Source organism: Aegilops tauschii, chromosome 6 (genome assembly GCF_002575655.3).
Source record: "Aegilops tauschii subsp. strangulata cultivar AL8/78 chromosome 6, Aet v6.0, whole genome shotgun sequence".
NCBI classification, from domain to species: Eukaryota; Viridiplantae; Streptophyta; class Magnoliopsida; order Poales; family Poaceae; genus Aegilops; species Aegilops tauschii.
The window spans coordinates 65,462,771-65,534,859 of record NC_053040.3 but is presented as its reverse complement, the minus strand read 5'-3'; positions in this window follow the sequence as shown (position 1 = coordinate 65,534,859).

Genomic DNA, 72,089 nt, shown 5'->3' with positions numbered 1-72,089 from the left:
CCTTGGTTAGCTTATAAATGATCCAGTTCATCCAAGTTAGCTCAAAAATGACCCATTTTACCTAGATTAGCTCCTAAATGATCCATTTTACCTACGTTAGCTTTAAAATGACCCATTTCACCTAAGTTAACTCCAAAATGACCCATCTTACCTAGGTTATCTCATAAACGATCCATTTCAACTAATTTAGCTCATAAACGATCCATTTCACCAAGTTAGCTAAAAAACGATCCATTTCACCTAAATTAGCTCTTAAATGATCCATTTCACCTAAGTTAGCTCAAAAAGATCCATTTCAACTAAATTAGCTCATAAATGATCCATTTCACCTAAGTTAGCTCAAAAACGATCCATTTCAACTAAGTTAGCTCATAAATGATCCATTTCACCTAAGTTAGCTAAAAAACGATCCATTTCACCTTAGTTACCTGAAAAACGATCCATTTCACCTTAGTTAGCTCATAAACGACCCATTTCAACTAAGTTAGCTCATAAATGATCCATTTCACCTTAGCTAGCTCATAAACGACCCATTTCAACTTAGTTAGCTCATATATGATCCATTTCACGTAAGTTAGCTCATAAATGACATACTCTTCTTGTTCTAGTCTTCTTCTTGTTCTACTCTTCTTGTTCTAGTCTTCTTATTCTAGTCACCTATTTCTAACTTTCTTATTTTGCCATTTTGCAGATTTCATTCACTTCATGGAAGCTACTCTTCTTGTTCTAGTCTTCTTGTTTATGTATGGATGGAACTTGTTTATGTATGAATTGATGGATGGAACTTGCTTATGTAATATGTATGGATGGAAGTTGCTTATGTATGAATGGATTGATCTTGCTTATGTATGAATGTATGGAACTTATGTGCTGGATATATGTGATATGAATGCCTGTGAAATATATCTATATATGTCATATATATTTGCTGTGAAAATTGTTGGATTTAATAAAAAATAGAAAAAGAGCCAATATGCAGGCTCTTTGCCGTCTGCCACCGACGGCAACGGGCTCTTTGCCGTCTGCCGCGGACGGCAAAGAAGCCACGTGGCAGCCAACTGTGCTTCCTGGGAGCTGACCCATTTGGTCAGTTTGCCTACAGTGGCAGACGGCAAAGAGTAAAGAATTTTGCCGTCAGCGGTGGACGGCAAAGGCCTTCCATGTAGTGACGTGTAGATGACATCATAAGGCGGACGGCAAAGACACTAGAAAGTTTGCCGTCTGCCGCGGACGGCAAAGGCCTGCCGTTAGCCACTTAACGGACTGGCAGCGCAATTATTGCCGTCCGCTTGTGGGAGACTCCCCCAAGCAATTGGAGAAGCCTCCCCCAAGCTTGTGGGACATTCTCTTCTTCAATTTGCACAAAATTATATATTTCCCTTAAAGCAGCTTGTTTCTTATGAGCAGGGAAATATTTAGCAGAGAAGTAATAAATCATATCCTAGGGACTACGGACACAACCAGGATCAAGAGAATTAAACCATGTTTTAGCATCACCCTTTAGTGAGAACGGAAATAGCTTAAGGATATAGTAGTAACGAATTTTTTCCTCATGAGTGAATGGGGTGGCTATATCATTTAATTTAGTAAGATGTGCCACAACAGTTTCAGATTGATAGCCATAAAAAGGATTAGATTCAACCAAAGTAATTATCTCAGGATCGACAGAGAAATCATAATCCTTATCAGTAATACAAATAGGTGAAGTAGCAAAAGCAGGGTCATATTTCATTCTACCATTCAAAGATTTTTCTTTCAGCTTAGCTAATAATTTCTTAAGATCATATATATCTATCATTGCAAGCAAGAAAATCTCTAGCAGTTTCTTCATCCATAACATAACCCTCAGGCACAACAGACAATTCATATCTAGGGGGAGAATCTTCATCATCACTTTCATCAATATTATCAGTTTCAATAATTTCATTCTCTCTAGCCCTAGCAAGTTGTTCATCAAGAAATTCACGTAGTGGCACAGTATTATCAAGCATAGAAGTAGTTTCATCATAAGTATCATGCATAGCAGAAGTGGCATCATCAATAACATGCAACATATAAGAATGAATAGCAGAAGCAGGTTTAGGTGTCGCAAGTTTACTCAAAACAGAAGGAGAATCAAGTGCAGAGCTAGATGGCAGTTCCTTACCTCCCCTCGTAGTTGAGGGATAAATTTTGGTTTTCTCGTCTTTCATGTTCCTCATAGTGATCAATAGATATAAATCCCAAGTGACTCAAAGAATAGAGCTATGCTCCCCAGCAACGGTGCCGGAAAATAGTCTTGATAAGCAACAAGTATAGGGGATGGCAACAGTTTTTGAGGGTAGAGTATTCAACCCAAATTTATTCGTTCGACACAAGGGGAGCCAAAGAATATTCTCAAGTATTAGAAGTTGAGTTGTCAATTCAACCACACCTGTAAGACTTAATATCTGTAGCAAAGTACTCAGTAGCAAAGTAGTATGGAAGTAACGGTAACAGTGGCAAAGGTAACAGTAGCAGTTTTCTAGTAATTGTAAGAGTGGCAACAGAAAAGTAACTAAGCAAAAATCAATATGTGAAAAGCTCGTAGGGATTGGATCAGTGATGGATAATTATGTCGGATGCGATTCCTCATGCAACAGTTACAACATAGGGTGACACAGAACTAGCTCCAGTTCATCAATGTAATGTAGGCATGTATTCTGAATATAGTCATACGTGCTTATGGAAAAGAACTTGCATGGCATCTTTTGTCCTACCCACCCGTGGCAGCGGGGTCCTATTGGAAACTAAGCGATATTAAGGCCTCCTTTTAGTAGAGTACCGAACCAAAGCATTAACACTTAGTGAATACATGAACTCCTCAAACTACGGTCATCACCGGAAGTGGTCCCTATTATTGTCACTTCGGGGTTACCGGATCATAACACATAATAGGTGACTGTTGACTTGCAAGATAGGATCAAGAACTCACACAGGAATTGCACGAGAGGAGGGGAAGCGACCATCACCGACAGTCGAAATATCGATGAGGGAGTATCCACCATATTATTATCAAAATATCAGAGAGGAAGAATCCCGACTATTGTCGTGGGGTCGCTTCTCCTTCATTCTCTGTATTAGACATTTTTGGTGTAATGCACTCGGGAACGAAGGGAGGAGTGACCCACACCGATGGTCGAATGTTTCAGATAGGTAGTGCCTACCATATACACCACCTGAGATGAGAGTTTTCAAGGAACACTCGACAGACCGAAAGTCAACCCATGCGGAATAGTGATATGTGTGTTGAGTTCCTGAAAATTGTCGTCCGTTTATAATCTTTGAATCATGAACACAGGAAATGTCTGACGATGATAGGATCCTTGAGTGCGATTGCTGCAGCGATGACCGAGGTATGTGCGACCGGCCTCACCTGGAAAATAGTAGGTTCTTCACCATCAAGATGGACGAGACCTTTGATGTTTTTACGGTATGTAACGACGACTAGTATTTTTTCGTAATTAATCATGACTTGTGCTTCTTTTCTTCGACATGTAATTTCCGTTTTTTTTACAATTCGACTTGTGCATCACCTGCCATGCAAGACGGTATGTCTTGGAGAAGCTCGGTTTCCAAGATAGTGAGAATATGAAGACGAGGAAAGCTCACCTTAGGACTCAATATGGTTATGCTTTTCGGGTTAACCTCTACAATACAGTTAATCACTTATATTTTGGTTGCTCAAATTGGAGAGCTTTATGCAAGGCCTATGGATTTCAGGAGGATATGCAAATAACCTTCGATATTCGTCTTGAAGATGATATTGAAGATAATATCGACATTTGGGCGGATGTGGATATGCTTCCAGTTCTACCACTATTTGATTTTGTCAAATAAATTTGTTAAGTAATTTATATTATTTTTTAAAATAGTTCACAACTTATTTTCATTCCTCAAGAAATGTATGGAAGGTAGTAGACAATACCTACTACAGTTATGGCTCTGAACTAACTTGCGAGGAGGAAAATCATCTTGTCTCGTTTATTATTGATGTTGAGACTTTAATTTAGTAATTAACCCAAATTATGCTCAACACGTGCCACTAGTCCACGTATTGAACTACGGTAACATCCATGGAAATAGCATGGTACGATTTTTTTACTACTATGTCACCAGTGCATATTTTGCATACATTCTTCTTAAGCTAAACTACATTGCTAACTATGTTATTATTATGTTCTTGAATAGAAACTCACGAAGGATTGTGTGCCTCATCTGATGTATACGGAAGGTGACATGGATATTATTAGCTTATGGCCAAGTCTGCCTACGTTTCACGTTGTCCATACCTGATTTCTCGAAGAGGTGAAGAGCTCACAATCAAAGGACGGAGAAAAGTTATGAATGATCGCAGGGAACTACTTGGAGGCAACATGGTGAACAGCCCACAAATTGGAGACAGGTTTATCTCTATTTATGCTATTTTACTTTAGAGAGAGAAGTAGATCCCATGTGCTAAGAACTATTAGCTAGTGTTGATTATGACTATGATGATGATGAGGAGGAATTCTTATTATGGTGATGATGATGAGTTATGTGCTAGAATGTGCTAGAACGATGAGTTGTTATATGACTATGATGATGATGAGGAGGACTTGTTATGATGATGATGATGATGATGACTTATTATTATGATGATGATGATGAGTTGTTATTATGATCATGATGAGCCATTATATCATTGAGTGGAAGAAAAACGGGTCATCCTACTAACCCAACTTGGCCTCTTTGGATCCATCCATTTAAATATAATCTGCATTTCTTTCACCTACTTATATAATAAGTCATCATGATCATAATGACACTACTGGAATCAGCTACTTTGCCATCTGCCAGCTCTTTGCCGTCAGCTAGCAGACGGCAAAGAAGCTCTTTGCCATCAGCTACCCAAAAGCTGACGGCAAAGAACTGGCTGATGGCAAAGACTTTCTTTGCCCTCAGCCAGTTCTTTGCCGTCCGCTAGCTAACGGCAAAGATTCTTTGCCGTTGGCTAGCTGACGGCAAAGAGGGAGGGGGGCCCCACCGACGAGCTGCTTAAAAAAAAACTTAACGGCCGCCCTCTTTGCCGTCTGCTAGCAGACGGCAAAGGAGGCGGACGGCAAAGATTTAACATATCTAACGGCCGCGCCCCACCTCCCCTGTTTCTCTTCCTGCACTTCACACGCGCGCTGCCGCCCCCACCACTCGCTGCCGCCCGGTCGCCCCACCACCCCGTCGCCCCACCGGCCCCCCGCCCCGTCGCCCCCGCCGCCCTACCGTCTCGGCGCCGCCGCGCCCCGGCCCCCCCGCGCCCCACCGCCCCGGGCCCGGCGCCGCCGCCCCAGGCCGCCCCGCCCCCCTCCTCCACCGGCCACCTCCTCCACCGGCCCTGCCCCAGGTGAGCTCTACCTCCTCTTTTTTTCCTTTTTTCTATTTTTTTAGTTTTAGGTTTATGTTTAGTTTAGATTTAGTTTTCGTTTTAGTTTTAGGTTTAGTTTTAGGTTTAGTTTAGTTTTAGGTTTAAATTTAGTTTTTTCCTTTTTTCCGTTTTTTTAGTTTTAGGTTTATGTTTAGTTTAGATTTAGTTTTAGAGTTAGTTTTAGGTTTAGGTTTAGTTTTAGGTTTAGTTTAGTTTGAGGAAAGAAGAAGAAGAAGAAAAAAAGAGGAGAGGAGGAGAAGAAGAAGAAGAGGAAAAAAGAAAGGAACAAGAAGAAGAGGAGGAGGGGAAGCAAAAGAAGAAGAGGAAGAAGAAGAAGAAGAAGAAAAAAGAGGAGAGGAGGAGAAGAAGAAGAGGAAAAAGGAAAGGCATTACTTGCTAGTCTTAACATTTGAGTGTCATCATGCTAACAAGACATTGGAAATGATCTTTGGTGCAGCGTAACTCCAGACAAGCATCGCACGATCCTTCTCCAGCTACCGACACGAGCCAGCCCGCTCCTACACCTCCTGGATCATGGTAAGTTTATCTAGTGTTTTGCTTAACACATGCATAAAGACCTAGACTTAGCTTTATTTCCTCCAATGCTTACCATAATGACCTAGACTTAGCTTCTTCTCCTCCAAAATGACGTAATAAGCTTACTGACCTCCAAAACCATCCATTTTACCTAAGTTAGCTCTAAAACGATCTGTACTTAGCTTACTTATGTCAAAAATTGCATAATTAGCTTAGTTAGCTCATAAACGATCCATTTTACCTAAGTTAGCTCTAAAATGACCCATTTTACCTTGGTTAGCTTATAAATGATCCAGTTCATCCAAGTTAGCTCAAAAATGACCCATTTTACCTAGATTAGCTCCTAAATGATCCATTTTACCTACGTTAGCTTTAAAATGACCCATTTCACCTAGGTTAACTCCAAAATGACCCATCTTACCTAGGTTATCTCATAAACGATCCATTTCAACTAATTTAGCTCATAAACGATCCATTTCAGCAAGTTAGCTAAAAAATGATCCATTTCACCTAAATTAGCTCTTAAATGATCCATTTCACCTAAGTTAGCTCAAAAAGATCCATTTCAACTAAATTAGCTCATAAATGATCCATTTCACCTAAGTTAGCTCAAAAACGATCCATTTCAACTAAGTTAGCTCATAAATGATCCATTTCACCTAAGTTAGCTAAAAAACGATCCATTTCAACTTAGTTACCTGAAAAATGATCCATTTGACCTTAGTTAGCTCATAAACGACCCATTTCAACTAAGTTAGCTCATAAATGATCCATTTCACCTTAGCTAGCTCATAAACGACCCATTTCAACTTAGTTAGCTCATATATGATCCATTTCACGTAAGTTAGCTCATAAATGACATACTCTTCTTGTTCTAGTCTTCTTCTTGTTCTAGTCTTCTTGTTCTAGTCTTCTTCTTGTTCTACTCTTCTTGTTCTAGTCTTCTTATTCTAGTCACCTATTTCTAACTTTCTTATTTTGCCATTTTGCAGATTTCATTCACTTCATGGAAGCTACTCTTCTTGTTCTAGTCTTCTTGTTTATGTATGGATGGAACTTGTTTATGTATGAATTGATGGATGGAACTTGCTTATGTAATATGTATGGATGGAAGTTGCTTATGTATGAATGGATTGATCTTGCTTATGTATGAATGTATGGAACTTATGTGCTGGATATATGTGATATGAATGCCTGTGAAATATATCTATATATGTCATATATATTTGCTGTGAAAATTGTTGGATTTAATAAAAAACGGAAAAAGAGCCAATATGCAGGCTCTTTGCCGTCTGCCACCGACGGCAACGGGCTCTTTGCCGTCTGCCGCGGACGGCAAAGAAGCCACGTGGCAGCCAACTGTGCTTCCTGGGAGCTGACCCATTTGGTCAGTTTGCCTACAGTCGCAGACGGCAAAGAGTAAACAATTTTGCCGTCAGCGGCGGACGGCAAAGGCCTTCCATGTAGTGACGTGTAGATGACATCATAAGGCAGACGACAAAGACACTAGAAAGTTTGCCGTCTGCCGCGGACGGCAAAGGCCTGCCGTTAGCCACTTAACGGACTGGCAGCGCAATTATTGCCGTCCGCTTGTGGGAGACTCCCCCAAGCAATTGGAGAAGCCTCCCCCAAGCTTGTGGGACACTCTCTTCTTCAATTTGCACAAAATTATATATTTCCCTTAAAGCAGCTTGTTTCTTATGAGCAGGGAAATATTTAGCAGAGAAGTAATAAATCATATCCTAGGGACTACGCACACAACCAGGATCAAGAGAATTAAACCATGTTTTAGCATCACCCTTTAGTGAGAATGGAAATAGCTTAAGGATATAGTAGTAACGAATTTTTTCCTCATGAGTGAATGGGGTGGCTATATCATTTAATTTAGTAAGATGTGCCACAACAGTTTCAGATTGATAGCCATAAAAAAGGATTAGATTCAACCAAAGTAATTATCTCAGGATCGACAGAGAAATCATAATCCTTATCAGTAATACAAATAGGTGAAGTAGCAAAAGCAGGGTCATATTTCATTCTACCATTCAAAATTTTTTCTTTCAGCTTAGCTAATAATTTCTTAAGATCATATATATCATTGCAAGCAAGAAAATCTCTAACAGTTTCTTCATCCATAACATAACCCTCACGCACAACAGACAATTCATATCTAGGGGGAGAATCTTCATCATCACTTTCATCAATATTATCAGTTTCAATAATTTCATTCTCTCTAGCCCTAGCAAGTTGTCATCAAGAAATTCACGTAGTGGCACAGTATTATCAAGCATAGAAGTAGTTTCATCATAAGTATCATGCATAGCAGAAGTGGCATCATCAATAACATGCAACATATCAGAATTAATAGCAGAAGTAGGTTTATGTGTCGCAAGTTTACTCAAAACAAAGGGAGAATCAAGTGCAGAGCTAGATGGCAGTTCCTTACCTCCCCTCGTAGTTGAGGGATAAATTTTGGTTTTCTCGTCTTTCATGTTCCTCATAGTGATCAATAGATATAAATCCCATGTGACTCAAAGAATAGAGCTATGCTCCCCAGCAACGGTGCCGGAAAATAGTCTTGATAAGCAACAAGTATAGGGGATGGCAACAGTTTTTGAGGGTAGAGTATTCAACCCAAATTTATTTGTTCGACACAAGGGGAGCCAAAGAATATTCTCAAGTATTAGAAGTTGAGTTGTCAATTCAACCACACCTGTAAGACTTAATATCTGTAGCAAAGTACTCAGTAGCAAAGTAGTATGGAAGTAACGGTAATAGTGGCAAAGGTAACAGTAGCAGTTTTGTACTTATTGTAAGAGTGGCAACAGAAAAGTAACTAAGCAAAAATCAATATGTGAAAAGCTCGTAGGGATTGGATCAGTGATGGATAATTATGTCGGATGCGATTCCTCATGCAACAGTTACAACATAGGGTGACACAGAACTAGCTCCAGTTCATCAATGTAATGTAGGCATGTATTCTGAATATAGTCATACGTGCTTATGGAAAAGAACTTGCATGACATCTTTTGTCCTACCCACCCGTGGCAGCGGGGTCCTATTGGAAACTAAGCGATATTAAGGCCTCCTTTTAGTAGAGTACCGAACCAAAGCATTAACACTTAGTGAATACATGAACTCCTCAAACTACGATCATCACCGGAAGTGGTCCCTATTATTGTCACTTCGGGGTTACCGGATCATAACACATAATAGGTGACTGTTGACTTGCAAGATAGGATCAAGAACTCACACAGGAATTGCACGAGAGGAGGGGAAGCGACCATCATCGACAGTCGAAATATCGATGAGGGAGTATCCACCATATTATTATCAAAATATCAGAGAGGAAGAATCCCGACTGTTGTCGTGGGGTCGCTTCTCCTTCATTCTCTGTATTAGACATTTTTGGTGTAATGCACTCGGGAACGAAGGGAGGAGTGACCCACACCGATGGTCGAATGTTTCAGATAGGTAGTGCCTACCATATACACCACCTGAGATGAGAGTTTTCAAGGAACACTCGACAGACCGAAAGTCAACCCATGCGGAATAGTGATATGTGTGTTGAGTTCCTGAAAATTGTCGTCCGTTTATAATCTTTGAATCATGAACACAGGAAATGTCTGACGATGATAGGATCCTTGAGTGCGATTGCTGCAGCGATGACCGAGGTATGTGCGACCGGCCTCACCCGGAAAATAGTAGGTTCTTCACCATCAAGATGGACGAGACCTTTGATGTTTTTACGGTATGTAACGACGACTAGTATTTTTCGTAATTAATCATGACTTGTGCTTCTTTTCTTCGACATGTAATTTCCATTTTTTTTTACAATTCGACTTGTGCATCACCTGCCATGCAAGACGGTATGTCTTGGAGAAGCTCGGTTTCCAAGATAGTGAGAATATGAAGACGAGGAAAGCTCACCTTAGGACTCAATATTGTTACGCTTTTCGGGTTAACCTCTACAATACAGTTAATCACTTATATTTTGGTTGCTCAAATTGGAGAGCTTTATGCAAGGCCTATGGATTTCATGAGGATATGCAAATAACCTTCGATATTCGTCCTGAAGATGATATTGAAGATAATATCGACATTTGGGCGGATGTGGATATGCTTCTAGTTCTACCACTATTTGATTTTGTCAAATAAATTTGTTAAGTAATTTATATTATTTTTTAAAATAGTTCACAACTTATTTTCATTCCTCAAGAAATGTACGAAAGGTAGTAGACAATACCTACTACAGTTATGGCTCTGAACTAACTTGCGAGGAGGAAAATCATCTTATCTCATTTATTATTGACGTTGAGACTTCAATTTAGTAACTAACCCAAATTATGCTCAACACGTGCCACTAGTCCACGTATTGAACTACGGTAACATCCATGGAAATAGCATGGTAAGATTTTTTTTACTACTATGTCACCAGTGCATATTTTAAATACATTCTTCTTAAGATAAACTACGTTGCTAAGTATGTTATTATTATGTTCTTCAACAGAAACTCACGAAGGATTGTGTGCCTCATCTGATGTATACGGAAGGTGACATGGATATTATTAGCTTATGGCCAAGTCTGCCTACGTTTCACGCTGTCCATACCTGATTTCTCGAAGAGGTGAAGAGCTCACAATCAAAGGACAGAGAAAAGTTATGAATGATCGCAGGGAGCTACTTGGAGGCAACATGGTGAACTACCCACAAATTGGAGACAGGTTTATCTCTATTTTATGCTATTTTACTTTAGAGAGAGAAGTAGATCCTAACTAGTATATGTGCTAAGAACTATTAGCTAGTGTTGATTATGACTATGATGATGATGAGGAGGAGTTCTTATTATGGTGATGATGATGAGTTATGTGCTAGAATGTGCTAGAACGATCAGTTGTTATATGACTATGATGATGATGAGGAGGACTTGTTATGATGATGATGATGATGAGTTATTATTATGATGATGATGAGTTGTTATTATGATCATGATGAGCTATTATATCATTGGGTGGATGAAAAACGGGTCATCCTACTAACCCAACTTGGCCTCTTTGGATCCATCCATTTAAATATAATCTGCATTTCTTTCACCTACTTATATAATAAGTCATCATGATCATAAGATATAACAATTTCTTAATTGCTATTGTATTAAAATTTGTATAACGGTATATAAATACAGTATAAAACAAAAGAAATGAAATGCACACGAATAGTAGTAGCGCTGGGTAACAACACACACTGCAGGTACTTAGCAGTAGCGCCGGTCTAACCCCACGCTACTGATAACTGACTTAGCAGTAGCATGGATTCAGACAGGCGCTACTGCTAAAAGTTAGGTGTAGCGTCCTAGCAGTAGCGCGGGGCCATACCAATTCCCCTCGCTACTACTAGGGTTTTTCCCTAGTGGTGTCCTGGCACGACATGGTTTGCTACGACGACCCAGCGGTGAGGGCAACCACGCTCACCCCGGCGTCGCGTCTCCCGACGTAGTGGGCACCCAAGATGTAGTGGAGGCGATGGCCATCGACTGGCTCATGACACCGCAACCCTTGACCACGGCGAGTATCAGTCTCCAACGGAAAAGATGAATATGCTTGCTTCGACACACATGCATCCCTTTAAGAAATCAATCACGAGAACATCAGCCTGCACTACTGGAATTAGGATCTTTGTCGTCAGCCAGCTCTTTGCCGTCTACTAGCTGACGGCAAAGAAGGTCTTTGCCATCAGCTTACAGAAAACTAACGGAAAAAAACAGGTGACGGCCAAGATCATGTTTACTGTCAGCTAGCTCTTTGTCGTCTGCTAGCGGACGGCATAGAAGCTTTGTCGTCTGCTAGCAGATGGCAAAGAGGGAGGGTGGCCCACTAACGAGAACCACCTAACGTCCACTTTCTTTGCCGTCTGCTAGCAGACGGCAAAGAAAGTGGACAACCTAATGCCCGTTTCCCCCGGCCCCACCCCACAAGCTAGGCTCTTTGACGTCTGCTAGCAGACAATAAAGAGCTTTGACCTAACAAAAAAGGTCAGTGCCCGCACCCCACCCCTGTCTCTCTCCCCTCAGCTCACCCGCGCCGTCCCCGTGCCCACCGCCCCCTCCGTCGACCCCCACCGCCCCCTCCGCCCCCGACCCCCACCGCCCCGACCCCCAAGGCCACCCGCCGCCCCGGCGCCCCGCCACCCCCCGTCGCCCGGCACCTCTCCGTCCAGCCGCCCCCTGGTGAGCTTCTTCCCTTCTTTTTCTTTCTTTTTTTCTTTTTGTTTTTATTTAGGTTAATTAGTTGATTTAGGTTGTATTGTTAGTAATTTAGGTTAGTTACTTTTTTAGGTTAGTAGATTTCTGGTTAGTAGATTGTAGGTTAGTTTTTTATATTTAGTCATATTTTAGATAGGTTAGTAGATTTTAGGTTAGTCATATTTTAGGTTATTAGTACATTTGGTGAGATGAAAAAAAGAAGAAGAAGTAGAAGTGGAGAGGAAATAGGAAAATAAGGAAAATGGAGAAGAAAAAGAAGACAGGAGTAAGAAGGAAAAGAAGGAAGAAGAAGAAAAAGAAGGAGAGGAAAAAGGAAAGTAAAGAAGAAGAAGAAGAAGAAGAAGAAGAAGAAGTGGAGGAGGAGGAGGAGGAGAAGAATAGAAGAAAAAGAAGAAGAAGAAGAAGAAGAAGAAGAAGAAGAAGAAGATGATGATGATGAAGAAGAAGAAGAAGAAGAAAAGATGTAGAAAAACAGGGTCGCCGAGTGGTCGAGGGGTCGAGGATCGAGGGGAAAAGAAGTCGAGGGTCTAGGGGTCGAGGATCGAGGTGTCGAGGGGTTGAGGGTCGAGGATCGAGGATCGAGGGGAAAAGGAGTCAACGATTTAGGTGTCGAGGATCGAGGTGTCGAGGGGTCGAGGGGAAAAGGGGTCGAGGATCGCGGGGAAAAGGAGTCGACGGTCCAGGGGTCGAGGATCGAGGGGTTGAGGATCGAGGGGAAAAGGGGTCGAGGGATCGACGATTTGCCATCCCGACCCCGAAACCCCGACCCCCTGACCCCGACATCCCGACCCCGGCATGACACCCCAGCCCCGCCTTGACACCGTGACTCCGCGACCCCGACACAGCACCCCGACCCCGACAAGACACCGCCGAACCCGACACAGCACCCCGGCACGACACCACCGACACCCCGACCCCCGACACGAGAACCCGAGACCCCGGCACGTCTCCCCCGACCCCGACACAACAACCCAACCCCGACACGACACCCCGACTCTCCGACACGACACCCCGACATGGCACCTCCGACCCCGACATAGCACCCTGACCCCGACATGACACCCCGACCCCCGACACCTCCCGAAAAAGGTGCTCTTCGGCCTTCCAGACGCCGACGGGGTCATATATTTGTGAATTATGAGTTAGGTCAGGTATTCAATTATTATTATGTACATATATATATATATATTATTAATTAGTTCATGTTATTAGGTATTCAATTTCTTATTATGTTCATGATGATGATATACACTTAAATATTTTATTATGTTTATGTTGTACTAATTTCGTTTACTCTTTGTCATTGCAGGTGTTGACATATGGTGGGCGCGGGTCGAGAGCGCTACGAGCCTCCTTCCTCGGCGCATGTTGGGAGGGGTGTTATTATTCCACCGCAGCACCTTCGAAGAGCGCTGGTAGACAGTATGTAGACACCGGCGGGCGCTTCTTCTTCGGCCGGGAGAGGTCGGGGAAGACAAAGAGGGCTGCTAGATGTGGAGGTGGCGGCGGGAGAGGTAGGAAGGCTGTTGCGCCTTCCTCGCCGCCACCCCCAGCTGATTCTCCCGACCACCAGAGTGCTCCGTCTTAGGTGGACCCGTCTGACTTGGACCCGTCTCGGACTTTGGTCCACGAGCATTCGTCCGATGAGACTCGGGTCCCAGAGTCTTTGTCCCAGAAGACTCGGGTCCCAGAGTCTTCATCCCACGTGACTCCGGAGGCTAGTGGCCATGTTGATGGTGGCGAGGACACCTTTTCTGATGATAGCTATAGCGAGGGCAACCTGGTTGAGGGGGGAAAGAAGGTCTACCAGCATGGTGGTACAAATCTCCCGCCCGTGCCGCTGACCCGCGATTAGTGGTTGTTGATTGAGCCTAACGGGGAGAAGTAAGTGCATTTACTATTTTTCAACCTTTTGCCTTCATCTTTCTTCAAATTAATATCTAATGTGTTGACCCTCTCATACTGCAGGGGGTTGGAAACACGCCCCTGGTGTCCGCGGGCCCAACCAGATCCTTTGTGTGCTTTGCCGGCACCACTTCCAGGGGTGGGTCACGTTGCCCGGTGAGGGTGAGGTTCCAAATCTAGCACTGAGGTGGGACTTGTACGTGGCTGCCCTGGCCCCGCCGGAGGAGAGGGTAGATGGTATCTTGTGCGGGACGGTGGCCGACATTGTGATTTAGCGGTTTTGGGTAATTTCTCCTTTACAGAATTAAAAATTAACAGTACCTAGTGATTGTACTAATCAGTGTTGTCTTTCTTGATTGCAGGCCTTCTACAAGTGTCTTGAGTAACACGAGGCATACGCGGCTATGGTTTTCGAAGCCGAGTGCAAGCGCCTACTTCAGAACTTACGGCACGAGGCTGGGGTGCAGGCTGTTCGAGACTACTACGCCTCAACTAACATTAAGAGGGCCAAGAAGAAGTGTCGCGCTAAGTATCTGAGTAAGGAGAAGTACATGAAGGTAGCTACCTATTCTTAAAGGCCTTGTACTTAGTTTCCTTGATTTGATTCGTAGGTGTAGCACTGAAATTTCTCTTTGTCTAACTTAGGTGCCCCCGAGATGGTGTGCGGATAGGATGGACTGTTGGGAGGCGTTGGTGAATGAGTGGTGCACTCCCCAATGGCTAGCCGTCCACAACAAGGCCAAGGATAAGCATGCCCAAATGCAAGTTGTGCCACACCATCGAGGGAGCTCCAACCAGTTTGAGTACGGGGATCACTGGGTATGTGGTTTGCTTCACGATTCATGCAATTTCATTCTTCATGCTAGCTTGAGCCCTTAACTAATATGTTGTTCCTCTCTTTTAGGCGCGACACAACAAGAAGGACGTGCCACCACTGTACGACCTCTATGCCATGGCCCATACTGCCCCGTACAAGAAGTCCAAGGCATTCTCTGAGGATGACCTCGATCATCAAGAGATCTTCACCAACATCTCCTCCCACAACAAGCTCGTGAGGTACAGAGACGTTGGGAAGACAAGGAAAGGGGAGGACTTCAACCCGAGCCAGAGTCCTTTTGATCACGAGATCGTGATGCTATTTGGTGGCGGGAGATACCATGGCTCAGTAGCCATTGGGGATGGACTCATACATTGTCCTAGAACTCTGCTGGAGATCAAGAAGCGTCAGACAAGCTCCAATCCTGAGATAAGGCCTCGTCCACGGCCAAAGGAGCTCGCCATCGAGGCTAGGGCCCAGGAGCTTCTGGCGGAGGCAAACAGGCACGCAGCGCAGAGGGAGAGGGACATGGAGGAGAGGACGGCTAGCACTACAAAAAAAGACACATCCGTGACATTTTGGGCCGACGAAAAAAAATTATGTCATACTTATGACACTTCTATGACGATAATTGTGACAAAACCCGGTATCATCATAGATGTGGTGGGGTCCTACTTCTATGAAAAAAAGCATGACAGAAAATGGGCTTTTCGTCCTGGGCGGGTCGGAGACGCAGCTGTATGACATTCTTTTGGCCGTCCATGATGGAAAAAACTGTGGTAGAAGCGAGGGCGAGGAAAATATCGGGGAGTTCCCGGTTACGGTGGGTGGTCGGGGGCCGAGCGATGCTTGTTTTTCTCGTACGTACCCGCGTGTGTGCGAGGCGTTGGGCTCTAACTGAACCAGAGCGATTGCACTGCAGGCTACGCGTTACTGAACCCGAGCGATCGATCGATCCCTTGCTGTTAACCAAACCCGAATGATTCCTTCGCTACTACTGCTAACTGAAGCCGATGGAACACTGATGCCTCCTTCCCTTGGTGAACAGTGAGCATTGTTGAGGGGGTTTGGTTGAACAGTTTCCGGTGGGGGGTTGGATGAACAGGACCATGTGGTAGTAGAGGCCGTTGCCGCTGGATGAACAGTACCCCCGATCGATCGTGCCGGTGGATGAATAGGACCCCGTGGAGGGCTGGATGAACAGGACCCCGTGGAGGGCTGGTTGAACAGTAGCCGGTGGAGGGCTGGTTGAACAGTAGCCGGTGGAGCGCTGGATGAACAGTAGCCCGTGGACGGGTGGTTGAATAGGTCCCCGTGGAGAGGGCTGGCTGAACAGTTGCCGGTGGAGGAGCGGTGGAGGCTGGATGAACAGGAGGCCATGGATGAATAGTCACAGGTGGAGGCTGGACGAGGTCGACGATGGATGAACAGGAGCCCGTGGAGGCAGTCGACGGTGGATGAACAGTAGCCCGTGGAGGCAGTCGACGGTGGAGATGAACAGTATCCCATGGAGTCCCTTTTGCGGTATGCCACACCCCTCCCGATCAACAGGACCCCCGTTTCGACCGTAGCGCTCCAACACAAGTTTGTTTCCTCCGTTTTGCGGTATGCCACACCCCTCCTGATCAACAGGACCCCGTTTCCACCATAGGAGGTCCGTTTCCTCCGTTTTGCGGTACGCCAGACCCCTCCCGATGAACAGGATCCCGTTTCGACCGTGGCTGATCGAACACAAGGCCGTTTCCTCTGTTTTGCGGTACGCCAGGCCTCGTTTCCATCGGCTGTTCCGTCCAAGCCGGTTGGCTCCCGATGAACAGCACGCGTTCCGTTTCCTCCCGATGAACGCGACGCATTCTATTGCCTCCCCATGAACACGACGACGACGCAGTTTCTCCGTTCTGACCCAGCCATGTACACGAGCCCTGGCCGTACGTATGCGCGAGTAGGCGTTCGAGACCTCGCCCGTATGTACGTACGTGGCCATATTTTCTTTCTTGCACCCTGGCCGTTGTACGTACGTGTACATGCTACGTGCGCGCCTCTACTATGGCATGTGCGCGCCTCTACTACGGCACATGCGCGCCTCTACTATGACACGTGCGCGCCTCTACATCGACCAGTATGTACGTACACGTTCGCGACCAGAATGACAACGCTACGTATGCTTCGACCAGGTGGGTCCCGACTGTCAGGCACTTCCTTCCGTGCGAAGATGTAGCTAGTGGGTCCCAGCAGTCAGGGGGAAACGTTTTATTCATGAAATACGGTGGCCCATCCGGTGGGACCCTGCTGTCAGGTGGAGGAATCATTATTTTCCGCGTAATAAGGAGGCACTTCCTTGCCGCGGCTGTGGACCCAGCTGTCAGCCTCTCCACGTATAGTACTCTTCCGATGGAACTCGTTCCTTGACCACGTTGACCACGCCGCGCCGAGAGCACCAGGGCGGTGGACGACGGAGAGGCCTAGGAAGGGGACGACGCGGAGCTGGGGAAGACGCGGAAGTGGTTGCCCACGTGGAGAGGAGTATGAGGGTTCACTGGTTCGGCTGCGGTGTGAGGCTGCCATCGTCGCAGAATAACAGGGGGTGTGGGTGAGTAGTGGGATGGCCAGGCCAGCGGTGGGAGTAGTAGGGGGCGGTGAGGCCTCCGCGGCATCACAACCGGCCACGGGAGGCAGGAGCACGCGGCACGACCGGCGCTGGTTTGGGCGGCTGGAGTAAGAAGACCAAAGGTTGAACAAGCACTAGGGCCGTTGGATGGACATCGTACGGTCACTAGAGCTAGAATCGTTCATATTGGCTAAGTTGACAAAGCCCTCCGTCCCCGTCAACTTAGTAGACCCACAAGTCAGCCTCCCAGTATGGTGGGTCCCAGCTAGTAGGGGGGTATTCATTTTTTTGGTGCGTAATAAGGAGCACTTCCTTGCGTGCAAAGACATAGCTGGTGGGTCCGACCTGTCAGCGGGGGGGGGGGGGGACGTTTTTTTCGCAAAATACAGAAGCCCTTCCGGTGGGTCCCAGCTGTCAGGTGGAGGAATCATTATTTTGCGTGTAATAAGGAGGCATTTCCTTGCGTGCGGCCATGGACCCAGCTGTCAGCCTCTCCACGCACAGTCTACTTCCAATGGATGTCGTTCGTTGACCACTCTGCGCCGAGCGCATCCAAGGTGGTGAACGACGGTGAGGCCCCAGACAGCAACGAGCCAGAGATGGGAAGACGCGGGAGTAGAGTTGCTGATGGAGAGGTGTACGAGGGTTAACTGGTTCTGGTGCGGTGTGGTTTGGCAGTCGATGGAGAAGAACAGGAGGTGTGGAGGGGTGGAGGGATGGCCTGGCCAACGGTGGGGTAGCGCTTCACAGTGAAGCATGCTAAGCAGAGCTGCTAGCAGCAGGAGGCTGGATCTGGTGGTCCCGGCGGCGCTGGAGGAAGAAGACGAGAGATTGAAGATAGATGCCGGTCGTTGGATGTAAATCCAACGACTAACGATGTCAGAATCATTTGTTGACTAAGTTGACAACGACTTGCGTTGGCTTCGACCTATTGGCCCACATTTCAGCCTGCAAAAATGTGGCACGTATTTAACCCATTTTTCACAATTTACAATCATTTTGATCTTTTTTTTTTAATTACAGTCCATTTGCTGGGCTGGGTGAACAAATAATGTAGCGTCCATGCGGCCCATTTATTTTTTCCTAAAAAATTACATGCCATTTGCACTTTCTCGATATACATGATTTTGTTGGGCTAATTCTAATTATAATGTTGAGTTGGGCGCAGCAATGTTATCAAAAAATAAAGAGGGGCTGAGCATTTTGTTATAAATATATTTAAATAATAAGTGATTTATTATTAAATTGGTCCTTAAATCTTACCAAGCTTTTGTACACAATCACCAGGATTTTCGTTGCCAAAAAATCCAGGATTTTATTGTTAAGAAATTATTTTTATAAGTTAATAAGATGTGGGATATTGTTTTCTTAGATATGTAAGTATCTGTTAAATATATGATGACAATAACAATAATATATAATAACATATAATATAATTTAAATATATATAATACTAGTTGATTGCCCGTGCGTTGCCACGGGACACCATACCCTACCAACAAGATAAACGTTGCTCATCCTTCTCCGCATTGTTTTATCTCAAATCACTCCTTTGCTCTAGCTTTTGTGCCAGTCACTCTACTTCACTCCAGAAAGCTCGAATATGACATGATATGTTAGCGTTTACGATGAATGTATTTGCTTTTTGTATGGATTGGTCACGCTCATGTGTAGGTGTGTTTCTCTAAAAATTCATATTTTTGGATTAACCAGACCATTCAAATGAATGCTTCATTTATTTTCCAAACCTGAATTTATTGTGACAACCCGTCAAAGGGAGTGAAGCAAAAGAATACCGAGTTGGGAACATGAAAACTCAAAGAGGGACATAGTCATTCTACAATCTGATAATGATATATAAGAACTAAACATAATTTGGTCCATCTAAGCTTTCCCACTAAACATAATTTGAACCACAAAGGGACATGTAAAAAAATTAAGTAAGTGCCTATTGATTGCTAGATTATACAACCCACAATGAAGTTTTCTGGCCATGTATTGAGCGCGAAGGTCTTTCCCTTCAGAATTTAAATTTCTGCACAAAGTCCTATGTCTTACTCCCACTCAACTCCCTTCCCAGCAATCACAATATCCATTTCCCCACACCCAAGTAACACTTGAAATACAAGACAAAGTATCATGACGAACTTTCCCATGCTTGGCTACTTCTCTGCCTGGTCCTCATCAGTGCGGTTACAATAGCTTCTTTTTTATTTCTGCATTTATTCCAAGTCCAATGAATAGTTGCCGAGGTCTTGTTGTTTCCTACAAGAAATGTTAACATCTGAAGGGTAGATAATAAATCAAGGAGGACATGTGACAATCCCAACATCACCGCAACTCACACTCATTAGTGTCGACAATTGTGGAATCGAATTTGTTTCAGGCTTCACATCAACCAATGCCTCGGCAGGGGTGAAGGGATAGGGAAAATATAATGTTAACAAAACATAACTCAGGAAGAAAAATCACAATCACCCTATGAATCTGGCTTTGAATTCACCTTATTAGCGCTATCACTTAGTCATTCTTGTTTATGGAGCTCAAAAAATTTTAAGACCAGGGATACTCCGTTCCCTAGGAAGCTTATGAATTCATCATGATGCTATATTATTGTTCCCTAAAAAGAATAAGGAATAGAGTAGTAAAAAATTCTAAGATTAGATTCATAGCTCCACCTTTAGCCAGAAACATCTCAAGTATGTGTAAATACTAAAACTACATGCCATCATATGTGGTACTATACAGAAAATTTAGGTCCTAGTGACCTTCAGTCTCAAGTAGTGTGAGCTAGCAACTCCGTCTTTCCCTCTCTCTAGTTCTAAATATGAACAACAGAGTAACAAAAGGCATGTGATTACTTATTCTCCTCATCTTTACATGGTTCAGAATTTATACAGTTGATGTATTGTTCTCCATTGTGCTAGTTCCCCGGCTAGCTACAGAATGTAGCTTCTCCTCAGCCCCTATTACTCATTTTATTTCTGATGGTAAGTCACATATATAGCCTTGTGGATAGAAACATAGGGACGCCAGCATGCAACATAGCCATTAATTGTTCTAAAAAAATTGTATGCATGCACACAAAGTCTATGCAATAAGAAAAATTGATATTCAGTAGCTGCTTGAGTATGTATATACTTAATCACGTCTATAGATCCGGTCATACTGCAATTCCTATGTTTAGCGCCTCTTGTAGTATAAACCTACTATGTGCAAGCAGGATATGTCGAGCGGAATTCAAATGGATAACACAAAGTTCAGGGAGAGAAATACCTCTCTGTAAAAGCAAACTGAACTAACTGTATATATGCAGTTTTTGCATAACAAAAACTGAATGACACTGAACTCTGACATGCCAACACATTTTGTTTACAAGGACACAACAATGAGATTAGAAATTAGTTAACACCATGCACCTTCCCGTTAATACATAATCCATTCTAAAGCTAGCTGAGCAGAGCAGAACCAATGGATATGTAGTTCTTCCAATTTCTGGCAAATATTTCTAACAAAGATACTTGTCCTTCTCGAAACTTTGCATGCTGAAAAATTCGGACTGCCTTGCCGATAAAGCTTGTGGAGATGTCATGGGAGGCTTACATGTGATTAAACTTGGTGGTGAAAGATTTACATGTTAATTAATCTCATAGCACTGTCATTGCCCCAAATACCTAATATCACATGTAAATCCTCAGCTAATAATTAGCAAAAACAAAACGTACTATAGCAACCCACACGAACCAGAATCTGACCTTTTCAAAACACTATTGGAACCTTCTCCAGAGAAACCCAGGCGATGCTTATAAGTATCAATTGGTCGTTCACTTCAGAAACCATCCACAAGACTCATATGAAAATGGCATGGACTGCAAACACAATAGCAGTATGGAAAATTTTCTGCCTCTACTAGTGTGCACCAAAAGAATCATTATTTTGGCATTATACAAAAATTAAGATTCAAATGGATCATGAAACATAAATAATGTAAACAAATCAGTTACGGTGGTCACTTGTTTTATTCATAAAAAATAAAAACCATCTATTAGGTTAGGGCGACATGTGAACTTAGTCTGAAGCCCACATACAATGATAAGCGACGAACAATCACCAATCTCATTTGCCTGAAATTTTGATTTGACCGCAAACCATTGCATATGACCAAAAAACAGAGAAAAAAGTTAGTAAAACTCATTACGATATGAAGGCATTAAAATTTGAGAAAACAATGTCATACGTTGACATAATGCTCTTCGAATCCTCCATGATGGCTGGGGAAATTTTGCCACCAAGATTGAACCCTCAGAGGTTGCAGTCATTGCACACATGAACACGTGTTAGTAATTGCATACTGCGGGTCTGCAGCCGGCGACAGAACATAAGATTTTGCTAGAGAGAGCTTCTCACAGATGGTGAAGGTGTTGTTGTTTAGAGCACGTCACGCCCGGTGTAGTAGGTCGCGCATGCCCTGTCATCGGGCATGTCATACAACATGTTGCCAACACTGCGGAAGGATTTCATGATCTTTAGTAGTGTCTGCCCTGAAAACATGCAGACTTACAGTTGATTAGTATAATCGGCAGCAACAAAAGAATATGTCACGATGATAAATCGGATTAACCGAGGCACTTCTGTGTTGTTTCAGTGGTCATCTCCTTCACAAACACTTAACACTGGGCAGTGAGTGTCGGAGTAAATGGCCACGGGTAGCCTAACCGGCAACCCCTGGCTCTTAAAAAATTATCAGGCCATTTGACCCTGCAAGCATTCAAAGCTCTGGGCCGCCTTCCCTCGGTCGGCTACCCCAGAAGCAGACTCTCAGAAGGTGACCCAGCCTCGGCCACCTCCCCCAATATAGCTACGAGATGGCCGACTCCCGGAAGCCGGCTGTAGACAGTGCCGACTCCAAGAAGCCGGCCAAGACCGCACCCACCAAAACTACGCCCACATCATGGTGATACGACGGGGTGTGGCCACATTACGGCCCACTATCCCCGAAGCCCGAGGCAGGCATGGCCACAGGACGCCGTACGGGTCAGCCATCTCCCGTCCGGCTCGACACTGTAGCCATGCTGGCCTCAACGTCATCCACGACGGGCGCCAGTACGGCCCACGGGCGGCGGGCCCCTTTAGCCAGAGAGAGGCGCGAAGGCGGCCTGGCCTCCCCCAGCCGGCTAGGGGCGTAGCCGGCCCTCATAAGCCGGCTACCCCTCTCCCTCGAAGCATGTGCCACATTAAGGAGACAAGACGAGGTAAGGCTACAGTGAGAGCCCTCGAGGCGGCACACTGTAGCCACGCTTACCTCGACAAAGCCCTCGTCATCAGGGACGGGGCTACAGTGAGCAGCCGCCGACAAGACCCCTAGGCAGTGGGGCCGGCCTGTCGGCCAAGAGGCCGGCAGCCGGCGGGACCCACTAGTCGGCGGGCCCCAACAGCCGGCGGAGAAGCCGGCGAGCACATACACTGACGACTGGGACCCGCGCCCAGCCGGATTACAATTGTACCCCGGGGGGGTAGGCCTATATAAACCCCCCGGGGCACCCATGAAAAGGGTTGGCTTCTTAGAGTTACACACACCATATAAAGAGGGAAGCGAGAGCTAGCCTTGTTCTTCTTCTCCCTTGAACCCGACAGCTCAAGGAGCATTTGTAGCTACTCGTTCTGATCTAGTGTTCATGCGGAGACCCCGCAGAGCAGGACTAGGGGTGTTATCTCCACGGAGAGCCCCGAACCTGGGTAAGATTCCCCGGCGTGCATGACTTCGCCTCATCCCGTTTCTAGGCACCGGCGACGTCTTACTGGCTCCCAACATGATAAGCCACCCGTTGGCATATGTCGCACCTACCACCCGACATTTGGCGCCCACCGTGGGGCCAGGTGCACCGTCGTCCAGAGACCTGTTCTGGACGGGAACCCTCTTCCTCCCCCGCGAGCGCAGCCAGCCTGCTGCGCGCCGATGGCATTTGCCTCGACGCGCTGCAAGGCGTCGACGACGCCTGCGCGGCGAGCTGCCTCGCCGATCTGCTCGGCGAGACTCGCATCTCTGACGAGCCTGCTTCCGACGCGGGCACGGACTACCCCGAGAGCCGCCTCGTCAGCCTCCTCGACTAGCTTCACGTCTCTAGCGAGCCTGCTGCAGATTTGGAGTCGGTCGGCTCCACCGACCCGATGCTTGTCGACTCCGACACGGCATCGCAAGATACCTACCCCTCCAACATGGTGGTTTTCGACGACCCGCTCCCTCGAGATGACAGCGGCTGCAGCGCTGTCACCGAAGTGATGGTTATCGGCCACGTGGCCGACTCGGGCGAGAACGCCCACGATGACCTGCAGGCGGTGATGCACGACCTATCCGTCCCTATCCCGGCCGACGCCGACGCCGAGACCTTGGAGGCACGCCGCCTCGCCCTCGTTGCGGAAGGCCAAAAGATAGCCTCCATGAGACGCCTCACCGAGGCCCACCAGCGCGAAGTCGACCGCGCCGCCTTCGGTACGCCGCCGCGTAGCGGGCTGAGCCGAGCCGGCTTCGTCCAGAAGCGCGGCGCGGCTATTGCCAGCATGCTGGGGGCAGATCGCCCCGTCTACGCCACCCCGCTCGAGAATCTGCGAGCCGCTCAGGCGGCCGCTGAAGAGCTAAATGGGCTGGGAGCCGACGAGCTCCCCTAGATGACAAGGCGGATCCAGCAGCTGATTGACGCGGCTGCAGAACGGCACGAAGCCGGCGCCCGCGCCGATAGTCATCCCCCGCGCCGGGAGCATGCCGCGACGTCCCGCTCGCCGACTGCGAGCGGCGCCCGCCAGAGGAAAGACAAGGAGCCGGCTGCTAGCCGCAGCCGGACTCGTATCACCATCGAGCGCGACGCGGAAAGCCGCCCTCAAGCGGTGGAGCGCCAGGGAAATCCGCCTCCTCCCCCGCCTCGAGGGGAGAGACGCCCCTCCCCGCCGCCTGTCACGCATCCGACTCTTGGTGGCCGGCTAGGCTGCCGCGAAGGAGTCGGCGAGAACGACGCCCGCCACCGGATCGACCGCCTAGCTTGATCCCTGGCGCTAGAAGAAGAAGACGATGTCGGCCCGCCATGCTTTGGCCCCCGCATCCGCGACGAGCCCTTCCCCAAAGGGTTCTCGCTCCCCAGAGACACGCCCAAGTACAACGGCTTTGTGAAGCCGGATGATTGGCTCATCGACTATTCTACTGCGGTCAGCATAGCCAACGGCAACCGACGCGTAGCCGTGAAATACGCCCCCCTCATGCTGCAAGGCACGGCGCGCACCTGTGTCACGACCGGTTTTCTAATAAAAATATTTATTGAGAAACCGATCCCTTTAATTTACCAGTAGAGAAAAATCTTTCTTACTGGTAGACAATTTCTTGATTACAGAAATATACAGGAGTACTAAATATAATACAAGGTTGAGCGGAGGCTGCTCAACAATTTATTACAAGCACGCCGAAAATATACATAAAGGCGGAAATGACACAAGGGGGTATGTTGGCATAATACTGACTCGTGATAAAAGTGGTGGTGGATATGTCACAGCGAAGTGGGTGACAGGACTCCTAAATCTTACAGCACATCGAGCGTCGGGTGAGGCTCGATTATTATTATAGTGGGTAGCGGAAGCGTATATAAAACAAGTGACCAAATCCAGGATCGCACGGGACTGACTAGGACTCCTCTAGGCGTCGGACTCGCTATCAAACTCATCATCCATGAGATCGCCTTCGTCAACATCTGGCCAAATCAACAGGCCAGGTGAGTACTATGAAAGTACTCGCAAGACAGTTTCGACATCAGATATAACAAATGCAAACATGATGCATATGAACAGATTAATAATGCACACTCAGATAATAAAATAGCTATGCATGGGAAATAAAAAGGAAGTCGGGCGGTAGTCCTCCCGAAATCCCAATGTAATACTGAATGCCAATCAAGTGTCTGAAATGACCCCTCGAAAGGATACAAAAAAAAAATTAACAATGCCGCAGTCGGGCGTCAAGGCGACACCACATAAAGGGCTTATAATGGAATGTAAACGACAGTGCGTGCCACAGTCGGATGTCTGAGCGACATCACGTAAAGGGCTTATATCAAAAGTAAATAACAAGAGTGCCACAGTCGGACGTCTGAGCGACATCACATAAAGGGCTTATATCGAAAGTAAATAACGTGAGTGCCATAGTCAGACGTCTGAGCGACATCACATAAAGGCCTTATATCAAAAGTAAATAACAAGAGTGCCACAGTCGGACGTCTGAGCGACATCACATAAAGGGCTTATATCAAAAGTAAATAGCAAGAGTGCCACAGTCGGACGTCTAAACGACATCACATAAAGGGCTTATACTTTATAACTTGATATTCCAGTAACTCATGAATTTAAATCATCTCAAGCTGTGCCCAGGTATGAAATAATAAACTGGTTAGTCCATCCACAGGAATAACACTCAACCGGGTTTACCACTCAAGCTTGTTCACCGAGATTCCCACGGAAACTGACACGGGGACTGACATGACTATGCATATGTTGGCCACGGTCCTTGACCATGGACGCGATGACTCGGAAGGATTTGACTCTGCAGAGCTTGTACTGTTTAACCACAGCCAACGGATTTCAGTAATCACAAGGGACTAGTTTCGTTTACGGTATTTTAGGAGAAACACATCTAACCAGTACACACCCATTCAACATTCCGTTGCTAGGAATCACCCCAAGCAACGTTCAAGAAAAACCTTGAGACGGGGAGGCTACAACCTCGCGTAGCATGGGATCAAATTTATACCGCGCGCTCTAAGGGGTGCCCCCCTCTCGGTCCCAACCGGAAACACCCATGCCCCCTGACCAGATGACTGGCTTTAATCCAGGGCCATGGAACCCTCATCCCGGCCCCTCTATTTGGTGTGTACCAGGAAAGAGGTTAGCAACTTACTAAACCGTATTCTCTGCAGAAAACATGTAGCAGTATGAAAAGGGGACGAACGGTAACGTGGCTCGGTCCACGTTAACGTCGGAATTTGACGGTTGACATAAGACTGGCATGCTACAACAATACCATCTTACTACCTCTCATGTCACCACATGAACAGGTCATCTCTCAACAAGAGATCACAGTAAACTTCGAAGCACACGGTTAGTTGCCTTGCTTGCAACGAAACACTTACCGATGCCCATATTGCATGGACAAACTAATCAAGCAAACATGCACAACACCCATCATATCAAATGTTCAAACATGCTTGCCTGGTTCGGAGAAGTCGGAGTCTAGCTCGGCGAAGTTCGCGGCTCCGTCACCTCCTCCGGAATCTACGGTATAAAGAAATCGTATACTAACGTGAATACCGTTGCGTGTATAAAAATTGTTCCAATTGTTTCCAAATAAATACTATAAAAAACTAGACAAAAATATAAGACAGGAAAAAAAAGAATCAATCAAAAAGCATCTTCTGTTAAAAAGATATAAGGGTTTTAGTCCAAGGACTAATCTGTGATGAAACAGAAAAGATCCAGGGACTTGTTTGAAAAAATAGAAAACGCTTCGTTAAGAAATACGTTAGCCCAGAGAGAAAACACACTTTGCCCGAAGGCACCTTCAGAAAACGGTTCGAAGGGAAAGGGAAGAGAGGCTGACGGGGGGGGGGGGGGTCCCACCCGTCAGGTTCAAAATCCAACCGAGCTCGCCGGCGCCCGAAATCTGCGGTGGTCGCCGGCATCGATCCACGGTGAGGTAGGGTGATCGGAGGGTACCTATGGGTTTAGGGTGTCCTTCCGCGTCGGGAGGTGGTGGACTTGTCCGTCGGCGAGCACCACGTCGACGGCGACCCTATCTCCGGCGGACGGTGGTTCAGCCGAGGGTGGAGCTCTCCGGTGGGTGCTGCAAACTTCAAATTGGTGTGCTGGTCAGAGATGTGGATGCATTAGGAGACTACTGGCATGAGCTGAGAGGCAGGGGTGCACGCACGGGAGTGAATCGTGCTGGATCCCGAAGCGGGTCGAGGCGGCCGGAGTTGGGGAAGAAGACTCCCTCGGGGTCTGCCCAGTGGCTTGGCGTGGTACTTGTGGTGTGTAGAGATGGTGCGGGTTCGAGTTCGAGCTCGGGGCCTCCTTTTATAGGCGATCCGAGGGGGTGGCCATGAACGGGATAACGCCGGCGAGAATGTACGGCGAGGCAGAGGTTGGGCAGGGGGTTTAGGTGGCTAGGAATCATCGTGGTGGATCATTGGCACCGTTTCTCTGCTCAAACCTCGGTCGGGCATGCGTAATACACTGGCCCTCGACGGAACGGCCGTACGGGCACGACGGCGGCAGGGAGCGCGCTCCGCGCCTCCCAGTTCACGACGACGGCTCTGTGGCGCGCACAGATGAGTGGACGGCCACGCGGTGGCCTCTGGTGGCTTGGGCGGTGCTGGACGGCGCCGTCCAACGCTGCGCCACTTTGGCAGCCGCAAAGGGCGCTGCTGCTGCCACTCACTGGGAGGCGCACCTCTGCCAGCTCGTCGCCGACGCCCGCAAGTGTCCAGGCGATCGTGCGGCGCAGGGATAAGAAGGAAGGAACAGGGAGCAAGGCGCCACCGCGGCTACTGGCGAGATCGAGGTAGGTTTCTGAAGAAAACGACGGCGACACTGAAACTGTATCTCTGAACTTTCTGAACTTCGACAGTAACAGTGCCCTTCAGGTGTTCGACGAAATGATTTGGCATGAGGTAAATTTTTTCTAGAGCCGGGACTTGGTGAGGTGACCTCTCGATGCATCCAGAGGCTGCCTGAATTTTCTCAGATTTTTAGGAAGAGAAAACAAATGAATTTCATCAAATTTGACAAATATGGTCCAAACTTGCAGCAAGCACATTTTGAAATATTTGAACTGGAGACTAGTGGATCTTCATGGATCCTGGTTGAGGGTTCTAAGGACTAGCCAGGGAAATTTGTTTGGAGGCAAAACTCAAAGGAGAAATGGTAGTTCCTTTGTAAATCCCCAAGGGTCAAAATAGAGGACAGAAAAAGTTTTTGATTAGAAATAAATGGAAACAAAATCATGGGGGAGTTTAACTTGCTGGGTTTGAAGTTTATCTTGACACAAAGAGGGGAGATGGCCTTTGGGAGGGGACTTCCACTTAGGTCATGGCAAGAGGAGATTTTGAAAGGGGAAAGGATCACTCCATAAGCCATAGGGCTATTTTAAAAAGAAAAGATTTTTAAAAACTTTTCCAATGAAAAACATTGGTGTTGAGTCAACAGAAGATGAAAAACCTCCAAGACCAAGGATCAAGTCTTGGATGAAACCAAGCAAAATACTTGTCTTAAAAAGAAGGTTTTTGAGAAGGAGGGTCCTTTAGAAGAAAATTTTAAATAACCTCCCTCAAATCAAATAAAAGTTTGATAAAGCCAAATAAATTTTTTTTGGGTGTCACAACACCTACCCCCTTAGGAGAAATCTCGTCCCCGAGATTTCAGCTGATCCTCAAATAGATGTGGGTACTCTGCCTGAAGAAAATCCTCTCTTTCCCATGTTGCTTCATCCTCTGTGTGATTGCTCCACTGAACCTTGAAAAATTTAATCGTTTTCTGACGGGTCCTCCTTTCAGACTCTTCCAATATTTTTACTGGCCGCTCTCTGTAGGTGAGGTCTGGTTGTACATCAATGCTTTCATGAGATACATGCTTTTCCGGGTTGCTCACACACTTCCTCAATTGTGAGACGTGGAATACGTCATGGACGTCTGACAGCTCTTTGGGTAGGTCTAGCTGGTAGGGTCCAATAAATCTCGGGGCTAGCTTCCTTTTAATTTTGAACCGTTGCAGGCCCCTCATAGGAGACACTCGTAGGTATACATATTCACCGGGTTCAAAGCTGACCTCACCATGTTTTCGATCATAATAGCTCTTTTGTCGGCTTTGAGCTGTCCTGAGTCTGTCCCTGATCTGTTTAACTTTCTCCTCGGCTTCCTTGAGCATGTCTGGGCCGAAGATACGACTGTCACCTGTTTCTGACCAATTTAGTGGGGTACGACACCTCCGTCCGTACAATGCTTGAAAAGGTGCCATTTGTAGGCTGGCTTGGTAACTGTTGTTGTATGCGAACTCGGCATACGGCAAGCTTTCTTCCCAACTGGATCCATAGGTGAGAACACAGGCTCTCAGCATGTCTTCTAGGATTTGGTTCACGCGTTCCATTTGTCCATTAGTCTGGGGGTGGTACGCTGTACTAAATGCTAGTTGCGTGCCCAGAGCTTGCTGTAAGTGATCCCAAAATTTAGAGACAAATTGAGTGCCCCGGTCGGATATTATAGTCTTTGGGACTCCATGCAGACAAACTATACGGGAGAGATAAAGCTTAGTAAGCCTTTGAGTGGAGTAGGTCGTCTTCACGGGAAAGAAATGTGCTACCTTGGTTAGCCTATCTGTGATGACCCATATGGCATCATTTCCGCGTTGTGATCGAGGTAGTCCGACGATGAAGTCCATTCCAATTTCATCCCATTTCCACTCAGGTATCCTGTTTGGCTGTAGTAGCCCTGCTGGTTTTTGGTGCTCGGCTTTAATGCGCTGACACGAATCACAGCATGCAATGAAAGTGGCTATATCCCTCTTCATACAGTGCCACCAAAATCTTTCCTGAATGTCTTTGTACATTTTGGTTCCTCCAGGGTGGATTGAATATGGGGCAGTGTGGCTTTCGGTTAGGATTTGCCGTTTAAGGTCCTCAATGTTTGGTACGCAAAGTCTGTCCCCATACCATAATACTCCCTCATTGTCTATGAGGAACTCTGAAGCCTTGCCAAGGCTCATTTTTCTCTTTATACCTTCAATGCTGGGATGTCCATGCTGAGCCTTCGTAATTTGTTCCATTAGGGTGGGATGTATCTCCAGATTTGATACGTTTCCCTCAGAGACTATCACCATGTTGAGTTTAGCGAACTCCTGCTGAAACTCAGGCCTCAAGTTCTGTGGACTGTCGTTGCCCAAGCTGGGGTTCCGACTAAGAGCGTCTGCCACTACATTCGCCTTCCCTGGATGGTAGTGAATGCCGACATCATAGTCTTTGACCAATTCCAACCAGCGTCGTTGTCGCAAGTTGAGTTCTAGTTGTGTGAAAATATATTTAAGGCTTATATGATCCGTATATATCTCACAACGATTTCCCAGCAAAAAGTGCCTCCACTCTTTGAGTGCATGGATGACTGCTGCTAGCTCCAAGTCATGAGTAGGATAATTTTCTTCATGCTTCCGTAGTTGCCTGGAAGCATAAGCGACAACTTTGCCGTCCTGCATCAATACGCATCCGAGGCCCTTCCGGGCTGCGTCACAGTATACTTCAAAACTTGTGTGTATGTCCGGCACTACCAAAACCGGTGCTGTTGTTAACTTCCTTTTGAGCTCTTGGAAACTTTTCTCGCATGCTTCAGTCCATACAAATTTCTTGTCTTTCTTGAGCAACTGTGTCATTGGTTTTGCCACGGTGGAGAATCCCTCAATAAACCTTCGGTAATATCGAGCCATTCCTAGGAAACTCCGTACATCTGTTATGTTGGCTGGTGGTTTCCAGTCAAGTATGGCTTTGACTTTTTTTGGGTGTACGGCCACGCCTTCTTGGGTCAATATATGGCCTAGAAAACCAACTTGCCTTAGCCAAAATTCACATTTGCTAAATTTGGCGTTCAATTGATGTTTCCTTAATTCTCCCAATACAATTCTGAGATGTGCAGCATGTTCTTCTGGTGTCCTTGAGTATACCAGAATATCATCAATGAACACCACAACAAATTTGTCCATAAATTTCATAAACACTTTGTTCATGAGGTGGACGAAATATGCGGGGGCGTTCGTCAGTCCAAATGGCATTACTGTGAACTCATATAATCTGTATCTGGAGGTGAATGCGGTCTTAGGGATATCTTCTGTTCGTACTTTTAATTGGTGATATCCCGATCTTTAAATCAATTTTTGAGAACACCTTGGCTTGTGCGAGCTGGTCAAATAAATCATTTATCCGTGGCATCGGATATTTGTTTTTGATGGTGACCATGTTGAGAGCTCGATAGTCTATACACAATCTCGGTGTCCCATCCTTTTTCTTGGCAAATAATACTGGTGAACCCCAAGGTGAGGGGCTGGCTTGAATAAATCCTTTGTCCAGTAATTCCTTTATTTGCTTCTTTAATTCTACCAACTCGGAGGGTGCCATTCTATAAGGTTTCTTATAAATGGGGGTGGTGCCAGGTGCTAGTTCAATGCTGAACTCTATCTCTCGGTCTGGTGGCATGCCTGGTAGTTCCTCGGGAAATACGTCGGGAAACTCGCACACCACTGGAACTTTTCTCAATTCTGAAATGTCCACACTTTGGTTGCCGTGACCATGGTCTCTCTTAAGCTATAACTTTTATTGTCTTGCCGTGATGGTGAGTGAGGATTACAGTCCGATTGAAACAGTCGATAAATCCCTTGTTGGTGGTTAACCAGTCCATTCCTAGGATAACATCCAGTCCTTTATTCTCCAACACGATGAGATTAGCCTGAAACTTTAGTCCTTCGAACACAATAATCACTCCTTGGCAGTAACTCTGAGTGATCTGCTTATTTCCGGGGGACTTGATGATCATGGATTTTTCCAAAGGAAGTATCGGCAAACCATGTTGCAAAACAAAACTCTTCGAAATGAACGAGTGAGAAGCTCCAGAATCAAACAAAACCATGGCAGGTATTGTGTTGACAGGGAACGTACCGAGTACGGTGTCTGGGGCATTCTGTGCTTCCTCCCTGGTCACATGGTTCAGGTGACCTTTCTTGTGATTGTTGCTGGGGTTGAAATTGTTACGCCTGGGGGCTGGATTATTCCCACCATTGTTCGGCATGGGGGCCGAGTTCCTCGGCTTTGGGAACTTCTTGGCATAGTGACCTTCCTCTCCACAAGCATAGCAAGTGACACATGGGCGGTACGTAAAGTCCTTGTCCCTTGAATGATCCTGTCTGGTTGGCCTTAGAGCAGTAGTCGTGGATTTTCTCGCTTCATTCCTCTGAACATCAGTCTTGCTCTGGTTGTTGCGAGCAAGAGTCGTCTTGTCCCTTTTTCGCTTGCGAATATCCCCCAGACTGCGGCGTTCATTCTCCAACGTAATGGCCTTGTCAACCAGTGTTTTGAAATCTGGGAAAGTGTGAACGACTAGTTTGCATTTTAGTGCTGGCGCCAGGCCGTCCAGAAATTTTTCCATCTTCTTATTCTCAGTCATATGTTCATCGTGGGCATAACGAGATAGTTGAGTAAACTGACTGTTGTATTCAGTCACGGTCATGCCTCTCTGCTTGAGGTCATCAAACTCCCTCTTCTTGATCTTTATAATGCTCCTGGGATGTGCGCCCCACGAAAACCTTCCTTAAACTCTTCCCAGGTGATGTTATGTTCATTGGGGTGCATGTGCAAAAAATTCTCCCACCATGCTGCAGCTGCCCCAGTGAGGTAGTGAGGTGCATAAAGCACCTTCTTACGATCTGAGCATTGTGCGATAATCAACTTCCTTTCGATGTCTCGAAGCCAATCATCGGCCTCAAGCGGCCTATCAGTGTGAGCGAATGTTGGAGGACGTGTCTTCTGTAGTTCAGACAACTTGAAATGCGGTTGGTATGGCTCACGATGACTTCCCATACTGATAACGTGATGCATCATTTCTTGGTGTTGCTGTTGGCTTTGTTCGAAAAGGCGGCATACTTGAGATAAGGCTGCCACGCTATCCTGTTGACTAGACTGCCCCTGTGTGAAGTTGTTGCTTGTCTGGGTTCCATAAACTTCTTCTGGTGGATTTGGCATGGAACTGGTCCAGGGTCGAGACATTTTCCACTCTGGGGTATTATTTTGCAAAACTCATGAGGAGAACTGTGTGGCACAAGGAAAAATTTTGAAAAGGCGAAAATTTAAAAGACCTCAAGATTTTTCAAGAAAAATACTCGATTGCGCAAGGAGAAGGACTGCACACTATATATCTTACACGCGATACGCAAACATACGGTACATCACTCAGGATGTGCGTACACATTCCTGACATGCTATTTAGGCTAGTGCACTCCTCCAGGATCCTACATGATGCGCACACAAACTACTACAAACCTAGGTACATATAGAACATATCATACATGCAGGCACATCGTGTGGCTACTAGGCGCACTCAGTCGGAGATGGTGAAGATGTCCTTCTGCCTGCCGAGGGTAAGACCCAGTGGTGCAGGGGACTCAACCTCCATCTCATCCCTAATAGGCTCCAGGCGCGAAGCACTGTGCTGAGGAGATGGCGCGGGTGCGACAGGCGGTGCAGCTCTGACTGGAGTGGGAGCAATGACCTAGTCGAACTCCTCAGTGGTAGGCAGACGGCGAGCGGTGGCCAAAATGGTAGGTGAATAGGATCCTGAGGACGAGACGAAAGTCAGTGGCGGTGCCATGTGGAGAAGCTCCCTCCTATTGGCGGAACAGCCCTGAACTAAGTCCATACGGGCAGCCACAAGGTCGTCCACGAGGTTGTCGAAAGCTGCCTCCAGAGCTTTGAGATATTCAACAAGCATCTCGATAGCTTCTTCTCTTTCTCCCCTATGGCAGGAGAATGCATAGTGACAAGTATATGGCACATGGCATGGGAGGTAGCGGTAGCGACGAGTCTTCATCGTAGGAAGAACATCCCGAAGACGAGCTATTGCCTCACGGGCGGCCATCTGCATGGCATGCCTCTCCGTAGGCTTGGCCCATCCCACAAAACGGAAGTGGCGAGACGCAGAATGTCCTCCCTTGAATTGCACCACGGCCTGGTGCATAGACACGTCGTCGCTGAGCTTGTGCTGGTAAAGCGTGAACTCCGGACGAGTTGCTGGCCCGATCGTGAGCTTGGTGATGGAGACGAGGAGTTTGACAAACCCCTCGGGCACATTAGTGAACACCTGAGTCTTGCAGTCGCTGCCAGCCATCTACACAAGTAGGAAAAAATTCTGAGTAGTCAAATCATAAATTTATGATGACCAACGGAAAATAGCTACATTTGCAAAATGCTGAAAAAGCACTAAAAACGCTAATAACCGATTAGCGATCGCACCTAGTGGCTTCCTACAGTCAGCCTGGCTCTGATACCAAGCTTGTCACGACCGGTTTTCCAATAAAAATATTTATTGAGAAACCGATCCCTTTAATGGACCAGTAGAGAAAAATCTTTCTTACTGGTAGACAATTTCTTGATTACAGAAATATCCAGGAGTACTAAATATAATACAAGGTTGAGCGGAGGCTGCTCAACAATTTATTACAAGCACGCCGATAATATACATAAAGGCGGAAATGACACAAGGGGGGTATGGTGGCATACTACTGACTCGTGATAAAAGTGGTGGTGGATATGTCACAGCGAAGTGGGTGACAGGACTCCTAAATCTTACAGCACATCGAGCGTCGGGTGAGGCTCGATGATTATTATAGTGGGTAGTGGAAGCGTATATAAAACAAGTGACCAAATCCAGGATCGCACGGGACTGACTGGGACTCCTCTAGGCGTCGGACTCGCTATCAAACTCATCATCCATGAGATTGCCTTCGTCAACTTCTGGCCAAATCAACAAGCCAGGTGAGTACTATGAAAGTACTCGCAAGACAGTTTGGACATAAGATATAACAAATGCAAACATGATGCATATGAACAGATTAATAATGCGCACTCAGATAATAAAATAGCTATGCATGGGAAATAAAAAGGAAGTCGGGCGGTAGTCCTCCCGAAATCCCAATGTAATACTGAATGCCAATCGAGTGTCTGAAATGACCCCTCGAAAGGATACAAAAAAAATTAACAATGCCGCAGTCGGGCGTCAAGGCGACACCACATAAAGGGCTTACAATGGAATGTAAACGACAGTGCGTGCCACAGTCGGATGTCTGAGCGACATCACATAAAGGGCTTATATCAAAAGTAAATAACAAGAGTGCCACAGTCGGACGTCTGAGCGACATCACATAAAGGGCTTATATCGAAAGTAAATAACGAGAGTGCCACAGTCGGACGTCTGAGCGACATCACATAAAGGGCTTATATCAAAAGTAAAGAACAAGAGTGCCACAGTCGGACGTCTGAGCGACATCACATAAAGGGCTTATATCAAAAGTAAATAGCAAGAGTGCCACAGTCGGTCGTCTAAGCGACATCACATAAAGGGCTTATACTTCATAACTTGATATTCCAGTAACTCATGAATTTAAATCATCTCAAGCTGTGCCCAGGTACGAAATAATAAACTGGTTAGTCCATCCACAGGAATAACACTCAACCGGGTTTACCACTCAAGCTTGTTCACCGAGATTCTCACGGAAACTGAAACGGGGACTGACATGAATATGGATATGTTGGCCACGGTCCTTGACCATGGACGCGATGACTCGGAAGGATTTGACTCTGCAGAGCTTGTACTATTTAACCACAACCAACGGATTTCAGTAGTCACAAGGGACTAGTTCCGTTTACGGTATTTTAGGAGAAACACATCTAACCAGTACACACCCATTCAACATTCCATTGCTAGGAATCACCCCAAGCAACGTTCAAGAAAAACCTTGAGACGGGGAGGCTACAACCTCGCGTAGCATGGGATCAAATTTATACCGCGCGCTCTAAGGGGTGCCCCCCTCTCGGTCCCAACCGGAAACACCCATGCCCCCTGACCGGATGACTGGCTTTAATCCAGGGCCATGGAACCCTCATCCCGGCCCCTCTATTTGGTGTGTACAAGGAAAGAGGTTAGCAACTTACTAAACCGTATTCTCTGCAGAAAACATGTGGCAGTACGAAAAGGGGACGAACGGTAACGTGGCTCGGTCCACGTTAACGTCGGAATTTAACGGTTGACATAAGACTGGCATGCTACAACAATACCATCTTACTACCTCTCATGTCACCACATGAACAGGTCATCTCTCAACAAGAGATCACAGTAAACTTCGAACCACACGGTTAGTTGCCTTGCTTGCAACGAAACACTTACCGATGCCCATATTGCATGCACAAACTAATCAAGCAAACATGCACAACACCCATCATATCAAAGGTTCAAACATGTTTGCCTGGTTCAGAGAAGTCGGAGTCTAGCTCGGCGAAGTTCGCGGCTCCGTCACCTCCTCCGGAATCTACGGTATAAAGAAATCGTATACTAACGTGAATACCGTTGCGTGTATAAAATTTTTTAATTTTTTTTCAAAATAAATACTATAAAAAACTAGACAAAAATATAAGACAGACAAAAAAAGAATCAATCAAAAAGCATCTTCTGTTAAAAAGATATAAGGGTTTTAGTCCAAGGACTAATCTGTGATGAAACAGAAAAGATCCAGGGACTTGTTTGAAAAAACAGAAAACGCTTCGGTAAGAAATACGTTAGCCCAGAGAGAAAACACACTTTGCCCGAAGGCGCCTTCAGAAAATGGTTCGAAGGGAAAGGAGAGAGAGGCTGACGGGGGGGGGGGGTCCCACCCGTCAGGTTCAAAATCCAACCGAGCTCGCCGGCGCCCGAAGGCTGCGGTGGTCGCCGGCGTCGATCCACGGTGAGGTAGGGTGATCGGAGGGTACCTACGGGTTCAGGGTGTCCTTCCGCGTCGGTAGGTGGTGGACTTGTCCGTCGGCGAGCACCACGTCGACGGCGACCCTATCTCCGGCGGACGGTGGTTCGGGCGAGGGTGGAGCTCTCCGATGGGTGCTGCAAACTTCAAATTGGTGTGCGGGTCAGAGATGTGGATGCATTAGGAGACTACTGGCATGAGCTGAGAGGTAGGGGTGCATGCACGGGAGTGAATCGTGTTGGATCCCGAAGCGGGTCGAGGCGGCCGGAGTTGGGGAAGAAGACTCCCTCGGGGTCTGCCCAGTGGCTTGGCGTGGTACTTGTGGTGTGTAGAGATGGTGCGGGTTCGAGTTCGAGCTCGGGGCCTCCTTTTATAGGTGATCCGAGGGGGTGGCCGTGAACGGGATAACGCCGGCGAGAAATTACGGCGAGGCAGAGGTTGGGCAGGGGGTTTAGGTGGCTAGGAATCATCGTGGTGGATCACTGGCACCGTTTCTCTACTCAAACCTCGGTCGGGCTTGCGTAATACACTGGCCCTCGACGGAACGGCCGTACGGGCACGACGGCGGCAGGGAGCGCGCTCCGTGCCTCCCAGTTCACGATGACGGCTCTGTGGCGCGCACAGATGAGTGGACGGCCACGGGGTGGCCTCTGGTTGCTTGGGCGGTGCTGGACGGCACCGCCAACGCTGCGCCACTCTGGCAGCCCCAAAGGGCGCTGCTGCTGCCACTCACGGGGAGGCGCACCTCTGCCAGCTCGTCGCCGACGCCCGCAAATGTCCTGGCGATCGTGCGGCGCAGGGATAAGAAGGAAGGAACAGGGAGCAAGGCGCCACCGCGGCTACTGGCGAGATCGAGGTAGGTTTCTGAAGAAAACGACGGCGGCTCTGAAACTGTATCTCTGAACTTTCTGAACTTCGACAGTAACAGTGCCCTTCAGGTGTTCGACGAAATGATTTGGCATGAGGAAAAAAAATTCTGGAGCTGGGACTTGGTGAGGTGACCTCTCGATGCATCCAGAGGCTGCCTGAATTTTCTCAGATTTTTAGGAGGAGAAAACAAATGAATTTCATCAAATTTGAAAAATATGGTCCAAACTTGCAGCAAGCACATTTTGAAATATTTGAACTGGAGACCAGTGGATCTTCATGGATCCTGGTTGAGGGTTCTAAGGACTATCCAGGGAAATTTGTTTGGAGGCAAAACTCAAAGGAGAAATGGTAGTTCCTTTGTAAATCCCCAAGGGTCAAAATAGAGGACAGAAAAAGTTTTTGATAAGAAATAAATGGAAACAAAATCATGAGGGAGTTCAACTTGCTGGGTTTGAAGTTTATCTTGACACAAAGAGGGGAGATGGCCTTTGGGAGGGGATTTCCACTTAGGTCATGGCAAGAGGAGATTTTGAAAGGGGAAAGGATCACTCCATAAGCCATAGGGCTATTTTAAAAAGAACAGATTTTCAGAAACTTTTCCAATGAAAAACATTGGTGTTGAGTCAACACAAGATGAAAAACCTCCAAGACCAAGGATCAAGTCTTGGATGAAACCAAGCAAAATACTTGTCATAAAAAGAAGGTTTTTGAGAAGGAGGGTCCTTTAGAAGAAAAATTTAAATAACGTCCCTCAAATCAAATAAAAGTTTGATAAAGCCAAATAAAAAAAATTTGGGTGTCACAACCTGGCTCAACAGCCTCAAGCCCTACAGCATCAACAGCTGGCTGGACTTCACGGAAGTCTTCGTCCGCAACTTCACCAGGACGTACAAGCGGCCTCCCAAGCCTCGCCAGCTCTCCCTATGCGTCCAAGGGCCCAACGAGTCAACCCGCGACTACCTCACGCGGTTGGCCGAGCTCCGCAACTCCTGCGAGGGGGTACACGAGGTTCAGGCCATCGAGTACTTCACCGCCGGGTGCCGAGAGGGCACCCTCCTCAAGCACCGACTCCTCTGCGACGAGCCAGCTACCCTCGACGAGCTCCTGATCATCGCGGACAAGTACACCACGGCCGACTCCTCGATGAAGACCGAGCTCCAAGTGGACGCTTCTGGGAAGGTGCTCGCTCCGGCTCCCAAGACGCAGGCTGGCGACTCCAATCGGCGCCCCTACCAGAACGATCACAAGCGCAAGGCACCCATGCCCCCTTCCACCAGTCGGCAGGTGGCCACAGTCGAAGATGAGCAGCCCGAAGAGCGGCTCGCTCCCAAGAAGAAGAGTGGCAGGCCGGCTTGGCAGCCGGCTTTCTCTTACGAGCAGACTCTCGACGCCCCCTGCAAGTTCCACAGTGGCGCGAAGCCGTCCAACCACATGACCCGAAAATGCCACTGGCTCACGCGAATCTCCAAGGGCGAAGGGTTGGTGCCGCCTCCGCCTCCCGGCCCGCCGCCTCCAGCCCCCCAGCAGCCGGCGGCTCGGCCGGCAGTCGGAGCCATTCAAGATGAGTTCCCTGAAGAGCACGCCGCCTACGTCGTCTTCACAAGCCAAGCCGAAGACAAGCGTAGTCGGCACCGTCAGCATCAAGAGGTCAACGCGGTCGCCTCTAGCGCTCCCGAGTTCATGCACTGGTCCGAGAAGCCGATCAACTGGAGCCAGGCCGACCACCCAGAGGTGATGCCATCCCCTGGCTCCTATGCACTAGTCTTGGATGTCACCCTCGCGACGGAGAGGCGAGCTGCCCGATTCTCCCGCGTCCTGATAGATGGCGGAATCAGTATCAATATACTCTACCGCGATACCATGGAGAAGCTGAACATCAAGGCAAAGCAGCTTATGCCAAGCTGGACCGTGTTCCATGGCATCGTCCCCGGCTTGTCTTGTTCCCCGATCGGCAAGATCAAGATGGATGTTCTCTTCGGAGACAAGGATCATTTTCGCCGAGAAGCGATCTGGTTTGAGGTAGTGGATCTGGAGAGCCCCTACCATGCTTTGCTTGGCCGACCTGCTCTGGCCAAGTTCATGGCTGTGCCCCACTACGCCTACCTGAAGATGAAGATGCCGAGCTCGAAGGGGATCATCACCGTAGCCGGCGATTACAAGAAGTCCATCGAGTGCGCCATGGCCAGCAGCCGGCTGGCCGAGTCCCTCGTAGTGGCAGAAGAGAAGAAGATGCTGGAGCGGGTTGTGTCCATGGACGGCAAGCAGCCGGCCCTGTCCCCCAATCCCAAATATTGTGATGCACAGGGCTCCTTCCAGCCGGCCAAAGAGACTAAGAAGATACCTCTGGACCCGGAGAATCCGGAAAGGTGTGATGTCATTGGGGCAATCTTGGACAGTAAATAGGAAGGCTAGCTCGTCGACTTCCTCCATGAGAATCGAGACATTTTTGCATGGTCCCCAAAGGACATGCCGGGTGTCCCGAAGGATTTCGCCGAGCACAAACTACACGTCCGAGTCGACGCGAAGCCGGTCAAGCAGCCCCTTCGCCGACTGTCAGAAGAGAAGCGAAGAATCATAGGAGAAGAGATAGCCCGGCTCCTCGCCGCTGGCTTCATTATGGAAGTATTTTTTCCAGAGTGGCTTGCCAACCCAGTCTTGGTATTGAAGAAGAACAACAAATGGTGCATGTGTATAGACTACACCAGCCTCAACAAGGCCTGCCCCAAGGATCCGTTTGCTTTGCCACGGATTGACCAAGTGATAGACTCCACAGCCGGATGCGAGCTGTTGAGTTTTTTGGATGCCTACTCAGGGTACCATCAGATCAAGTTGGACCTAGCAGACCGCCTGAAGACTGCCTTCATCACTCCATTTCGAGCTTTCTGTTACCTGACTATGACATTCGGCTTAAGGAATGCCGGTGCCACTTTTCAGCGTTGCATGCAGAAATGCCTCCTCAAGCAACTCGGCAGAAATGCCCACGTCTACGTAGACGACATTGTGGTGAAGACAGAGAAGCGCGGCACCCTGCTGGAAGACCTCAAAGAAACATTCGCCAACTTGCGCCGATTTCAAATCAAGCTCAACCCCGAGAAGTGCGTGTTCGGAGTATCAGCCGGCAAGCTGCTAGGCTTTCTGGTCTCCGAACGCGGCATCGAGTGCAACCCTGTGAAGATCAAGGCCATCGAGAGGATGGAGATTCCCACCAAATTGCGAGATGTGCAGAAGTTCACTAGGTGCTTGGCTTCCCTAAACCGCTTTATCAGCCGGCTAGGAGAAAAGGCTCTCCCCCTGTACCGACTCATGAAGAAGTCCACTCACTTCGAGTGGAATGACCAAGCCGACCAAGCATTCCATGAGCTGAAGAAGATGCTGACCACCCCACCTGTCCTGGCGGCACCGACTGAGAAGGATCCCATGCTCCTCTACATTGCCGCGACTAGCCGAGTGGTCAGTACAGTTGTCGTGGTCCAGCGCCCGGAAGAAGGCCGTGCACAGCTAGTCTAGAGGCCGGTGTATTATCTAAGCGAAGTACTATCCAGTTCAAAGCAAAACTACCCACACTACCAGAAGATGTGCTATGGGGTGTACTTCGCCGCCAAGAAGCTAAAACCCTACTTCCAAGAGCATCCCATCACGGTCGTGTGCACCGCCCCGCTTGCCGAGATCATAGGCAGCCGGGATGCATCCGGCCGGGTGGCCAAATGGGCCATTTCATTGGCACCATAAACAATCTTCTACCAGCCCCGCACCGCCATCAAGTCCCAAGCATTGGCCGACTTCCTCGTCGACTGGGCCGAGACCCAGTACCTACCGCCGGCTCCGGACTCTACCCATTGGCGGATGCACTTCGACGGGTGCAAGATGCGCACTGGCTTGGGAGCCGGCATCGTCCTCACCTCTCCCAAAGGCGACAAACTCAGATACACGCTGCAAATCCACTTCGCCGCCTCCAACAACGTGGCCGAGTATGAGGCACTCGTACATGGGCTCCGGCTAGCCAAAGAGCTCGGCATACGCCGGATCCTATGTTATGGCGACTCAGACTTGGTGGTCCAGCAGTCGTCTGGCGACTGGGACGCCAAGGACGCAAACATGGCGAGCTATCGATTTCTCGTCCAGCAGATCAGTGGGTACTTCGAAAGGTGCGAGTTCCTTCACGTGCCAAGGGCCGACAACGACCAAGCAGATGCCCTGGCACGGATCGGCTCCACCCAACAGGCTATACCGACCGGCGTCTCCCTCCAGCGCCTCCTCAAGCCGTCCATCAAGCCGTCTCCAGAGTCGGACTCTATCTTCGTACCGCCTATGCCAGATACAGCCGGATCCGACTGGAGGAACCCCGCAGGCGGCACGAGGACTTCGACAACTGGCTCCCCGACTGCCGTAGTCGCACCTGGCCCGGGGACTTCAGAACCTGGCCCGGGGACTGCAGCAGTCGGCCCGGGGACTGCAGCAGTCGGCCCGGGGACTGCAGCAACACAAGAAGCGGTGGCTGAATCCAATTTCACGCCACCCAACCCACCCACCCGAGTCATGGTGGCTGCACTAACAAAAGAAGAAGTCACAGCTCCATCTTGGGCCCAGCCCATCCTCAGATTCCTAGTCAGCAGAGAGCTGCCGGCTCATGAGATCTCAGCAAGACTAGTGCAACGACGAGCCGGAGCATATGCAATAATCAACAGAGAGCTTGTCAAGCGCAGCGTCACTGGAGTCTTCCAGCGCTGTGTCGAGCCAGAAAAAGGAGTGGCAATCCTCAAGGATATCCATCAAGGCGAATGCGGCCACCACGCAGCCTCAAGATCACTCGTGGCCAAAGCTTTCCGCCATGGTTTCTTTTGGCCGACTGCTTTGGAAGATGCCAAAGAGATAGTCAAGAGCTGTAGAGGATGCCAAGTCTTCAGTTCCAAGCAAGAACTGCCGGCTTCTGCACTCAAGACCATTCCCCTCACCTGGCCCTTTGCCATCTGGGGACTGGACATGGTGGGACCTTTCAAGACAGCCTGTGGCGGCTTGACACATCTGCTGGTTGCAGTGGACAAATTCACAAAGTGGATCGAAGCGAAGCCAATCAAGAAGCTGAACGGGCCGACTGCCGTGACATTCATCACCGACATCACTACTCGGTACGGCGTACCGCACGGCATCATCACCGATAACGGCACAAACTTTGCCAAAGGAGCACTGGCACGTTTCTGCGCGACGCCGGGTATCCGACTGGACTTAGCGTCCGTTGCCCACCCGCAGTCGAACGGCCAGGTCGAGCGAGCAAATGGACTCATCCTCTCCGGCATCAAGCCCCGACTGGTTGTATCACTGGAGCGATCGGCCGGCTGCTGGCTCGATGAGCTGCCGGCTGTCCTCTGGAGTCTGCGTACTACCCCCAACAAGTCAACCGGCTTCACTCCGTTCTTCCTTGTATATGGTGCCGAGGCTGTCATCCCAACCGACATCGAGTTCGACTCGCCTCGGGTCACCATGTACACGGAGGCGGAGGCCAAGGAAGCAAGAGAAGACGGCGTCGACCTACTAGAAGAAGGCCGGCTGTTAGCACTCAGCCGGTCCGCCATCTACCAGCAAGGTTTGCGCCGTTACCACAACCGCAAGGTCAAGCCAAGATCCTTCCAAGAGGGCGACCTTGTGCTTCGGCTGATCCAGCGAACAACCGGCCAGGACAAGCTCTCGGCCCCTTGGGAAGGCCCCTTCGTCATCAGCAAGGCACTAGGCAACGACTCCTACTACCTGATCGACGCGCAAAAACCAAGAGCACGCAAGAGGGATGACTCTGGCAAGGAGTCGGAGCAACCATGGAACGCGAACCTCCTGAGAAGATTTTACAGTTGAAAGCAGTATGTATCATGCTACCCTTTTGTATTAAGTATGAAACAACAGGCCTACCTTTATTTACCTATGAGTGACAAATATCCATGAATGTATTATTACATTTGATTTCTTGTCTGGCACCGGGTTCGACTAGTCGGCCCGGGGACTGGCCGCCTTAAGACTATATTGAAAGTTCTACCTGAAGTCAGACAAGTAGTGTGCCGGCTCCTGAGTCCTCTCTTGTTGAAAGTCGCGGCTCGAAGAACTGACCGTCCGACTAGCAAGAGCCAAGGTAGAAAGGATGCCCACATGAAAAACGGCTAAGGAGTAATGAACTTATATAGCGAAAAGATGGCCTCCAACCACGCCTGCCGGCTGTTAGAACAGCCGGCTGGCCGGCTTCCCAAACACTTAGCTATAATCCAACAAAGCTAGAGTACTTGCCCTCCCAATTGGCCAAGCACTTCTCCAGCCACAGATTGCAGAGCAACTGTCTAACTGGGGAGGCGGCAACCAAGGGAGGGCGGCAAAGGAAAGAGCAGAAGGATGAAAAGCAAAGAACGAGGAAAAGCCAAACGCATGCATAGTCATATATACATATAAAGCCCCCAACAGGCCGGCAATCGACATGGTTCGAATACACCCCCAGTGGGTGGAATTGTGTAAATTTAACAAAATATTGTTCCAAAAGTGACAAGACAGGAAAACAAAAGATAGCAGACTAGACTAAAGGCGCGATGTGGGAGCCGGGTTGGTCGGTGGAGACGACGTCGCCGGCTGAAGGAGTGGCCAGCTGGCGGGTCTCAGCTTGATCACCACCGGTGGCAGGCGACGCACCCGCGCGTGACGTGGTGCTGGAGGCACGGTCAGGTTGAGGCTGGCCGGCCGCTCCACCATCCGGCCCGGCGTCTTCACCCTCCTCCTTCTCCTCTTCGCCCTCGTCGATGGACTCAATCTCCTCCGCCGAGTCTTCACCATCTGCCGGGTTCAGCCCGAACCACTCCTCTGGCTGGGCAACAACGTTGTCATCTACCTCAGGGGCGAAGGCGCTGGTGTCGGTGTAGTCGGCGATCGCCGAAGCCCGCCGGATGATAGCTGGTCGCGCTGGCTCCAGCTCCGTGTCGGCCTGCTGCCGCCAGGTAGCTAGCTGATCCAGACTCAGGCCGGGATACCAGGCCTTGACGAACTCCAGCGCCCGCCTGGCACCGGACCGAGCCACCAAAGCCTTCCAGGCTTCAAAGCGGCCGACTGCCACCTCCAACCAGTCGGCAGTCCGACTGGGGGTGCCGGGAACCACTTCGCAGGGCCAGAGGGCGGCCAATACTTCTGCCCCGGCACGTTGAAGCCGGCAGAGCAGTCGGTGAGCCGGCTGGAGACGGGCCTGGATCGCCAAGAGCTGCTCCTCCAGCGAACGGCCAGCGTTTGGTGCAATCTCGGCGCCAGCCTGCCTTCGTGCTTCGCAGCGGGCCTCGATGATCTGGTTGGCGGCGGTAGAGTAGCCAGGGAAGTACTCTGTGCAAGAAAGAAAGAGAAAGAAGAGAAAACACCAAGTCAAAAAACATGCCAACAGCGGTAGGCGGCAAGAAAGGACGAAGAAGCAGGCGCCTTACCGTCAACCAAATCTTCGATCTGGCCATAACCATTGATCAGCGTCTGCTTTGCTTCGGCCCAGCCAACCGCCTCTGTCTCGTACTCGGCCTGGAGGGCGGCTTCGCTGTCCTGCACCGCCTTCAGAGCCGCCTTGTGGCTCTCTTCCTGGTCGGCCAACCTCTTGGCCAGGCGGTCACGTTCCTGCACCAAGGCGGCAAACTCGGCCTCCTTGGCACGAAGGGCAGCCTGAGAACCTCCCAGCTGCGCCCTCAGGCTGGCGTTGGCCGCTGCAAGGACGGCAAAAAAAGAAGAAGCAATAAGAGGAAGTCGTCAAGGAAGATCCGACCCGACTACTCAGCAGTCGGCCCGAATCTCGGGGACTACACCCAGTGGGTGCGCTGACGCGCCCCCACGTGAGATAAAGGACGAAGCACTTACCCCGGCTCTCAGTTAGGTCGGTGGTTTTCTGGGTCAGCTCCTGAGCCTGGGAGTTGAAGGCAGCTGCGCGAAGATTGTGGTAGTCCTGCAAGACAGGTAGAAGAGCGAAGTAAGAGAAAGAATAGCGAAACTAGATCCGCTAAAAACTTCCAAGCCACCTGCTCAGCAGCCGACTCGAAACTCGGGGACTACACCCAGTGGGTGCGCTGACGCGCCCCCACGGAAGAGACCAAGATCAAAAAGAAGCAAGATAAGAAGACTAACCCGGATGGCCGCCCGCGTCACAAGGAACTCGTCGTTGTATCGCCTCAGCGCCGTAGCCTGGGCCTGGAGCCGGGTCCGGACGTCCTGCGCGGCCACGTTCATCACGGCCGTCCCTCCGCCCGGCGTCCACCCCGAGGTGGCGCTGGCCGCCTCCACATCCTGGGCCAACGAGCTGGAGCCCGCGGCCGGCTGCGGCTCCAACGCAGCCTTCTGTGGCTCTGACGCAGCCTTCCCCGCGCACCGGCTCGGCGGCGTCCGGACCGCCAGCTCAGTCCTCGCGGCCGGCTCGCCCCCCGCCGACTGCGCAGGCAGCAGATCAGGCCGGCCGCCTTGAGCCGCCCCAGTCGGCGGGGTCGGTAACGCCGCCCTCTCCAGGATGACGACGTTGTCATCCCTCTCCAGCCCCGGCTGGTCATCGCCGGCTTCTTCTGGCGGGGGCTCCGGGGCCCCAAGTGCCGCGACGTGCAGTGGGGTGACCAACAAGGCCCCCTCCGCCATCGCCGCAGCCGCAGCCTCGGCTTGGGCCTTGGCTGCGGCGTTAGCGCGAGCCTTCGCCGCCTCCTCCTCCTGCGACGCCTTGGCGGTGGCCGCCCTCAACGTCTCCACCTCCCTCGCCTCCCACTCCTCTCGCACCTCCCGCGCGTTCCGCTCCGTCGCCGCCTGAAGATCGGCACGGGGGTCCACGCGGCGAGTAGTGCTCCCGGATCCTCCCGGCGACCCAACGACGGAGGCGGCAGCAGCCCGCTCGAGCGACAATGGAGCTCTGGTTATTTGGAGAAAAAGACAAGGATTCAGGAGCTTCCAGAGAAAAGAAAGGAGAATGCACGAAGGAGAGTATGCTTACGCCGACACCGTCTGCGGCTGCTTCACCGCCTTGCGAAAGAAAACCGCCTTCGCGGCCGCCTCCTCCCGCCTGGTCGCCGCTGCCCCGCCTCTGGGCTTCTTCGGCCGACTGGCGAACAAGCCCGGCGCGGCACGACGCTTTTGCCCGCCACCCCGAGCAGGCGGTGCAGCGGAGGAACCAGCGCCGTGGCCAGACGCCGGCTGACGGCGTGGGACGACTTCAGCCTCGTCGTCGTCCGGCCAGTCGTCGAAGCTAACTCCAAGACCGGAGCCGCCTGCTTCGCCGCCGGCTTGGCCACCGCCCGCCTCGGTGTCGTCGTCCATAGCAGCCGCCTCCAAGTCGGGGTCCTCCAGATCGTGCTCCGTTCGGTCAGGGACGAATCGGCGTTCCGCGTCCGATCCGCCTGCAGGCCGAAGAAGAGGGCTCTGTCGAGACAAGCCGGCTGGTCAGAGTCGGCCAAAAGGAACTCGGCAATAAAACTAAGGAAAAGAGAAAAAGAGAACATACCGTGGGCGGCGGATGAGCTCGGCAATATGGCTCCTTGCCGAACTGCCACTCCGCGGAGAGCTTGCAGTTCGCAAGGTAGTTCACCATATGGGCCACCTCGTCGTGCGGCATGTCTTTGGTGCACATCCGACTCGGATCGAGCTGGCCGCTCATCTGACAGATCAGATGAGGGCGGCTCTGGAGCGGGAGCACCCGGCGCATGACGAAGGCGGCCAGCAGGTCGGGCCCCGACAAACCCTCCGACTGGATCATCACCCGCAGTCGGGCGACAGCTGCGGCTCCAGCCGGCGTCAGCGTCACGGCCCGATAGGACCACTGGGGCCGCCTGCCCGCCGACGGGCCGGCCACGTAAGCCGGCAGATTGACGTAGTCGCCCTGCGGGGCGACGTTCTTCACGTAGAAGTATGAATTTTGCCATAGCTTCACCGACTGGATCAGCATGATGACGGGGAAGGGGTTGTCGGCAGCCACCCTCCACATCGCGATGAAGGCGCCACTCTGAGCCGGCATGCCTTGCATGCGCGTGCCCAGCTTGGACTGCAAGAACTCCCCCCAGAGCTCGAGGGTAGGGAGGACGCCGAGGTAGCCTTCGCACAAGGTGACGAAGGCGGACAGCAGCACCACCGTGTTCGGGGTGAGGTGGTGCGGCTGGAGTTGGTAGAACTCGAGGAAAGAGTGGAAGAAGGCGCTCACGGGCAGGCCGATGCCGCGCAAGAAATGCGAGCGGAAGACTACCCGCTCGCCTTCCTGCGGCTCCGGCGTAATCTCCTTCGTCGGCGCGAGACGGACCTCCACCTTGTCCGTGCCGGGCAACCGCCGCGTCTTGCGGAGGAATTCGACGTGATCCTCATGGATGTTGGAGCCGTCCCAATCCCCGCCATACTGTATCTTGGCATGGCGCTAGCGAGAACGAACGCGGCGGCGGAGGATCGAGTGGTGGAACAGCGCGGCGGCGAGGCGCTGTTGCAAGAAAGGGCAGGAGGAAGAAGATGGTGGAAAGAGGAGGGGCGTGCGAGAGCCTGCCGCTCTCCCCCTCCCCCTACTTATAGCTTCGCACGGTGAAGCTGGGGAGGCGGGGCGTGGGGTGAGACGTGGGATTAACTGCACCCACTGCCCCCACGCCTCGCGATTATTACGCCCGAAAAGCGTGCCGAAACCGCCGCAGGAAGACGTGCGGGCAGATTCGGGCCGCAGAGAATCCACGCCTGGGCCCGGGCGTGGGCGTGGCGGGCCCCCGACCTGTGATGACGTCCCGTCGCACGCGTGGGCTGGCAGGCTTTTTAGCCAGGGGATGCCACGTGGTTCGCAGGCGGCAAGTGGCCGGCCCGCGGCCCGGTGCGCGCGCTGGCCAGTTCCCGCCCTCCGACTCCAAAAAATTTCGCCGAGACGGCGCCCCCAACCAAAGTCGGATCCCAGCTGCCGGCTCGTCAAGATAGGAAGCTGATCGAGCTTCTCGACTCCCACCCAACCTCGAAGCCCCATCAGCTTCGGGGACTACTGTCGGAGTAAATGGCCACGGGTAGCCTAACCGGCAACCCCTGGCTCTTTAAAAATTATCAGGCCATTTGACCCTGCAAGCATTCAATGCTCTGGGCCGCCTTCCCCCGGTCGGCTACCCCAGAAGCCGACTCTCAGAAGGTGACCCAGCCTCGGCCACCTCCCCCAAGATAGCTACGAGATGGCCGACTCCCGGAAGCCGGCTGTAGAGAGTGCCGACTCCAAGAAGCCGGCCAAGACCGCACCCACCAAAACTACGCCCACATAATGGTGATACGACAGGGTGTGGCCACAGTACGGCCCACTATCCCCGAAGCCCGAGGCAGGCATGGCCACAGGACGCCGTACGGGTCAGCCATCTCCCGTCCGGCTCGACACTATAGCCATGCTGGCCTCAACGTCATCCACGATGGGCGCCAGTACGGCCAACGGGCGGTGGGCCCCTTTAGCCAGAGAGAGGCGCGAAGGCCTGGCCTCCCCCAGTCGGCCAGGGGCGTAGCCAGCCCTCAGAAGCCGGCTACCCCTCTCCCTCGAAGCATGTGCCACATTAAGGAGACAAGACGAGGTAAGGATACAGTGAGAGCCCTCGAGGCGGCACACTGTAGCCACGCTTACCTCGACAAAGCCCTCGTCATCAGGGATGGGGCTACAGTGAGCGCCGCCAACAAGACCCCTAGGCATTGGGGCCGGCCTGTCGACCAAGAGGCCGGCAGCCAGCGGGACCCACCAGTCGGCGGGCCCCAACGGCCGGCGGAGAAGCCGGCGAGCACAGACACTGACGACTGGGACCCGCGTCCAGCCGGATTACAATTGTACCCCCGGGGGGTAGGCCTATATAAACCCCCCGGGGCACCCATGCAAAGGGTTGGCTTCTTAGAGTTACACACACCATATAAAGAGGGAAGCGAGAGCTAGCCTTGCTCTTCTTCTCCCTTGAACCCGACAGCTCAAGGAGCATTTGTAGCTACTCGTCATGATCTAGTGATCATGGGGAGACCCCACAGAGCAAGACTAGGGGTGTTATCTCCACGGAGAGCCCCGAACCTGGGTAAGATTCGCCGGCGTGCATGTCTTCGCCTCATCCCGTTTCCAGGCACTGCGACGTCTTACTGTCTCCCACCATGATAAGCCACCCATTGGCATATGTCGCACCTACCACCTGACAGTGAGGCAACTACAGAATCACATGCGCGGAGCATGAACGGAACTACAAGATCACATGCGTCGAGCATGATCCCACAGTGATTCCGGCAACCAGGGTCGGGTGGCATGGCTGGGTTGTGTCAGGTCAAAGTTGGTGCGCTTGGCGGAGCAGGGGCGTTGGGGTTGCTGCCGTGGCCCATGATTCAACGAGTCAAATCCCATCATCGTACCACTGTAGTTGTGGCACAATTCAATCCTTGCCGCGTCCGTGTCTAGTTCCCTCGTCTCCATGGTATCTCTCCATGCCTCCAAAGACGTCTTTCCGGCCAAAGAGCACAGGTCACCGGCAGCACGGCTCCTCCCATTAATACGACCACATAATCCGGCAACCACGTTGTGTTGCTGCTTCGAGATCAATTGTGTCTAGGAGACAAACCTAGTCGGCGCCTGTTGACGAAAACGCGGGGAAACATCCAATGAATATGAAGGCGTCACGCTTGAAACGAGGAATTCTTCATGGAGGCGAAACGGAAAAGGAGATGCGAGGATTGCGACCAGGGTTGGGAATTTTCTAGATCAACTGCTGCCCTGCGCCCCCGACGCCGTTGCCGGAGACCGCGCGACTGGGCCGTCCCCGAGGCGCCCGCGTCCAGGGAAGGTTGCCGCCGACGATGACCTCAAGAAGCTTCTACACGGTCCAGATGGCGCCCCGGCGACCTCGACAACCAATGTGTCCGCCCTGCACGGGCCTTTAGTGGGGCCGGGAGATCCATCCATCCATGGGTGCGAGCGAGATCCTGCTGCGCGTGAAGTTGCTGGAGGCGGCGTGTGTGGAAAGGAGATTGCGTCGTGGGGCGTGGGTGGAGAGAACGAAGTAGGGATCATGGTAAAGAGGTCGGTAGAAGCAAAGAAATAGGTATCGTCAGAAAAAAATAGATGTGAGAATAGGAGCATACGAAGGGGAGGCCGTGGGTGCGAGGATATATTCTCCTTTAATAGTAGAGATAGATAGAAGGGAAACATAAGTTGGACCAGGCGTTCCTATTCTTATATAGAAAAATAGAATAGACCTCTGCGTTTTCTTCAAAAAAATACATAAATTGGGCTGCCTCAGGAATAAAACCTCGGATGGGAGGTCCATAGGCCGGTCGATACATGACGACCCTCAAAAAAATACAAACCGACATGTCGTGGGCTGCGCATGTTAAAAAATAAAGCCTAGACGGGGCAGCCCAAAACCCAGCTTATACTTGCTGCCCCAGTGATAATAAATGATACCTGCCAGGTCCACGGCTTCATTGTGAATTGATCTCCGATGGCAACTACGTTGAAGCACCTAAAAATGTAACTATGTTGACAAACCCGTGGGCCCCAACGTCAGTATAGCATTAGGAGGAAGTATTTTTTCGATGAGGCACTTGCTTGCGTACGGCCATAGACCTAGTGGGTCCCGATTGTCTGCCTCTCCATGTACAGTCCTCTCCAGATTCCTCTCGTTTGTTCAGCATGGTCACAATGGCAGACAGCGACACCGCGGCGAGCGCACAAAGGCGCAGGAGAAGATCGGCCCACCTGAGACAGTGCCCTATTTGTAACTAATGTACTGAACTTGTAACAGCCTGGTTTTTCGCCCTTTTCTTTTTCTTTTGATTTATTTGGTTTTGCTCTGTTTTTCTTTTTGGAGTGGATCTGTGGCCTTGTCACCTGGGAAATCACCATCATTTCTTCTCCCAAGTGGCTCATCATCCTCAAATCTTTCTACAGATCATGCCATTTCCATTCTAGCCCAACCCTAAAATTATTTTCTAGGGAATATTCCTTTTTCTATTATAGGAATAACCATAATTGCCCTAAGTTGTGAAGCAACCTATATTTCTGTCCATCCAAAAATTCCCAAATAATTCTCATAAATTGTTAGGGTCATATATTGCTCAAATATGTCAAAATCCTTCCTTGGTGTTGGGAACGTAGTAATTTCAAAAAATATTCCTACGCACACGCAAGATCATGGTGATGCATAGCAAACGAGAGGGGAGAGTGTTGTCCACGTACCCTCGTAGACCGACAGCGGAAGCGTTATCACAACGCGGTTGATGTAGTCGTACGTCTTCACGATCTGACCGATCAAGTACCTAACGTACGGCACCTCCAAGTTCTACACACATTCAGCTCGATGACGTCCCTCGAACCCCGATCCAGCCGAGTGTTGAGGGAGAGTTTCCTCAGCATGACGGCGTGGTGACGATGATGATGTTCCACCGACGCAGGGCTTCGCCTAAGCTCCGCGACGGTATTATTGAGGTGTAATCTGGTGGAGGGGGGCACCGCACACGGCTAAATTATCGTATATCAAGTGTGTCTAGAGGTGCCCCCTGCCCCCGAATATAAAGGAGCAAGGGGGAGGCCGGCTGCCTATGGGCACGCCAAGGAGAGGGGGGAGTCCTCCTCCTAGTAGGAGTAGGACTCCCCTTTCCTAGTCCTACTAGGAAAAGAAGGGGGGGAAGGAAAGAGAGGGAGAGGGAGAGGGAAAGGGGGCTCCGCCCCCCTCTCCTAGTCCAACTAGGACTCCTCCTGGGAGGGGGCGCACCACCTCCTGGCTGCTGCCCTCTCTCTCCCCTCAAGGCCCACTAAGGCCCAATACTTCCCCGGGGGGTTCCGGTAACCCTCCGACACTCCGGTTTAATCCGAAACTTCTCTGGAACACTTCCGGTGTCCGAATATAGTCGTCCAATATATCAATCTTTACGTCTCGACCATTTCGAGACTCCTCGTCATGTCCGTCATCACATCCGGGACTCCGAATAACCTTCGGTACATCAAAACATATAAACTCATAATAAAACTGTCATCGTAACTTTATGCGTGCGGACCCTTTGGGTTCGAGAACTATGTAGACATGACCGAGACACCTCTTCGGTCAATAACCAATAGCGGGACCTGGATGCCCATATTGGCTCCCACATATTCTATGAAGATCTTTATCGGTCAGACCGCATAACAACATACGTTGTTCCCTTTGTCATCGGTATGTTACTTGCCCGAGATTCGATCGTCGGTATCTCGATACCTAGTTCAATCTCGTTACCGGCAAGTCTCTTTACTCGTTCCGTAATACATCATCCCGCAACTAACTCATTAGTCACAATGCTTGCAAGGCTTATAGTGATGTGCATTACCGAGTGGGCCCAGAGATACCTCTCCGACAATCGGAGTGACAAATCCTAATCTCGAAATACGCCAACCCAACAAGTACCTTTGGAGACACCTGTAGAGCACCTTTATAATCACCCAGTTACGTTGTGACGTTTGGTAGCACACAAAGTGTTCCTCCGGTAAACGGGAGTTGCATAATCTCATAGTCATAGGAACATGTATAAGTCATGAAGAAAGCAATAGCAACATACTAAACGATCGGGTGCTAAGCTAACGTAATGGGTCATGTCAATCACGTCATTCTCCTAATGAGTTGATCCGGTTAATCAAATGACAACTCATGTCTATGGCTAGGAAACATAACCATCTTTGATTAACGAGCTAGTCAAGCAGAGGCATACTAGTGACACTCTGTTTGTCTATGTATTCACACATGTATTATGTTTCCGGTTAATACAATTCTAGCATGAATAATAAACATTTATCATGATATAAGGAAATATATAATACTTTATTATTGCCTCTAGGGCATATTTCCTTCAGTCTCCCACTTGCACTAGGGTCAATAATCTAGATTACATAGTAATGATTCTTACACCCATGGAGTCTTGGTGCTGATCATGTTTTGCTCGTGGAAGAGGCTTAGTCAACGGATCTGCTACATTCAGATCCGTATGTATCTTGAAAATTTCTATGTCTCCCACCTGGACTAAATCCCGGATGGAATTGAAGCGTCTTCTGATGTGCTTGGTTCTCTTGTGAAATCTGGATTCCTTTGCTAATGCAATTGCACCAGTATTATCACAAAAGATTTTCATTGGTCCCGATGTACTAGGTATGACACCTAGATCGGATATGAACTCCTTCATCCAGACTCCTTCATTCGCTGCTTCCGAAGCAGCTATGTATTCTGCTTCACACGTAGATCCCGCCACGACACTTTGCTTGGAACTGCACCAACTGACAGCTTCACCGTTCAATGTAAATACGTATCCGGTTTGCGATTTCGAATCGTCCGGATCAGTGTCAAAGCTTGCATCAACGTAACCCCTTACGATGAGCTCTTTGTCACCTCCATATACGAGAAACATATCCTTAGTCCTTTTCAGGTATTTCAGGATGTTCTTGACCGCTGTCCAGTGATCCACTCCTGGATTACTTTGGTACCTCCCTGCTAAACTTATAGCTAGGGACACATCAGGTCTGGTACACAGCATTGCATACATGATAGAGCCTATGGCTGAAGCATAGGGAACATCTTTCATTTTCTCTCTATCTTCTGCACTGGTCGGGCATTGAGTCTTACTCAATCTCACACCTTGTAGTACAGGCAAGAACCCTTTCTTTGCTTGATCCATTTTGAACTTCTTCAAAACTTTGTCAAGGTATGTGCTTTGTGAAAGTCCAATTAAGCGTCTTGATCTATCTCTATAGATCTTAATGCCTAATATATATGCAGCTTCACCGAGGTCTTTCATTGAAAAACTCTTATTCAAGTATCCCTTTATGCAATCCAGAAATTCTATATCATTTCCAATCAGTAATATGTCATCCACAAATAATATCAGAAATGCTATCGAGCTCCCACTCACTTTCTTGTAAATACAGGCTTCTCCAAAAGTCTGTATAAAACCAAATGCTTTGATCACACTTTCAAAGCGTTTATTCCAACTCCGAGAGGCTTGCACCAGTCCATAAATGGATCGCTGGAGTTTGCACACTTTGTTAGCTCCCTTTGGATCGACAAAACCTTCCGGTTGCATCATATACAACTCTTCTTCCAGAAATCCATTCAGGAACGCAGTTTTGACATCCATTTGCCAAATTTCATAATCATAAAATGCGGCAATTGCTAACATGATTCGGACAGACTTAAGCATCGCTACGGGTGAGAAGGTCTCATCGTAGTCAATTCCTTGAACTTGTCGAAAACCTTTCGCAACAAGTCGAGCTTTATAGACAGTAACATTACCATCAGCGTAAGTCTTCTTCTTGAAGATCCATTTATTTTCAATGGCTTGCCGACCATCGGGCAAGTCAACCAAAGTCCATACTTTGTTCTCATACATGGATCCCATCTCGGATTTCATGGCTTCAAGCCATTTTGCGGAATCTGGGCTCACCATCGCTTCTTCATAGTTCGTAGGTACGCCATGGTCTAGTAACATGACCTCCAGAACAGGATTACCGTACCACTCTGGTGCGGATCTCGATCTAGTTGACCTACGAAGTTCAGTAATAACTTGATCTGAAGTTTCATGATCATTATCATTAACTTCCTCACTTCTTGGTGTAGGTGTCACAGAAACTGATTTCTGCGATGATCTACTTTCCAATAAGGGAACAGGTACAGTTACCTCATCAAGTTCTACTTTCCTCCCACTCACATCTTTCGAGAGAAACTCCTTCTCTAGAAAGGATCCATTTCTAGCAACAAATATCTTGCCTTCGGAGCTGTGATAGAAGGTGTACCCAACGGTCTCCTTTGGGTATCCTATGAAGACACATTTCTCCGATTTAGGCTCGAGCTTATCAGGTTGAAGTTTCTTCACATAAGCATCGCAACCCCAAACTTTAAGATACGACAACTTCGGTTTCTTGCCAAACCATAGTTCAAAAGGCGTCGTCTCAACGGATTTCGATGGTGTCCTATTTAGAGTGAATGCAGCCGTCTCTAAAGCATAACCCCAAAACGATAGCGGTAAATCAGTAAGAGACATCATAGTTCGCACCATATCTAATAAAGTACGATTACGACGTTCAGACACACCATTACGCTGTGGTGTTCCGGGTGGCGTGAGTTGCGAAACTATTCCGCATTGTTTCAAATGTAGACCAAACTCGTAACTCAAATATTCTCCTCCACGATCAGATCGTAGGAATTTTATTTTCTTGTTACGATGATTTTCAACTTCACTCTGAAATTCTTTGAACTTTTCAAACGTTTCAGACTTATGTTTCATTAAGAAGATATACCCATATCTGCTCAAATCATCTGTGAAGGTGAGAAAATAACGATATCCGCCACGAGCTTCAATATTCATCGGACCACATACATCTGTATGTATGATTTCCAACAAATCTGTTGCTCTCTCCATAGTTCCGGAGAATGGTGTTTTGGTCATCTTGCCCATAAGGCACGGTTCGCAAGTACCAAGTGATTCAAAATCAAGTGATTCCAAAATTCCATCAGTATGGAGTTTCTTCATGCGCTTTACACCGATATGACCCAAACGGCAGTGCCACAAATAAGTTGCACTGTCATTATTAACTCTGCATCTTTTGGCTTCAACATTATGAATATGTGTATCACTACTATCGAGATTCATTAAAATAGACCACTCTTCAAGGGTGCATGACCATAAAAGATATTATTCATATAAATAGAACAACCATTATTCTCTGATTTAAATGAATAACCGTCTCGCATTAAACAAGATCCAGATATAATGTTCATGCTCAACGCTGGCACCAAATAACAATTATTTAGGTCTAAAACTAATCCCAAAGGTAGATGTAGAGGTAGCGTGCCGACGGCGATCACATCGACTTTGGAACCATTTCCCACGCGCATCGTCACCTCGTCCTTAGCCAAACTTCGCTTAATCCGTAGCCCCTGTTTCGAGTTGCAAATATTAGCAACAGAACCAGTATCAAATACCCAGGTGCTACTGCGAGTATTAGTAAGGTACACATCAATAACATGTATATCACATATACCTTTGTTAACCTTGCCATCCTTCTTATCCGCCAAATACTTGGGGCAGTTCCACTTCCAGTGGCCAGTCTGCTTACAGTAGAAGCACTCTGTTTCAGGCTTAGGTCTAGACTTGGATTTCTTCTCCTGAACAACAACTTGCTTGCTGTTCTTCTTGAAGTTCCCTTTCTTCTTCCCTTTGCCCTTTTTCTTGAAACTAGTGGTTTTACTGACCATCAACACTTGATGCTCCTTTTTGATTTCTACCTCCGCTGCCTTTAGCATTGCGAAGAGCTCGGGAATCGTCTTATCCATCCCTTGCATGTTATAGTTCATCACGAAGCTCTTGTAGCTTGGTGGCAGTGATTGAAGAATTCTGTCAATGACGCAATCATCCGGAAGTTGAACTCCCAGTTGAATCAAGTGATTATTATACCCAGACATTCTGAGTATATGCTCACTGACAGAACTATTCTCTTCCATCTTGCAGCTATAGAACTTATTGGAGACTTCATATCTCTCAATCCGGGCATTTGCTTGAAATATTAACTTCAACTCCTGGAACATCTCATATGCTCCATGACGTTCAAAACATCGTTGAAGTCCCGGTTCTAAGCCGTAAAGCATGGCACACTGAACTATTGAGTAGTCATCAGCTTTGCTTTGCCAGACGTTCATAACTTCTGGCGTAGCTCTTGCAGAAGGCCTGGCACCTAGCGGTGCTTCCAGGACGTAATTCTTCTGTGCAGCAATGAGGATAATCCTCAAGTTACGGACCCAGTCCATGTAATTGCTACCATCATCTTTCAACTTAGCTTTCTCAAGGAACGCATTAAAATTCAACGGCACAACAGCACGGGCCATATATCTACAATTAACATAGACAAGCAAGATACTATCAGGTACTAAGTTCATGATAAATTTAAGTTCAATTAATCATATTACATAAGAACTCCCACTTAGATAGACATCTCTCTAATCATCTAAGTGATTACGTGATCCAAAGCAACTAAACCATGTCCGATTAACACGTGAGATGGAGTAGTTTCACTGGTGAACATCACTATGTTGATCATATCTACTATATGATTCACGCTCGACCTTTCGGTCGCTGTGTTCCGAGGCCATATCTGTACATATGCTAGGCTCGTCAAGTTTAACCTGAGTATTCCGCGTGTGCAACTGTTTTGCACCCGTTGTATTTGAACGTAGAGCCTATCACACCCGATTAACACGTGGTGTCTCAGCACGAAGAACTTTTACAACGGTGCATACTCAGGGAGAACACTTTTATCTTGAAATTTTAGTGAGAGATCATCTTATAATGCTACCGTCAATCAAAGCAAGATAAGATGCATAAAGGATTAACATCACATGCAATCAATATAAGTGATATGATATGGCCATCATCATCTTGTGCTTGTGATCTCCATCTCCGAAGCACCGTGCTTGTGATCTCCATCTCCGAAGCACCATCATGATCACCATCGTCACCGGCTCGACACCTTGATCTCCATCGTAGTATCGTTGTCGTCTCGCCAACTTATTGCTTTTACGACTATCGCTACCGCTTAGTGATAAAGTAAAACTATTACATGGCTCCTGCCAGTAAAGCGACAACCATATGGCTCCTGCCAGTTGCCGATAACTCGGTTACAAAACATGATCATCTCATACAACACATTATATCACATCATGTCTTGACCATATCACATCACAACATGCCCTGCAAAAACAAGTTAGACGACCTCTACTTTGTTGTTGCATATTTTACGTGGCTGCTACGGGCTTAGCAAGAACCGTTCTTACCTACGCATCAAAACCACAACGATAGTTTGTCAAGTTGGTGCTGTTTTAACCTTCGCAAGGACCGGGCGTAGCCACACTCGGTTCAACTAAAGTGAGAGAGACAGACACCCGCCAGTCACCTTTAAGCAACGAGTGCTCCGAACGGTGAAACCAGTCTCGCGTAAGCGTACGCGTAATGTCGGTCCGGGCCGCTTCATCTCACAATACCGCTGAACCAAAGTATGACATGCTGGTAAGCAGTATGACTTATATCGCCCACAACTCACTTGTGTTCTACTCGTGCATAGCATCAACGCATAAAACCTGGCTCGGATGCCACTGTTGGGAACGTAGTAATTTCAAAAAAATTCCTACGCACACGCAAGATCATGGTGATGCATAGCAAACGAGAGGGGAGAGTGTTGTCCACGTACCCTCGTAGACCGACAGCGGAAGCGTTATCACAACACGGTTGATGTAGTCGTACGTCTTCACGATCTGACCGATCAAGTACCGAACGTACGGCACCTCCAAGTTCTACACACGTTCAGCTCGATGACGTCCCTCGAACTCCGATCCAGCCGAGTGTTGAGGGAGAGTTTCGTCAGCACGACGGCGTGGTGACGATTATGATGTTCCACCGACACAGGGCTTCGCCTAAGCTCCGCGACGGTATTATCGCGGTGTAATCTGGTGGAGGGGGGCACCGCACACGGCTAAAATATCGTATATCAAGTGTGTCTAGAGGTGCCCCCCTGCCCCCGTATATAAAGGAGCAAGGGGGAGGCCGGCTGCCTATGGGCGCGCCAAGGAGAGGGGGGGAGTCCTCCTCCTAGTAGGAGTAGGACTCCCCTTTCCTAGTCCTACTAGGAAAAGAAGGGGGGAAGGAAAGAGAGGGAGAGGGAGAGGGAAAGGGGCTGCGCCCCCCTCTCCTAGTCCAACTAGGACTCCTCCTGGGAGGGGGCTCACCACCTCCTGGCTGCTGCCCTCTCTCTCCCCTCAAGGCCCACTAAGGCCCAATACTTCCCCGGGGGGTTACGGTAACCCTCCGGCACTCCGGTTTAATCCGAAACTTCTCCGGAACACTTCCGGTGTCCGAATATAGTCGTCCAATATATCAATCTTTACGTCTCGACCATTTCGAGACTCCTCGTCATGTCCGTGATCACATCCGGGACTCCGAACAACCTTCGGTACATCAAAACATATAAACTCATAATAAAACTGTCATCGTAACTTTAAGCGTGCAGACCCTTTGGGTTCGAGAACTATGTAGACATGACCGAGACACCTCTTCGGTCAATAACCAATAGCGGGACCTGGATGCCCATATTGGCTCCCACATATTCTACGAAGATCTTTATCGGTCAGACCGCATAACAACATACGTTGTTCCCTTTGTCATCGGTATGTTACTTGCCCGAGATTCGATCGTCGGTATCTCGATACCTAGTTCAATCTCGTTACCGGCAAGTCTCTTTACTCGTTCCGTAATACATCATCCCGCAACTAACTCATTAGTCACAATGCTTGCAAGGCTTATAGTGATGTGCATTACCGAGTGGGCCCAGAGATACCTCTCCGACAATCGGAGTGACAAATCCTAATCTCGAAATACGCCAACCCAACAAGTACCTTTGGAGACACCTGTAGAGCACCTTTATAATCACCCAGTTATGTTGTGACGTCTGGTAGCACACAAAGTGTTCCTCCGGTAAACGGGAGTTGCATAATCTCATAGTCATAGGAACATGTATAAGTCATGAAGAAAGCAATAGCAACATACTAAACGATCGGGTGCTAAGCTAACGTAATGGGTCATGTCAATCACGTCATTCTCCTAATGAGGTGATCCCGTTAATCAAATGACAACTCATGTCTATGGCTAGGAATCATAACCATCTTTGATTAACGAGCTAGTCAAGCGGAGGCATACTAGTGACACTCTGTTTGTCTATGTATTCACACATGTATTATGTTTCCGGTTAATACAATTCTAGCATGAATAATAAACATTTATCCTGATATAAGGAAATATATAATACTTTATTATTGCCTCTAGGGCATATTTCCTTCACTTGGCCAGTTCAAAAATAATTCCCCAATAGTCCTTCTTCACTTCTGCCCTAAATGGCATTTTGTGAAGGAAGTGACATTTATATTATCTTGTTTGCTCCCAAACCTTTTGGGCATTCTCTTATGTACAAATCATTGCCTCATGCCAAAACTCAACTTCATTTGCCTAGCCAATCTTCCTCAGCAATTTTTCAAACTTTCTGTCAAACAGAAGGCATTGTGAAGGAAGTACTAGCTAGGAGTAGCCAAATGAGTTGAAAGTTTGCACACTCCTTCATGTGCTCATATTAGCACACTCCTCCAAATATCAGATCCATCCTTTCAACTATGTAAGCACAGGACCAAATCTTTTATTCTGTTAATATTTTCAGGTTGTGAAGCAAGTATAATTTTTATTGTTTCATAAATTCTGAGAAATTAACAGATTGTGCTCCTATCCTAATAACATCTCTCCACCAAATTTGGGATCATTTCCTCAAGCCATTTTATCTCCAAAATTATTCCAAGTTTCTGGTCAGAGATGATGTTTGTGAAGCAAGTACCATTTTGGCTTGTCCATTTGGTATGAAAGTTTTACAAAATCTTGATATGGCTAAATCATCAAGCCTTGTCGAATTTTAGCTCAAGTGGCCTCACCATTTGAGTGCATCATCCACATCTTGATTCTGGACTAAATATGCAGTTGTGAAGCTATTGGGATTTATACTGGTCCAATTATCCTCCAACTTTCCAGGATCGTAGTCCTTCCTATCCTAAACACCCTAGACAACACCATTTGACCCAATCAAGTTCTCTTGATGCAGCCAACTTCTCTCGATGAATCCCAGCTCTCCATGGCTTATTCTTCTTATCTTTCTCCTCCCACAGCCTAAGTGATGCAGGGACTAGTCACTAGACAACTCCTTGCAGCCTCTCTTGTCCTCATCGTGGCAGTGCCCGTGGTGACTGTCCCTTGGCATGGCGTTTCACGCGCTCTGGCCGCGTTGGCCACGCTCTGGGCGTCGGGACGGGTCGTCCAGTTTGGCATCGACCGGTTCCGCGCGTCTGGGCGTGCCGACCTGACTCCCCCTCCCTCTCAAGTCGCTCTTCGCCGTCTGCCGCCTCCAGAAACCTCCTCCCCGGAGCAAGCCGACGAGCGGCCACGGGTGCACTGTGCCCCGTTTGGCTCCGAGCTCGTTTCAGCCACTTCCTCTGCTCCCCGGCATCGTCTACCTACTTGTGAAGCCTGCATCGATCCCTCGTCGTGTTGCCGTGACCGCCCGTACTCGTTGAACGCGCCAGAGCGTTGGCCGAGCTCGAGCGGCGGCACATGGCCTCGGCCCTTGCCCTACCGCCTCTCCTCGGCTATTTAAGCCACCCCGGTGCCTCGCCTCTCCACTCAACCTCACTCACTCCTAGAAGCCTCCCCGACCCCTTCCCTGAGCTCCAAGAGCTCCCGAGCCCTTCAATGGCCGCCTCGGCCACCGACGGCCTCTTCTCAAATTCGAGCGAGCCCGAGCCCCTCCCTCACATCCTCCACCACCACGACCCTCCCCTAGTACCCTAGAACCACCCCAGCACTCCCCTCCCTTCTCCGGTAGCCTCTGGCCGCAAGTTCACCGGAGCCCGAAGACCCCGTCTGCCATGACCAAGCTCCCGCTCACCGCGGTCCACCCCGGAGTCCGAGACCTCCACCGTCGGGTGCGGGTCACCCTGCGGAGCTCGCCCATAGGTCGAGCGCGGCAGGTGACAGTCGGAGCCGGCCGGACGAGCCCCCGCGCCGGCGGCCTCCTCTGTTCTGCGGGCGCGCGTTGGGGGAGAAGAAGGAGAAGGCCAAGAGGAGAGAGAAGATGCGGCGGGCCCCACTCATCAATGAGACTAAGGCCCGGCCCCACCACCGCTGACGTGGATAAGTGAAGGCGTATTCTTCGGAATACGTCTCCCCTACATGAAAGCGCATTCCTGCTCTTCTTCGGGTCGAAATGCGTTTTCCCTTCTGGAAAATGTATTTCTAGAAAAGGCGTGTTCAGTTTTTCCGGCTGAGGGCCTGTTTGTGAACATTTTCTTACAAATAGGTCCCTGGCAGAAAAGCTGTCAAAACTTTTTGATCCTAACTCCAAATGAGGTGATTCCAAAGGCCACTTCTTCCTCTCGTCGAGCCCGTTCTGTTGGTATCATTTTAACCATGTGACAACATTCTCAAAATGTCCATTTTTCCTTGCACTAAATCGGCCCCCTTTGAGAGAGAACGTTTTCCTGCAATTCATTCCGCGAGCTTCTCGCACTTCTTCCCGGTGCATCCTGTTGGGGAACGTAGCAGAAATTCAAAATTTTCCAACGTGTCACCAAGATCAATCTAGGAGATGCTAGCAACGAGAGGGGAGGAGTGCATCTACATACCCTTGTAGATCGCGAGCGGAAGCATTCAAGAGAAAGGGGTTGATGGAGTCGTACTCGTCGTGATCCAAATCACCGATGATCCTAGCGCCGAACGGACGGCACCTCCGCGTTCAACACACATACGGAGCGGGGACATCTCCTCCTTCTTGATCCAGCAAGGGGGGAGGAGAAGTTGATGGAGATCCAGCAGCACGACGGCGTGGTGGTGGAAGTAGCGGGATCCCGGCAGGGCTTCGCCAAGCGCAAGCCGGGAGGAAGAGGTGTCACGGGAGGGAGGGAGGCGCCAGGGCTTGGGGTCTACTCCCATGCGCCTCCCCACTATATATAGGGGTGGAGGGGGCTCGTTTCTTGCCCTCCAAGTCCATTGGGGCGTTGGCAAAGGTGGGGGAAAGAAATCCCATCATTTTCCTTCCCCACCGATTGTTATCCCCCTTTTTCAGGGATCTTGATCTTATCCCTTCGGGATATGATCTTATTCCTTCTAAGGTGGGATCTTGGTGCGCCTTGACCAGGGGTGTGGGGCCTTGCCCCCACTACCCACGTTCATGTGGGTCCCCCATGCAGGTGGGCCCCACTTCGGAACCTTCTAGAACCTTCCCGGTACAATACCGAAAAATCCCGAACATTTTCCGGTGGCCAAAATAGGACTTCCCATATATAAATCTTTACCTCCGGACCATTCCGGAACTCCTCGTGACGTCCGGGATCTCATCTGGGACTCCGAACGACTTTCGGATTTCCGCATACTAATATCTCTACAACCCTAGCGTCACCGAACCTTAAGTGTGTAGACCCTACGGGTTCGGGAGACATGCAGACATGACCGAGACGACTCTCTGGTCATTAACCAACAGCGGGATCTGGATACCCATGTTGGCTCCCACATGTTCCACGATGATCTCATTGGATGAACCACGATGTTGAGGATTCAATCAATCCCGTATACAATTCCCTTTGTCAATCGGTACGTTACTTGCCCGAGATTCGATCGTCGATATCCCAATACCTTGTTCAATCTCGTTACCGGCAAGTCACTTTACTCGTAACGTAATGCATGATCCCATGACCAAACACTTGGTCACATTGAGCTCATTATGATGATGCATTAGCGAGTGGGCCCAGAGATACCTCTCCATCATACGGAGTGACAAATCCCAGTCTCGATGCGTGCCAACCCAACAGACACTTTCGGAGATACCTGTAGTGCACCTTTATAGCCACGCAGTTACGTTGTGACGTTTGGTACACCCAAAGCATTCCTACGGTATCCGAGAGTTGCACAATCTCATGGTCTAAGGAAATGATACTTGACATTAGAAAAGCTCTAGCAAACGAACTACACGATCTTGTGCTATGCTTAGGATTGGGTCTTGTCCATCACATCATTCTCCTAATGATGTGATCCCGTTATCAATGACATCCAATGTCCATGGTCAGGAAACCATAACCATCTATTGATCAACGAGATAGTCAACTAGAGGCTTACTAGGGACATGTTGTGGTCTATGTATTCACACATGTATTACGGTTTCCAGTTAATACAATTATAGCATGAACAACAGACAATTCTTATGAACAAGGAAATACAATAATAACCATTTTATTATTGCCTCTAGGGCATATTTCCAACAGTCTCCCACTTGCACTAGAGTCAATAATCTAGTTCACATCACCATGTGATTAACACTCAAAGTTCACTAGAGTCAATAATCTAGTCCACATCACCATGTGATTAACACTCAATGAGTTCTAGGGTTTGATCATGTTATGCTTACGAGAGAGGTTTTAGTCAACGGGTCTGCAACATTCAGATCCGTGTGTGCTTTACAAATCTCTATGTCATCTTGTAGATGTAGCTACCACGCGCTACTTGGAGCTATTTCAAATAACTGCTCTACTATACGAATCCGGTTTACTACTCAGAGTCATCCGGATTAGTGTCAAAGTTTGTATCGATGTAACCCTTTACGACGAACTGTTTTACCACCTCCATAATCGAGAAAATTCCTTAGTCCACTAGATACTAAGGATAAGTTCGACCGCTGTCATGTGATCCATTCCCGGATCACTATTGTACCCCTTGACTAACTCATGGCAAGGCACACTTCAGGTGCGGTACACAGCATAGCATACTGTAGAGCCTATGTCTAAAGCATAGGGGATGACCTTCGTCCTTTCTCTCTCTTCTGCCGTGGTCAGGTCTTGAGTCTTACTCAATACTCACACCTTGTAACACAGCCAAGAACCTCCTTCTTTGCTGATCTATTTTGAACTCTTTCAAAATCTTGTCACGGTATGTATTCATTTGAAAGTACTATTAAGCGTTTTTGATCTATCCTTATAGATCTTGATGCTCAATGTTCAAGTAGCTTAATCCAGGTTTTCCATTAAAAAACACTTTTCAAATAACCCTGGATGCTTTCCAGAAATTCTAATCAACAATATGTTAACAACATATACTCATCAAAAATTCTATAGTGCTCCCACTCACTTCTTTGGAAATACAAGTTTCTCATGAACCTTGTATAAACCCAAAATCTTTGATCATCTCATCAAAGCGTTCATTCCAACTCCGAGATGCTTACTCCAATCCTTAGAAGGATTGCTGGAGCTTTGCATACTTGTTAGCATCTTTCAGGATTGACAAAACCTTCTGGTTGTATCACATACAACCTTTCCTCAAGAAAATCGTCGAGGAAACAATGTTTTGACATCCTATCTGCAAGATTACATAACTAATGCAGTAACTGCTAATATAATTCTAACAGACTCTTAGCATCGCTACGAGTGAGAAAGTCTCAACGCAGTCAATTCCTTGAACTTGCCGGAAAACATCTTAACGACAAGTCAAGCTTTCTTAATGGTGACACTTACCATCATTGTCTGTCTGCCCTTTAAAATCCATCTGTACCCAACAGCCTTACGACCATCAAGTAGTTCTTTCAAAGTCTATACTTTGTTTTCATACATGGATCCTCTCGGATTTTATGGCCTCAAGCCATGCGTCGGAATCCGGGCCGACCATCGCTTCTCAATAGCTCGTAGGTTCATTGTTGTCTAGCAACATGACTTCCAAGACAGGATTACGTACCACTCTGAAGTAGTACGCATCCTTGTCGTCCTATGAGGTTTGGTAGTGACTTGATCTGAAGTTTCATGATCACTATCATAAGCTTCCACTTCAATTCACTATAGGAATCAGCTATTTTGCCGTCTGCCACGGCGGACGGCAAAGGCCTTTGCCGTCAGCCGCGGACGGCAAAAGGCTCTAGCAAAGTAGGCTACGGTAAACAGCTACTTTGCCGTCTGCTTCCGGGCGGCTGACGGCAAAGGCCCTTTGCCGTCTGCCGCGGACGGCAAAGAGAGCGGACGGCAATAATTGCGCTGTCAGTCCGTTAAGTGGCTAACGGCAGGCCTTTGCCGTCCGCGGCAGACGGCAAACTTTCTAGTGTCTTTGCCGTCCGCCTTATGATGTCATCTACACGTCACTACATGGCAGGCCTTTGCCGTCCGCACTTTGCCGTCTGCCAGTGTAGGCAAACTGACCAAATGGGTCAGCTCCCAGGAAGCACAGCTGGATGCCACGTGGCTTCTTTGCCGTCCGCGGCAGACGGCAAAGAGCCCGTTGCCGTCGGTGGCAGACGACAAAGAGCCTGCATATTGGCTCTTTTTTCTGTTTTTTATTAAATCCAACAATTTTCACAGCAAATATATATGACATAATATAGATATATTTCACAGGCATTCATATCACATATATCCAGCACATAAGTTCCATACATTCATACATAAGCAAGTTCAATCCATTCATACATAAGCAAGTTCCATCCATACATATTACATAAGCAAGTTCCATCCATCAATTCATACATAAACAAGTTCCATCCATACATAAACAAGCACTCCATAGCAAGCTAGCTTCCATGAAGTGAATGAAATCTGCAAAATGGCAAAATAAGAAAGTTAGAAATAGGTGACTAGAATAAGAAGACTAGAACAAGAAGAGTAGAACAAGAAGAAGACTAGAACAAGAAGAGTATGTCATTTATGAGCTAACTTACGTGAAATGGATCATATATGAGCTACTAAGTTGAAATGGGTCGTTTATGAGCTAGCTAAGGTGAAATGGATCATTTATGAGCTAACTTAGTTGAAATGGGTCGTTTATGAGCTAACTAAGGTCAAATGGATCGTTTTTTAGGTAACTAAGGTGAAATGGATCGTTTTTTAGCTAACTTAGGTGAAATGGATCATTTATGAGCTAATTTAGTTGAAATGGATCTTTTTGAGCTAACTTAGGTGAAATGGATCATTTAAGAGCTAATTTAGGTGAAATGGATCGTTTTTGAGCTAACTTGTTGAAATGGATCGTTTATGAGATAACCTAGGTAAGATGGGTCATTTTGGAGTTAACCTAGGTGAAATGGGTCATTTTAAAGCTAACGTAGGTAAAGTGGATCATTTAGGAGCTAATCTAGGTAAAAGGGGTCATTTTTGAGCTAACTTGGATGAACTGGATCATTTATAAGCTAACCAAGGTAAAATGGGTCATTTTAGAGCTAACTTAGGTAAAATGGATCGTTTATGAGCTAACTAAGCTAATTATGCAATTTTTGACATAAGTAAGCTAAGTACAGATCGTTTTAGAGCTAACTTAGGTAAAATGGATGGTTTTGGAGGTCAGTAAGCTTATTAAGTCATTTTGGAGGAGAAGAAGCTAAGTCTAGGTCATTATGGTAAGCATTGGAGGAAACAAAGCTAAGTCTAGGTCTTTATGCATGTGTTAAGCAAAACACTAGATAAACTTACCATGATCCAGGAGGTGTAGGAGCGGGCTGGCTCGTGTCGGTAGCTGGAGAAGGATCGTGCGATGCTTGTCTGGAGTTACGCTGCACCAAAGATCATTTCCAATGTCTTGTTAGCATGATGACACTCAAATGTTAAGACTAGCAAGTAATGTCCATTCAAATTAAACTCACCGTGGTCCCAGGAGCAATCACTGGCATCGGCGGAGCGGTCTGACTGGTCTTCTCGCACACAGACTGCACATTTGGTTTTGACGACTCAGTCATACTAGTTAGTAATGAGACAAACACTACATGAATGTTTTGGCTAATCTGCAGAAGAAACTTACCACAAGGAGCTCGTACATGGCCCTTGCCTGCATGTCATTCCGTGCCCTCTCCTCCTCCAACATCTTTGTCGTCCTCTCCTCCAACTCCCGCAGCCTCTCCGCCGCCTCCGCCAGAAGTTTCTCCGTTCTATCTCTCTCACTCTGTATAGCAGCCTGCAACACCACTCACATGACCATTTGTAATCATTGATGGAAGCGCACACAATGTAATGGAGAAAGATAGCTGAGTACGTATCACTAACCTTGATGGCGAGTTGCACTGGCCGTTCACGAGGCCGTCGATGTTGTGTGGGCAAAGGAGGTCTTTGAAGTAAGGCAAATCCCATAAGCATGTTTTGTGAGTCCAAGCGTGCTTAGAATCATACCCCTTGAAGTACCCTGGACGCTCTGGATCTGGCTCGAGAGCGTTTAACTGATCCAGGGTCTGTAGGCCTGTCAATGCAGGTGGTGCAGAGTTTTTGACAACTCTACCTCTGATGAAGTTCTTCTTGTCTTTCCTGAACTTATGGCGAGGATTCAGGAACTGTCTATGCATGTCGAAGCAAGAAAACTTGCGACCGGCCTGAAGCCAACGAAACTCAAGAGCTCCCTTGCATGTGGGGCACGGGAACCTTCCATGCACACACCAGCCAACGAATAGCGCATACGCCGGCAAGTCATGCGTCGAGTACATGTACCAGACACGCATTATGAAGTTTCGTTTGCTATAGGCGTCGTATGTCTTGAACCCATTATCCCAGGCTTCTTGCAATTCGTCCTTAAGCGGCTGCATGTACACATTCATATTTTCCCCGGATAGTTGGGCCCTGGAATTATCAACGTCAGGAAAATGTTCTTTCTTTGCATAATCTGTCCGGGGGGGAGATTGAGTGGAAAGACAAATACGGGCCAACAACTGTATTGGGCTGCCGTCATACCAAACACACTGAACCCATCCGTGCTGATGCCGACTCGAGGATGCCTCGGATCTGCCACTTTGTCAACATGTAATTCATCAAACTTTTTCCACGCAACACCATCCGATGTGTGTACAATCATCAGATTCCCATCTGCATCTAGTTCGGTTCTTTTGCCCGTTTTGTACCATGTCATATGTCTGGCCGTCTCTTCGACCATGAAAAGACGTTGAAGTCTTGGTACGATTGGCATATACCGAAGAACACTAACGGGGATTTTGGTCTGTGTCTTCTCACCCATACCGTTGTCTACCACAACATACCTGGAAGACTTGCAAATGGGACAGTTCAAGTCCGCATAGTCAAGCCTAAATAAGACACATCCTTTCTCACAGGCATGTATCTTATCATAGGGCATCTTCAGTGCACGGAGGATTTTGTTCGACTGGTACAGGTTTGCAGGCATTACATGGCCTTTGGGTAGAAAGCGTCCAAATACTGTCATCATTGCATCATAGCATTCTCTGCCCAAGTTGAACTGAGCCTTCAGAGCCGTTACTTGTGAGATGGCATCCAACTGACAAAGCTCAGTGTGCTCATGGAGCGGACGTTTTGAAGACTCCAACATTTCATTGAAGGCCTTTGCAGATTCCTCCATCTCCTCGTCCGAATCCCGAGCATCATCGAAGTCTTGCACCATGTTTTCCATCCCGGTACCATGCTCGTCGGTGCGACGAGGATCCACCTCAGCTCGGTCACGTTGGGCAGACTCACCATGAAATGTCCACACCGTATAATCGGGCGTAAAACCACTCTTCTACAGGTGTTTTCCCATTTCAGCCTCTGTCCTCTTTTCCCAATTGCCGCACCGTAAACAGGGGCACCAGGTTTTCCTCTGGCCATTTGCAAATGCGGCTCGCACAAACCCCTTGGTTTTTGTGAACCATTCAGTGCTCCATTTGTTCTGACCTGTGTGACCGGTGTACATCCACGCACGCTCACTCATCTTGACTTTCAGAGCTACTAGACACACAACAAATATATATATATATATAATTCACCATGTATATATTCATCAGTTGATCTACTTTGTCAATTTTATTACGTCCATGCAACCTACACTCTAATAGGTAATGATAGGTCATAATCCCACCCGAGTATGTTTAGATTGGGTTCATTTTCCCATGCTATGCTCCGGATCCTACGCAAAATTTCGGCAGCACCTCCCCGCTGTTCTCCTGATACACGTCTCTGCAATAAACAGAGAGTATGTGTACCCGGGGAACAACAGGGGAGGCACTGACGAAACTCATGCGTTAGATCCGGAGCAAAGCATATGGGAAAACGAACCCAATATAAACATACTCGGGCTGTCCATGGATAGCGTTGGACAATTCGAAAGAATCAAGGTTATAAATATGCAAATGCATGCATATTTATAACTATGACACTTTCGAACGGGAGACACATATTGGTTACGCATACTGATGATTCAAGACACATATATAGATAGCTATCAAGTTTCATCGGCACGAACACCGGAATAGAGCAAATAATTAACGGTGGAGGAGGACATGTCATTTGTGCTCACCCATGAACGAAGGGGCAGAGCTCGTCAAACGCACGGCGAGGTCGTCGACCACCAAAGCTCGCAGCGATGAAACAACTGCACATTTAAATCTACCCGATCAACACAATTATATATGATGTTTTCGTAACAAAATCGAAAAATATATGACCTAACTAATAATTCACAAATATATGACCCTGTCAGGGTGTCGGGGTCGGGGTCGGGGTGTGGGTCGGGGTGTGGTGTCAGGGTGTCGGTGGTCGGGGTAAGGGTGGGTGTGGTGTCAGGGTGTCGGGGTCGGGGTGTCGTGTTGGGGTGTCGTGTCGAGGTCGGGGTGTCGTGTCGTGTCGGGGTGTCGTGTCGTGTCGTGTCGGGGTGTCGTGCCAGGGTGTCGTGTCGGGGTCGGGGTGTCGTGTCGGGGTGTCGCGTCGGGGTGGGGGTGTCGGTCGTCGAGGTCGGGGTGTCGGTGGTCGGGGTGTCAGGTGTCGGGGTGTCGGTGGTCGGGGTCGGGGTGTCGGTGGTCTTCTTCTTCTCCTCCTCTCCTCTAGCTTTCTCCTCCTCCTCCTCCTCCTCGTCTCCTCTTTCTTCTTCTTCTTCTTCTTCTTCTTCTTCTTCTTCTTCTTCTTCTTCTTCTTCTTCTTCTTCTTCTTCTTTCTTCTCCTCCTCCTCCTCCTCTTCTTCTTCTTCTTCTTCTTCTCCTCCTTTTTCCTCTTCTTAAACCTAGCACTAAGTAACCTAAAACAAAACAGGAAAAGGCTACACCTAAACCTAGCTATTCTTCTTCTCCTCCTCTTCTTCAAATTATTCTTAGTTTTTTTCATTACTAAACATAAACCTAAAACTAAACTAAACCTAAGACCAAACTAAAAGTAATCTAAACTAAACTAAATATAAAACCAAACTAAAAGTAATCCAAACTAAACTAAATCTAAAACTAAACTAAAAGTAATCTAAACTAAAAAACAGAAAAAACAGAAAAAAGGAGAAGAGGGGTGCGACCGGGGCTCACCTGCGGCAGGGGTGGGAGGGGCGCTGGCCGGGCGGTGGGGTTGCTCACCGACGGAGGGGCGCTGGCCGGGCGATGGTGGCGACAGCTCTGGGGTGGCGGGGTGGCGCTGGCCAGGCGGAGGGGTGGGGGGCGATGGGGCTGAGGGGGCGACGGGGCGGAGGGGTGGGGGGCGACGGGGCGGAGAGGCGACGGGGCGGCGCCGGGCGGCGGGTGGGGGGGGCGACGGGGCGGAGGGGGCGACGGGGCGGCGGGTGGCGGGGCAGCGGCGGGCGGCGGCGGCGGCGGGCGGCGGCGGCG